Source organism: Zalophus californianus, chromosome 17 (assembly GCF_009762305.2).
Source record: "Zalophus californianus isolate mZalCal1 chromosome 17, mZalCal1.pri.v2, whole genome shotgun sequence".
Lineage (NCBI taxonomy): Eukaryota > Metazoa > Chordata > Mammalia > Carnivora > Otariidae > Zalophus > Zalophus californianus.
This window is the reverse complement of record NC_045611.1, coordinates 26,909,005-26,977,703: the sequence shown is the minus strand read 5'-3', so window position 1 is coordinate 26,977,703 and position 68,699 is coordinate 26,909,005. Positions and strand designations below refer to the sequence as shown.

Here is a 68,699-nt window from a genome sequence, read left to right as displayed (position 1 = left end):
GTTTTTCGCTTACAGGTTTCTTCCTCTTCCTGTGGTTCTGCTCCCAGAGGTGCCGCTCCGAGGCAGAGGTGGAGGCGGAGATGGAGGCATTCAGCTCCTCCCAGACGATGCAGTAGGCTGGGTCTCCTCGCCCAGAAGCCATGGCCTCTCTGGCCGCCTGCAGCCCGAGACTCCGGCCTCCCCCAGAGAAGGTGGCAGGCCAGCTGCTGGGCACCAGAGGCCACTGAGGCCTCCAGGCAGGCTTCTCGACCTCCATGGCTTCCCCAGGCCCAGAGCGCAGGGTGTTGCTCTGCCTCCTCTCTCTTCGTGGGGATAGGACTGCAGAACCCCTTTCCCCTCCACCTGAGCCAGCTGGGCCCGTGGCCTGGCCATATGATAATTGGGTAGGTTTGAATTGGCCCTGGTAGGTGTGAGGGTATGGACCAGGTTCAGGAGCCCGTCCATAGGCCCAGACACTGGGGTCTCCCCACCTACCTCCCTGCCCCCCACTCCCCGGCCTGGGGAGCCACGCCAACCCTGGCACTTCACCCCTCCCCTGCAGATGCTGGGTGCAGAACTCCTGGGTGCACAACATCTTGGTCATGGGCTACGGTGGCCTCACGTCCCTTTTTAACCTGGTGGTGCTGGTCTGGGCGCTGCGGGTCTTGCACCGTCAAGCTCAGACTCCCGTTATAGAGAATCACCATTGCCCTTGACCTCTCTGTCCTACCCAGAGGGAGAAGGCTCCCGAAGCCAGCTCCATTCCCAGGCTGCACACCAGGGGGAGCTGTGGGCCTATGCTCGGAAGCCATTGGCTCCCAAATCTGATCTGGAAATACTGTCACCTGTCCGGGGACGTGACACCAGATGGAGGGGCCCTGCTTCCAGGACTGCTCCTGCTGAGTGACCGAAGAAAGGATTCCAGCCCTGTTTAAACAGCCATTTTTCTCTTCCCGACACAGCTGTTCGCTCTGGCTCTTGGGGTCTTGGGCATATGCGGTACTAGAGGGGGTGGGCGCGGGGAGGCTCTCGGGGCCCGGCTCCAGGCCGCCAGACAGGTAATAATGACTCTGGATGGCACGGTGAGGGTACTGGAGCTGGATCCCTTTTCTCCTGGGGGAGTCCTCTGCCTTCTGTTCATTTCCTGATGCAGAGAGCCCTTTGCCTGCTGGTAAGGGCTGTAGGCTCTGGAGCTAGACTGCCTGGGCTCAGATGGCCTTGCCACTTGCTAGCTATATGACTGGCCAAGCCACTCAAGCTCTCTGTGCCTTAGTCTTCCCATCTGTAAAATAGGGGCAGTCATGGTGCCTATTTTGAAGATGAAAAAAAGAATCCTTAGAAAGAGGCTTAGCAAGTAGAAAGTGCTCAATAAATAATTATTATTGTTATCATTCGTATTTTTGCTATTATTATTAACAGAGTCGACTGAGAGGGCAAGCCATCTAAACTCCAGGCCCGGGTCTACTCAGCTCCTCGCTAGGCACAGCCTGCTGTCCCTCAGCTCTGTCACCTCCTCTCCCACTTTCCCTAGAGTGGCCTCTGCTCTGACTCCAGACAGAGTGTCCCCCACCTTTTTCAGGGTGATGAGAGTCCCCATCCAAGCCCCCCTGCCCTGGTCAAGCCCTGTCCTGAGCGGTACCAGGCTCCTTGGGCCTTGGGGGGGGCTCCCACACCAGTGGGGTGCAGGGGGATCATGGGAAGTCCCAGCCCCTGTCTTGAGCAACTCCAGGAAGTGGTGGCCCAGCTGGGCCTTGCCTGTGACTTGGCCCACCCCACTGGTTCAGGCCCAGCTTCTTAGACTCTACCAAGCCCAGGGCCACCCAAGGGAGGATGTGGCCACAGTAACAAGGGATGGTTCTGGTAGTTCCAGGAAATAGGGCCAGGCTTGTGGCCCTGAGCACCATGCGGGTCCGGGCTCTAGGCAGGGGTCTCTTCCCAGAAATGGGTACGGGGTGCGGACAGGGGTGGGGGAGACCTGCGGGGACTCCCTGCCCTCTCGTCACTCCCAGAGCGGCCTGGCCTGGCCTGGGCACTGGGCACTGGGCCCCGTTCTTGGGGGGCTTGCAGACCAGTGGGAAGACGGAGCGGGTAGGAGGACAAACGGACGCCAGGGGAGCCACGTACTAGAGGTTTCTGTGTTGTTTAGTTGCTGCTGTATCAGAAAGGCGTAGTGTGTGCATATGATGGGGTGAGGATTGAAAGCAGGGTTGCCAGTTAAAATACAGTATGCTAAATTTGGGAGACATATACTAAAAAATTATTCATTGTTTATCTGAAATTCAAATTTAACTGGGCATCCTATACTTGTCTTTTTCCCCCTTTCCTTTTTTTTTTTTTAAAGATTTTATTTATTTATTTGAGAGAGAGAGAGCATGTGCATGAGCGGGGGTGGGGTGGGGAGGGGCAGAGGGAGAAGGGGGGGAGCAGTCTCCCTGCTGAGCAGGGAGCTTGACAGGAGGGGGAGCTTGATCCCAGGACCCCAGGATCATGACCTGATCAGGCCCAAGGCAGACGCTTAATCTACTGAGCCACCCAGGTGCCCCTTTTCTAACCCTTTCTTTTGCTGCCTGGCAAACCTATTATTTATTTTTTAAAAAAGATTTTATTTATTTTAGAGAGAGAGAGAGACAGACAGACAGACAGAGCATGAGCTGGGGCAGGGGTAGGCCAGAGGGAAAGGGAGAGGGACAAGCAGATTTCCCTCTGAGTGCAGAGCCTGATGCGGCTCAATGTGGGGCTCGATCCGGGAGCCCCGAGATCATGACACAAGCCAAAGTCAGACGCTCAACCAACGAAGCCAGCCAGACGCCCCTGACAACCCTACTGTAAAGGAGCATCGGTGTGGGCGTCCAGGGTGTGTACTCTTTACCCTTCAAAGGAACCCCATAAGTGCTGACTGGGGAGCCCTTCTGTCAATTGAACAAGCCCTCACATTCAGGCTGACAGCACCAGGCTCCTCCCCAGTGCTCCCCTTTCCAGCCCAGGTCACCAATAGGGTGCTTGAGGGGTCTGCCTTGTGCTGGGCCCCTACCCTGGGATCAACCTTGGCCCAGCCTCCAACACCGCAGAGCCTCTTCCCTGGCCTCCCCGCCTCCCCATTCCTAGTCCCCCCTTCCCTCAGAAGCCAGAGGGAATTTCCACCCTGCAGCCTGATCACACCCTTCCCTGCCCACCCCCTTCCACGCTCTGTCCCTCCTCACTGCCAAACTCCCCACAGGAGCTCGAAAGGCCCCTGCTCCGGCCCATCGCCCACCGCTCCTTCCTCATCCTTCTCACAGCCGCCACGCTAAACCACGTTCCTCTGGCAGGTTCTTTCTCTCCTCCAGGCCTCGGCAAAAGCTGTTCTCTTCGCCTGGACCACCGTCCCTCAGGCCTCTCATTTGTGGAGAGATGACAACACAACCTTAAGCTCTCCGCTTTGTGCCCTTCCCCGACCTCCTGTGTCTGGACTAGGAAGCTGCCCCTGACCTCCAGCATCTGGGGTGGGGTCTTCTCTTGGCTCCACGAGCCCTCCCTCCCGCATGGCTTTCTGTCTCCTGCTTTGTCTCACCTGTCAGCCTGAGAGCATGTGGGGGGCAGGCACTGCCTCATTCATTCACTGATGCATCACGTAATTGTGGGGGCACTTCTCCCATCCAGATACTGCACAGGTGAATGAGCAAGCCACCACATGGGAGGGGGGCATCCAATAAGCCATTTAACAAATCAGTATGATATCATTAGTGGTGCCTCATGCTATGAAGAAAGATAAAGGAGGGAGAGGGAATACGGGGGCTGGGGGCTTGGGTTCCAGCAGAGGGAGCTGGAGGGTGAAACCCAGAGGCCATGGCGTTGGCGGGAGAGAGTCAGTGAGCTGGCCTGAGGGCTGCTTGCTCGGGGAGTCCCAAGGCCAGTGTCCTCTGGAGCTTTGGCCTCGCGCTGATAGTGACCTTTGGGATCTAGGGATGGGGAAGATGGGAGCTTGTATCTTTTGTGAGGAAAAACTCTCAGGGGGGCGGGTGGGGAGATGGTCCTGGTTTGGGGAGCCCTCTGCTCTTAGCAGGAGCAAAAGCAAACTCAATGTGGAGCAAAGCTTCCCCCAGGGAGACCAGGAGGACCCCCGGCAGAGTAAGACCGGCTGATGAGCTGACATACAAAACTTACCAAGTCACAAGAAGGCAAGTTACCAAAGGAGCACCACAAGTGGACCCCCGGGGACAGAACACAGAGCAGCCACGTGGGACGTGTTTAAATAAAGACAGGACGGGGCGCCTGGGTGGCTCAGTCGGTTAAGCGTCTGCCTTCGACTCGGGTCATGATCTCAGGGTCCTGGGATCGAGCCCCGCGTCGGGCTCCCTGCTCGGCGGGCAGCCTGCTTCTCCCCCTGCTTGTGCTCTCTCTCTCTCTCTCTCTCTATCTCTCTGACAAATAAATAAATAAAACTTAAAAAAAAAAAAGGACAAAGTCACAAAGGGGAGCATATAAAAGAAGTAGGGATGAAGAGAGAGATCTGGGAGAAGAACATATGGAACTTCTAGAAGTGGACATAATTTCAAAATATGAAATTTAGTGAATGGTCACCAGCTGGGTAGAGAATTCGTGGGCCAGCAGTTGCATATAAAGAATGCAGCAAAAGGAGAGAAAAGGAGGTGGATAATGTGAGTGAGGGATTAAAAGAGACGGAGCACAGAATGAGAAGATCCTACATATTGGAATTCCACGAGTAGAAGATAAAGGGAATGGAGAAAAAGCAGCGTTTGAAGGCATGATGGCCGCAAATTTTCTAGAAACGGTGAAAAACAGATCGACGGCACCAGAAAGCTCGAAGGATCTGAAGCATAATAAACAGAAAGAAAGGCAGGCGTTACAGACATTTTGTTGGAACCACAGAGTGCCAAAGGCAGAGAAATGTTGAAGGCCGTCGGAGAGAAAGGGCAAATCATCCAGAAAGGGGTGATGGAACTTGAGCCGCCTTCCCCGCAACCACAACAGAAGCTAAAAGGCTGGAATGATCTCTGAAAAGTAGTAAGAGTAAACGAACGTCAACTCAGAAAGAGGTCCAGCAAAAGTACTTTTAAAGAACGAAAATTGAAACAAAAGAAAAAAGCATTTATTTTTACATTTATAGGCAACCAGAACCTGAGAGTGCATCCAAAGAAACTTTCCTAGGATGGTGCTTCAAGAAGGAAAATAATTCCAGAAAATCAGCCTGAGATGCAAGAAGGGATGGTGAACCTATAGAATGGTAAATGTAGGTAACGTCCGTTCAAAAACCATCTGTGTAAAAGAATAATGACTTATTTCTGATGTTGAGGAAAAACAGGTCTGAAATGTTGGACAACAATAGTATATGCGTGGGGGGTGCGGGGCCGAGGTAACGCGTTCTAAACATTCCTCTCTTGCACTTGGGAGGAATGGGGGTGGGTAAACATATTGTTTAACATTAGACATTGTTAATTAAATGTGCATGGTAAAAGTTAAAAGATAACAACTAAAAAAAATAAAACTGGAACGTATACATTTCATTTCAATAGAGAGGAAAGGGTAGGATAGGAAAACAAACACATAAGAAGCTTTTTAAAAGGTTAAGGAAGGAGAAAAAAGAAACTGAGCAGGACTAGGGGCGCCTGACTGGCTCAGTGGGTAGAGCATGGGACTCTTGATCTCAGGGTCGTGAGTTCAAGCCCCACTTTGGGCGTGGAGCCTATTTAAAAAACAAACAAACGGGGGTTCCTTGATTGAGCAGTTGGTTAAGGGTTGGACTCTTGGTTTCGGCTCAGTTTCCTGATCTCAGGGGTCGGGAGATCGAGCCCCGGGTTGGACTCCACGCTCAGCAGGGAGCCTGCTTCCCCTGCTTGTGTTCCCTCTCTCGCTGTGTCTCTCTCTGTCAAGTAAATAAATAAAATCTTAAAAAAAAAAAAAGAAAATTGGGCGAGGAGCTCTCAAAACTGCTGGTAGGAGTGCCAATTGGTTCAAGCGGCATGGAGACACAGTTTGTCATTTCTCTGTGTAGATGGACCCCAGCACACCTATGTCCTAGCCACCCCACCCCCGGGATTCTGAGAGGAAGCCCTCTCACAGGTACACCCTGAGACCTGTGCAGCCCAAGGATGTTCATCTCAGACGGCACTGCTTACAGTCGCAGAAATGCTGGAATAATGCAGGTGAACTTGATACCTGGTGTGGGTATCAGGTGGTGGAAAAAATCAAGTCCCAGGGACCATATACAGTCTGACACTCTTTTCATAAATTGCAAAACCAACAAAAGTAAATAAAATCCAAGCATGTATATCACCCTGAGAGCAAGTGAATGAAACTCACACAATTCAGGAAGCCTCTGGGCTGCAGAAGGTAAAGAAGGAGAAGAGGAGAGGGGGCTCCGGAATTTGGACTTTATTTGAAGGTAGCAGAAGAGGGGGGTTGTTTCTAGGGAGAAGGGTGATGTGATTCCACTGTTTTTTTTTTTTTTAAACATGTAGGGAATTGTCATACCTGTGAATGTTCAGGCTTTCCCTTTTCTGAGCCCCATTTTCTCTTTCTTAATGGTGAGAGGAAACCCTTACTATGGACCAGACGCTCACTACATATAATATTTCATTTCATTTTCCTAACAACCCTGTGAGCTAAGGGGTTATTCTCATACTTGTTACATCCATGTGGAAACTGAAGCTCAGAAAGGTTAAGTGAATTGCCCAAGGTCACACAGCTTCTCAGTGCTGGAACTGAGATCCAAACCAGCCTGTGCTGAACAACGCGGGGATGGGAGTGACCGTACTGGGCGGCAAGTCCTGTTGTGGCAGAGACTCTAGGTGTGTGTTCATGCTGTGGTCCCGCCGTGGATAGTCAAAAAGTCAACCACAATTATTGCCCCAGCAGGGTCTGTGAGAGAGGCAGAGAGCAAGGATGGGGGAATCCCAGACAACCTGGGTTTAAATCCTGGCTCACCGCAGACCTTGGCAAGGCCCTTGGCCTTTCTGGGACTTCACTTTCTCACCTGTAAAATGGGGATGGTTCTAGATGGTACATCCGGGGCTGATGTGAGGGATCAGGGAGAGAAAGGTGTGACTGGCCTGGTCCACGGCCCGGCATGATTAGCAATGCTTAGATGTGGGCTGTTATTCGTCACCTGTCCACGGATGTCCTCGGCAGCTCTCTCCAGGCTATCTCTAACAGGACTTGGCCAATGGTAGGCCCTCCGGAGTGTGAGTGAACGCCTGGTCTGGCACCCTGCGCACCATGGCCTCTGCCGGCTGTGCCCAAGAACATCTTGATGGGAGCCTCAGCCTAGGAGCCAGGGGGGTCAGGGTCCAGGGTGAGAGCGAAGGTGGGCTCCCCAGCTGGCCGGTCACTACCACAGTGGCCGACAGGCTCTGTGGTGGTCATTCTTATGGCGACCACCAGGGGTCAGGGTTGACCCGGTCTGCCTTTCTGCCTGGTCGCAGCACCCTAGGGTGGCCTGCAGAGGGCAGCAGGGACACCGGTCTTCTTGCCCGCAGCAAGGTGGGGGTGTTTCGGAAAAGAATTCCTTTGAAGCCCTGACTTCCTTGGCTTCCTACCTCTGTTAAAGAAGTAAGTCTGTCCATCCATCTGCGGGTCTGTCTACCATTCTTTCACCCACCAATCCTTTGTCCCTTTGTCCGTTCATCCGTCTGTTCATTCATCCATCTTTCTGTCTGTTCATCCATCCATTTTTCCTTTATCTTCCATTTGTTCATCTATTCGTTTATCTGCCCCTTCTCCCAGCCTTCCACATGACCATCCAGCCATCCACCTATCCTTCATCCATTCATCTGTCTGTCCACCTGTCCATCCTAATATCTGCCCATCTGTCAGTCATGTTTTATTCACCCATTTGCCCATCCCTCCCTCCCTCCCTCCCTCCCTCCATCCAATATCTGTCCGTCTACCTTCTATCCCCTGTGCACTGAGACCCTCTGTTGAGCCAGGACTTGCTCAGTCTGGGGGCACCCCATGAAGAGAGGAGGTGCGGTTCCTGCTCCCACCCCAAGCTCACTGTCTGGTGGGTTAGAAGATACACCAGGCAGTGATAAAATAGCAGGGGGTCGGGCAAAAATGTTGCATTTCATTATTAATTTTTACATCACATTAGACTCTAAGGCTCCATCCTCTGCAAGGGCAGGACATTCCTTTGTCATTTGTGGAGAAGGCCCTTGAGTTAAACAAAAATCTGGGAGGCTTATGTTGTTCCTGAAGGAAAATGGGGGAAGACGCCTGGTTTCACCTTCAGCCGCTCATGGTCGCTCTCTCCTGCCGCTCCCCAGGCTTCCTGGCCCTGGGGGGAGCTTTGCTGACCTGAGGCTGAGAAGCTGTGTCTCAGAGGCACCCCAGACCTTCCGTGCAGCTGTCCCCAGCAGTGGGAGCCCGGCTCAGGCAAGTCCTGGCTTCGTTCCCTCCCACCAGGGGCTTGGGCTGGTGCGGGAACACCGGCTTCCCCAGAGCCTAGAGCCTGGAGCCTGTGGGCTTGGCTGCTTCCTTAGGCCAGGGTTGCTGGGGCAGGGTGAGGGGTTTAACCCAGCCAGGCAGGGGCTTCTTGGGAAAGGGGATTTCTAGCTTGGGGCCTCAGTGCTGAATAGGGTGAGACAGGGGGAGGGGGAGAAGGGTTTCGGGCAAAGGCTTGGGGTTGAGGGGTGAAAAGGAGAGAGAGAGAGAGAGAGAGAGAGAGAGAGAGAGAGAGAGAGAGAGGCGGGTGGGTTTGGTGGGCAGGGTGGTGGTGGGAGGGGCAGGAGGGAAACCAGACAGGGGGACAAGGGGCTTAGTCATGGAGCTTGGGCAGTAGGGAGATACTGAAGTTCTTTGACCAGGAGAGTTCCTGATCCAAGTGGTGTTTCAAAAGGGTCGCTTCAAAAGAGTGGAGACAGGTTGGAAAGACATCCAGGGAGGAGTGTCTGTCTCTGGTTCGTCCTTGGGTGGACCGGGGATGATGTTGGGCCTCCCCACCCCCAGTCATGCTGATGTGGGAACGGAGGGAGGGGCGAGGCTCAGAGAGGGGTTGGAAGGTGGACCCCCAGGATGGAAGGCCTGACTGGACATTGTTTGGGGTTGGGAGTCATCAAAGCTGCTACCTTGGCGTCCTGGGTCCTTGGAACACCCAGTGTGTAACTGGGGTGGGGATCCCGGGAAGGGAGAACGGGCCGGGGGGTGTTGGGGTGCGGCAGTCTTAGTGATTTAATTATTTATATTTAAACATTGAAAAATTTTGTGAACATAGAGAATATACAGGATATACACACAATTTCACAACAACCATAAAGCATCTCCCCATGTAACCACCACTCCTAGAACCCCCAGCAGGGGCCCCTTTCTCCGCTACGCCCCTCCCTGCACCTGAGAGAGAAACATCCTGACATTTAGAAGAATCACTTCCTCACATTTATTGTTACTTTCACCAGCTGGATCTGCATCTCTAAACACTAGGGTTTTGGTTTTGCCTGTTTGGGAAGTTTATGTAAACGGAAGGCCACATTCCCTCAATTCACACTATATTTGTAGGATCCATCTGCCTTGCTGTGTGCAGATACAGGTCACACATGTTCATGGCTGCATGCTATTCCAGTGGGGTGAGCACATGCTATTCCAGTAGGGTGAGCGTTACAAGCTGTGAGCCCAACCTCCTGCTGACAGACGTCTGGGATATTTGCAGGTTGCAATCAATGCGCGAGCATTCTCCTCTGTAGCTGGTGGTGCACGGATGTACACGTTTCCTCCAAGCTATGTACCTGGGAGTGGAATTTCTGGGCTCCAGGTCACATGTTATCTTCGACCTTACTAGGCGATGCGGGTTTTCTGAAGTGGTTGAGCCGGATTTCCCACCAGCCCGGGCGGGCGAGTGTTCCCACTGCTCCTGAGCCACACTCGGTGTTGCTAATTTTTGGCCATCTGCTGGGTGAGTCGGGGTATCTTATTGTTGCATTTCTAAGGCACTTAACGAGATACGCCCCCTCTTCATATACTTATTGGTTGGAATTATTTCCTTTCTTTCCTTTCTTTCTTTCTTTCTTTCTTTCTTTCTTTCTTTCTTTCTTTCTTTCTTTCTTTCTTTCTTTCTTTCTTTCTTTCTTTCTTCTTTCTTTCTTTCTTTTAAGTATTTCTTCAAATCTGTTGCCTGTTTTCTACTGGGTTGTTTGTGTTTGTAGTGGATACCTCTGGTACCAATGTCGCTCCGATTTCGGCAGCTGTGTGGTGAACAAAACTCCCGCTATCAGAGAGCCAGCCTTCCCGCGTTCTATCCTCTCCAGCACTGTGGAAAAGCCTGGAATGGCGGGATGATAGCTGATGGGGAGGTACTCCATCCAGTCTCCCGACCTTCATGGAGACAACTCTGGCGCCCCCCAGAGGTCATGGACACCCCACTGCCTTCAGTAGTGACCTGATGATGCCCTTATATTGGGGTGTCTGCCCACCCCGTCTCACTCACCCCAACCCTCACTCCTGCCTCTGGCATCATCTTCTGGATACTCTATTGCACCCAAACCCTTGTCTCCCATTTGCTTCTCCTCTTTTTCTTATTGATTTGTAGGAGATATTTATATATTCTGGATACTACTCTGTTGTCAATTATATAATTGCAAATATATTCTCCCACTCTGTGATGTGTCTTTTTGCCTTTTTTCCCTGTAGTCTTTTGATGAACTGAAATTCTTTAGTTTAATATAATGGATTAAACTTTTACTCTACAGTTAGTGCTTTTTGTGTTAAAAACTGCTTCCCAGCTTCCAGGTCAGGAAGACATCTTTCTATATTATTGTCCAGAAGGTTTATAGCTCGTCACTATCAGGTTTGTAATTCACCTACAATTGATTTTCATGACTGGTTACCTGTTAAGGTCAAATTTTGTGTTTTCCCCTGTATGGATACCCAGACGTCCTAGCACAATTTACTGAAAAGTCACCTCTTTCCATGATGCTCTGAAATGCCACGTCTATCATAAACCAGGCAGCCACATACGTGTGGGACTGTGGGTGAGTGCTCTCGTTTGTTTCTTCACGTAGGTCTTATTATAGTGATATTTAAAAATTTTGATTTTCAGGGCACCTGGCTGGCTCGGTCGTTGGTGTGTGCACGATCTCAGGGTCATAAGTTCAAGCCCCCTGCTGGGTGCAAAGATTACTTAAAAATAAAATCTTAAAAATAAAATAAAAAATTTTATTTTCTTTTTTTTCAAAAGATTTTATGTACTTATTTTTAGAGAGAAAGAAAGAGAGCGAGCAGGAGGGGCAGAGGGAGAGAGAGAATCTTAAGCACACTCCACGCTCAGCCCGGGAGCCCTAAGCAGGGCTCAATCTCATGAGCCTGAGATCATGACCTGAGCCAAAATCAAGAGTCCGGACGCTTAACCAACTGAGCCACCCAGGCAGCCCCAAGATTTTGATTTTCTAATTGTGCCTGCTATATGGTATTGCATAATGATGTTTTCATATTATTTTTTGTATCCAGCAAAATTACTAAACATTCTTATTAATTCTAATACCTTATCCGTAGATTTTTTTCATCATTTTATAAATGAAGTCTGTTTTTTTCTTTCTTTGTATGTTTTATTTCTTTTCCTTTCTTTACTGCACAGGGTAGTTTTTATTTTTTTATTTTTATTTTTTAAAAGATTTTATTTATTTACTTGACAGAGAGAGACACAGCGAGAGAGGGGACACAAGCAGGGGGAGTGGCAGCGGGAGAAGCAGGCTTCCTGCTGAGCAGGGAGCCCGATGCAGGGCTCGATCCCAGGACCCTGGGACCATGACCTGAGCTAAAGACAGACGCTTAAAGACTGAGCCACCCAGGCGCCCCGCACAGGTTAGTTTTTAAAGAGCAGTATCAGAGAACTGTAGTGACAGTGGGCTTCCTTGTCTAGCTACCAATCTCAAAGGGAAAGTATTTTTACTGTTTCACCTTAAATCTAACATTTGCTGTTAAATCTTTATCAGATTTAGGGAGTTCATTTCTATTTATGGTTTGCTAAGGTGTTTTTTTTCTTTTTTTTAAAAAGATTTTATTTATTTATTTGAGAGAGAGAGAGAGAATGAGAGATAGAGAGCACGAGAGGGAAGAGGGTCAGAGGGAGAAGCAGACTCCCCGCCGAGCAGGGAGCCCGATGTGGGACTCGATCCCAGGACTCCAGGATCATGACCTGAGCCGAAGTCAGTCGCCTAACCAAATGAGCCAACCAGGAACCCTGAGAAAGAAGTTTTTTTATTTTTTTTTATTTGAGAGAGAGAATGAGATAGAGAGAGAGATCATGAGGGTCAGAGGGAGAAGCAGACTTCCCGCCGAGCAGGGAGCCCGATGCGGGACTCGATCCCAGGACTCCAGGATCATGACCTGAGCCGAAGGCAGTCGCTTACCGATTGAGCCACCCAGGCGCCCAGGTGTTTTTTTTCTTATTAAATCATTAATGAATATTGAATTTTGTCAAGCATCTCTTTTGCATATATTGCAATGATCATTAGAATTTTTGTCTTTGATCTATTAATGTCGTGAATTATGTTATTTTTTTCTAATGTTAAATCTACCTTGCATTGGTTAAATCTAACTTTATCATAATATTACCCTTTTATATGTTACTGGATTTAGGGTTTGGTTTTTTGTTTTTTTCTTTTTTCTTTTTTTTTTTTTTTGAGAGAGAGTGCTTGCTTGCGAGCGGGGTGGGGGTGGAAGGGGCAGAGGGAGAGCCAGAGAGAGAGAATCTTAAGTAGGCTCCACACTCAGCCCCGAGCCTGACAGAGGGCTCTATCTCACTATCCTGAGATCATGACCTGAGCGGAAATCAAGAGTCTGATGCTTAACTGACTGAGCCACCCAGGAGCTCCTGGATTTAGTTTGCTAATATTGTTTAGGATTTTTGCATCTGCATTCTTGTAGAATTTTCTTTCTCAGGCTGCCTGGTGGGGTTTTGGTGTTAAGATTATGCTAGGGGCACCTGGGTGGCTCAGTCGTTAAGTGTCTGCCTTCAGCTCAGGTCATGGTCCCAAGGTCCTGGGATCAAGCCTCGCATGGGGCTCCCTGCTCCGTGGGAAGCCTGCTTCTCCCTCTCCCACTCCCCCTGCTTGTGTTCCCTCTCTCGCTGTGTCTCTCTGTCAAATAAATAAATAAAATCTTTAAAAAGAATTATGCTAGCCTCATAAAATGAGTTTGAGTCTTCATAAGAGTTTGGGCCAACTTGGAATCATTTTTTCTTTCCGGAATGTTGTATAGAATTTGCCAGTGAAGCTTTCTGGTCGTGAGTTTGCCCTGTGGGAGGATTTTTACCATAGATACAAGTTATATAATGTATAGGATCATTCACAATTTCTATATCTATTTAAGTCTGTTTAGGTAAGCAATGTTTTTCTAGGACTTTTATGTATTGATGTCTAGCTTAATTACACTGGGGTCAGGGATACATTATCTGAATGATTTAAAGTCTTGGAAAATCACTGAGATTTGCTTTATGGCCTAGAATATGAGCCATGATTATACATGTTCTCAATGTGCTTGAAATGGGTATTTTGTAATTGCTGTGTGCAGTGCTCTATTTATGTTCCTTAAATCTACTGTATTAACTGAGTTATCCAAGTCTTCAGAATCTTCATCTCCTTTCCCTACCAAACTGAACATTGTATCTGCTCATCCCCATATGGCCAATGGATGGGCCCTGGGTCTCTAGCAGATACGTGCTGTGAAATCCTACACTCTCTGCCCTACCTCCGGGAGGTGGGAAAGTGAAGCCTGACTCCCCAGCTCCTGGCACATCTATCAGTGACCTCTTCCCTGTCCACCTGGCCCCCAGACAGCTGCCCTGAAGACCTCCTCCTGCTTCCTTCTCCATGGAGAATTCATGAAACGGGGGCAGTATGGTGGGCTGGTGAGGAGCATGGACTCTGGAGCCAGGCTGGCAGGTGGAAATGCCCGCGCCCATGACTCAGGCAAGTCACCGAACCTTTCCCTGCCTTCGTTCGCAGATCTGCAGTATGGGGATGACCGTAGTGGTAACTAGCTCATGGAGTTGATAGGAGAATAAACAAGTGAATAATTGCAATGCCCTTAAGAACGTGCCTGGCACATAGTAAGCACTGTAAAATCTGCTTTAAAAAAGGGGATGATTAAAACTGTCTCATGCAGGTCAGCCGAAATCATGGACACAGTGTTACCGCTCTTCTTGCTCTGTTCATCGGGTGCAACCCCTTCATTTAATAGATGAGAAACGGGGGCCCAGAGAGGGCAGAGATTCAGTCAGAGCCACCTCGCAGGCCACTGGCTTCCCAACCTGGAAGGCAGCAACACCCCAGGCCTCTAGCCCAGCTCTGACACCAGGGAGCAGTGGTCTGTGCTCTCTCTGGGCCTCGGTTTTCTTGTTGGTGAACCCAGAGGCAGGGCCAGGCATCCCTCCCCCTGCCCCCAGCTCCATCTGACCAGTGAGGGACGTTGTGACCAAGCCCCTGGGGTTGCGCTAGGAGGTTTGGGGGTAGCAGATGCTGAAGTCACTCGAGGACCTGCCAGGGTCGGGGATGTGCAGTGGGATGATGCTTGAAGCTGTCTTCTTGGAATCCACAGGCTTGAGAACTTGCAGCCTCAAACCAACAGCTGTCACACCTCACAGCCTTTGAGAAGGTGTTACCCAAGGGCTGGTAGCTTCCCACGGGGGAGGGAGGGGGAAGGGCAGGGAGCTGGGGTGAGAATGTGCGGCAGCCCTCTCGCTGGAGGGCCCCAGGCAGGCAGGCCTTCCTCTCTGGGGCTCTGACTTCTGCCCCGTCTACACATCTCTGAGCTGAGGCAGGGCACCTGGTTTCTGGCCTTGCACTCTGTGCCTCACATCGGTCCCTGCCCTTCTCTGGACCTCGGTCCCCCGTGAAAGAAATGGGCGGGGGGACAGTGTGGATAAATTCTCCGTCTGACCTGCCCGTCAGGCACGTGTGACTGGCTGTCCCCTCGCGTGGCCCTGGTCTCCACCTGCCCCCACCGCAGGGGAAAGGCAGTGTGAGCCCAGGAATGGCTGCTCCGCTGCCCTACTGTCTGACCTCTCCGAGTGCGGGTGCTCCTCACCTGTGGTTGGAGAGCAGCCCCCATGTGGCAGGGCTGGTAGGATCACCAGGGCCTGCCATTGCATCCGTGCTCCGTGATGCAGAAAGTAATTCCCAGCCCACCGATGCACCACCCTCGCATGGGCCCCCGCTAGGCTTCAGGGGCTGGAGTCTGCTCTCAGGCCTTTGCAGGCCCCGGGCCTCCAACCCACAGGGAGCCAGAACTCAGAAGAGGCCTTGGCAGAATGTTCCAGAGCAGATGCTGGAGTTCCCCTCCTGGAGCCACCCCCCTCCACCCCTATCCTGCTGGGCCTCCAGGCCAACCCCCAAATTAGTTATCATTTAGTTAGGGCCACCCGTCTGCAGGCAGCTAATAGCTCCCATTCGCAAAACAGGAAGACCTTAATGAGCAATTAATTAATAAAACGGATGACTTCCAGAGCCACTTCTTTGAACAGGGACTGATTTTATTAACCACTTAATCACTTGGACAAAGGCTGATATCTGTGGATTTGCATCCTCCTAGATTGTGGGGGGAATAGAAGGTAACTGGCCATCTTTTGTAGACTCAGTGCTGCGCCAAGGAGTGCAGGCTGCAAACCCCGGCTTATCCAGCTCTTCTAGTGAAGTACTATTATTATGCTCTTTTTGCCCGTGAGGAAATTGAGGCTCAGCAAGGCTCTTCCCTTCCCTGAGGTCACAGAACTAGGTACAAATGGGTCCCGGTGGGTCTGACTCCAAAAGTATTTTCCCCTTGAGTGGCCCCTCAAATACCAATTTCCTTTCATGGATGGAAGGCTCCAGAACCTGTGAGCTAAGGGGTTATTGCCTGACTCCCTCACGGCCTGGGAGGAAAAGACTTGTTTGGACTGAGGTCTGTTCTCGAAGCAAGTCCACTGCTTCAGAGATGAAGGAAGCCCTCAGCCCTCAGCCCTCAGACACACTGAGGCCGGCTTGTCCCCTCCAAACCTCACTCCTGCCCCTCAAGCCACCAGCCCCAGTCTCTAAGTTCTGGATCTTTTCTCTGCTGCTCACTACTTCTTTCTTGTCTGTGGTTCTCCCCACGAGGCAATGTTAACGTAGTTTTAGAAGACATAGGGAGATTAATTTTTAATTTTAGTTTCATGCGTAGCCTTTATTTTATCTTTTTAAAGATTTTATTTTTAAATCTCTACACCCAACGTAGGGCTCGAACTTACAACCCCGAGATCAAGAGTTGCCTGCTTTACTGACTGAGTCAGCCAGGCATCCCTAGCTTCATGCACAGCCTTTAATTATGGCATGTGACTCTGGTCATTTAACACAGGGATACCACGCCTTCTTTTTAAAATCTACCATTTTGAATGACATTAAAAAATCTATAGATCTAAAAGAAAATATTAGGTAAATATTTGGCAGATTTGGCTTCTAGATTTGGAAAAAAACAGAACGAACTTGCCTGCCTGAAGCTGGGGAGACGGGATCTGGGTTACCCGTTCTCTTCTTAACCAGACAGGTCCAGGGAGGGGTTTGTCCACCCCAAGAGAGAAATCCTTTCCCAGAGGGGAAGTTGGCCTTCCTCCCGAGCCAACAGGCTCATGCTGCTGTGGGTTATTTATTTTTCTGCAAATGTTATCAATATACTATATGCACACAGTTTAAAAAGAATCATGGTTCCCTGGGGTGGGGATGGAGGGGAGGTTGACCGCAAAGTGGGCATGGAGGAACTTTCTGTAAGATGAAGATGCTTCATATCTTGATTGGGGAGTTTGTTACAGGAGTGTACACATTTGTCATCAACCTGTACACTTAAAGTGTGAAAATTATATTACAATAAAGCTGTTTTGAAAGCAAAATCAAAACCAAAGCCACAAATATTCATTTATGTCAGGAACCACTCATATTTGTTGCCACGTCTGAGTTCTGAGACCTGTACTTTGCTGCACTGATTCCTACTCAGCTATCATTTTAGCTGCTCCCAAAGCTGACATTTATCGAGTTCGGTCATGTGCCAGCCACAGCAAGGGTGCTTAAAATGTCAGAGTTACATTTGGGAAAGGGATATCACAAGTCAGCCAGGAAATGATGGATTAATTAATAAATGGTGTTGGGACAACTGGCCTCCCATTTAGAAGGAAACAAAATTAGATCCCTACCTCATACCATATATACATACATGAACAGTCCACATGGATTAAAGATGGATGGATTAAATGTTAAACAAAAACTGTAAGAGTATTAAAGGAAAAAAGAGGGGATTTTTTTTAATAAATTCTAACCAGAAAAAGCCAAGACATGAAAGCCAGAGATCATAAAAGAATGTTACATTTGACTATATAATAATGGAACACTTTCTATGACCAAAGACACTGAGAATTTAGCTAAAATACCTGCAGTAAACCACCAGAAAATTTTGCCTCCTATGTATTAAAGAATTAAGGATTTTAATATGCAAAGAGGTCCTATAAATCAGTAAGGAAGTGACAAAAAGCCCAATTAAAAATGGGAAAGGTTATGAAGATTTGTTTCACACAAGAAGAGATGTGAATGGATAATGAAGTTATGAAAAGGTTTCCTTCACAATTACAGATAGGGATGTTAAAACAATGTCACCCCTCTCTAGATTAGCAAAAGTTAAAAAAACATTGATACAGGTAGGGGAAAACGGGCACTTTCCTCTAGTATTGATGGGAACCTAAATTGGCACTACATTTTTTTTTTAAGATTTAAAAAAAATATTTATTTATTTGAGAGAGAGTGAGGGAGCGAGCACAAGCGGAGTGGGGGGAGGGAGAGGGAGAAGCAGACTCCCTGCTGAGCAGGGAGACCAACACAGGGCTTGATCCTGGGACCCCGAGATCATAAAGCCAAAGGCGGATGCTTAACCGACTGGGCCATGCAGGTGCCCCTTAAGGTACTACTTCAAAGCGCAGCTGCTACAGTTTAGCAGTATCTCTAAAAGTTTGAATTGCATAAACTCTATGCAATTCAATCCAGCAATCTCTTAGAAATCTGTCCGTCAGGCAATAGCCACCTGTGTGTCCCAAAATATGTGTTCATTCCTGCAAAGTGTATTTTACTAAAAATTGGAAACTGCCTACATTTCCTTCAAAAGGGGGTTATGGAAAAGAAATTTTCTGTTCTGTGCAGTGGAACTCTTGTAGCAATTCGAAAGAATGAAATAGAACTCTATGTCCTGATCTGGAACGATACCCATTATATCTTGGCAAGAGAAAAGAAAGCAAGTTGCAAACAGGATGCCTAGCGTAATAATCATGTTTTTGTGAAACAATGGTATATGTGAGTTGCAGGTCTACATAGTGATAATGGCCCCCAAAATGGAGTCTTTACTGTATCTGCCAGCAGCATGGGATCATTATTATTGCTATCCTATAGAAGAGGCACAGAGTGGTTAGGTCACTCGTCCAGGGTGGCACAGCTAGTCAGTGGCAGAGCTGGGATTTGAACCCCAGCTGCCTGACTCTGCAACTGGGGCACTTCATTTTATTTTGGCCCTAAAAGCCCCAAATAACTTCTTTTAGCAGTGCTGACCTCTCAAAACAACAATGGACAGGCTGAGTCACTTTTAATAAATAATTATAATAAATAAACATTAAAAAACATGAACTGGTTAAAAAAAAAAAGCCTTATCAAAAAGCCCAGTTTCCTGCCAACGCCCCCCTTAGAGGCAACCACTCTAACAGTTTGAGTTCATGTGGTTGTTGCCTTCAGAGCAATAAATAACATGCTTATACAGCTACTTCTTGATTTATTAACTGTGGATATTATCTATTCTGCAAGCACTGGAAAAAAGTAAAATTAGCTTATCTCTTTTTCTTTCTCTTCCTATTATGAGGCTTTGTGCTGCTCTGACTCTAGGTTGGACTCTGGGGTGAGCACCTCATCCCACTGTTGCTAAGTCGAGGCCTATTGAGGCTCAGAGTCGAAAAGGGACTTACTCGTCCAAGGTCCCTTCAAGTTGGTGATGGAGGGTTACCGGACCCCTGGTCTGTGCATCCCCAGGGCCTAGCTGTTTCTGGAATGCCCTGTGGCCCACCCCATGGGTCACCGTGGTGCCCTCCTGGCCTTCTCACTCTGGCAGAGGCTCAGTGTGGCCAGAGTGGGGTGGCCCTGGTGGAGTGCCCATAGGAGGCCACCCTGAGGTGTCCCGCCACTCAGAGGCGGGAGCAGGTGTGTTTATAGAACAGCAGGTGCAGCATGCTAGTGTTTGGGGAGCAGAGGGCTTCACTCTCTACCCCTGAGAGGCCTAGACTTTGACCCTTTGGGGCCTCTGCCTTCCAGATCACTGTCCCATGTACCCGACACCACAGGCTGAACCAGTGACTGAGGCTGGTGGAGGGTTGGGCTCCTGATACCCAAGACCCTCAGAAAATAAGCACCACCCTCCCATTCCTTGACAGTGAAGTTACCTGGTTGGAGAGGCTTGAAAAAAATGACTAATACTGGGCACCATTCCAAGCCAATTAAGTCAGAAACTGTGGCAGGAGGCTTTGGGGCGAGAATGGAGAGGAGCCCAGAGAGGGCAGTGATTTGCTGGAGGTCACACAGAGACCCTGGGATGAATACATAGGAGTCCAGGTCTAAAGACCTCTTTAGCCTGGAGAGAAGCAGGCTGAGTAGGGGCAGTGAGGAAATTCAGGGCTGAGGCAGCTTCATGGTTGTGGGGACAGAGGGGGAGATGGCTGCCCGGCTGAAGGGAGGGCAGCTGAAACAGGCAGGGTCTGTGTGCCGGGGGGATCGCCTTCCTAGCGGGGCCGGGTGTGACAAAGATGGGAGGGGGAGGCAGACACAGCCATGAAGGGGGCCTCGTGGACCGTGCGCCATGCTCCCGCTGAGCCAGGCCACAGGTCCCTCGGTCCTCGGCAGAGCTGCGTGTGGGGGTGAGGGCGGGGCCTCTCCCAGGGATGCAGGCACAGGTGGGCTTCTACAGGGCAGGGGTGAAGAGTCAGGGGCAGGGCATGGAGGAGGTGGCGGGGATGTCGGGCCTGGCACCCCCAGACCCTGCCTTCTGATTCCCAGCAGATGGGGCGTCACGTGAGCAAACACAGCAGTCAGGGAACCAGGAGCTGAGGGACCAGGCAGATGGCAAGTGGGGAGTGGGGCAGGACTGGCACAAAGGGGCCTCTCAGACAGTGGGGAGGGGCTGGCTGGGCCTCGAGCCCCCCAGGCTTACCCTCTGCCTGTCCGGTCCTCATGCCTCACCGGGAGTTCCTTGAGGCCCTCGGGGAGTCCCGCAGGTTCTGGGGTCAGGCCTGGACTGCTGGGGAGAGGGGCCAAGGGCGTGGGAGGAGCTCGGGACACACAATTTCTGACCCCTGCCTGGGGCCAGCCTGCCCCTCAAGCCCCAAACTCTCCCTGGTTCCCTGGGGGCTTGGCCTGAGCTAGAACATCCTGGAGCTCCCCTGCCCTCAGACCCTGCTGGGCCCCGGGCTCGGCGCTTTGCACACCCCTTCGTTCCTGCGAGGCAGGTGCTCCTGGTGTGTCCACTTGAGAGACGAGGACACTGAGGCACGGGAGGCTTACCCATGAGGAACTGCTTGTCTTTGGGGCTCCAGAGTCTGTGATCTTGCCCACCGTGCTCTCCCGGCCCCCTCAGTCGGGCGGGGGCTCCTGGGCCAGGCCAGGCTCGTGCTGGGTGCCAGGGAGCGTGTGCCCTTGTCTCGAACCCCAGCCGTGCCCCTGCCGAGCCCGCACTCTGCTAGGGTGTCAGGACCCATGGAGACAGCAAGGCCCGTCTGCCTGGGGAGAACCCTGGCTTTGGTCGTCTCTGGTGGTGTGAACGTGGGCGTCTGCCTCAGTGTCCTCATCTGGAAAAAGTGGGTAACAATAGTGTCGCCCTTGCGGGGCTGTTGTAAACACGAAGGAGTGATTGCAGGAAAGCAGGCAGAGCAGGGCTGGGCCATGTAAGTTAGCCTTTATCCTAAGATCTCCACATGGGGCAGACGGAGGCGCTTGGTTCCGTGGCCAAACTTAGCAGCCAGGGAACCAGGGGGTGATATTCTGAGAAGCTATGGGTCCCGCTAAAACTTGAGGCTCTATTCCTCTAGAAGGGACACGTGGCTGTTGGCCAATGCCCAAAATGTCTGCCCTGGAATCTAGAGGTTGTCAGCTGGAGGCCCGTGGGTGGTGTCTGTCCCTAAATAGGTTTTGACGGATTCTCAAAGGGCTTTAAATCCATTGGAATTCATTCTCAACTTTAACCGCTTAGATTTTCACATAAAAATCAGGTTTCTGGCTTCTCTTGAAAAACTGAAGGATCAGGCTACACTGGGCCAAAGCCCTTCAAGGGACGGTTGGTTGGAATTGAGCGTCACCCCCCAAGATGGCCCGTGCTCGCCCCGCCCCACTTCCTACCTGCTCTCGCTGGCTTGGCTTGGCTTGCCTGGCCCCTGTGGGCACTACATTTGTGAGTCCTGCCACCAGCTGCTGCAGACAAGGAAACGGAGGCCCACAGAAAAGAAGGGGCTTGCCCAGGGTCGCCCAGCAAGCTGGACAGAGTTGGGACCCTGGTTCCAGCCTGCAAACTCAGTTTCGGGGTGCTTTCTGCCACACCGGCCCCCTGAGGTTTAACCAGTTGTCCCGGTGCTCGGCGGGGAGGATGGCTCAGTGCTTCAACCGGTAGGTGCTGGAGCCTGGCAGGCCTGGGTTCAAATCTCGGCTCTGCCACTCTCCGGGCAAGTAACCTCTGCGGCTCTGAGCCCTTTGTATTTTGTTTTGTCTTGACTATGAAATGGGATAATAACAGTCTGCCTCCTAGAGTCACAGAGGGTTAGAGGGAGGTCAGAGTCATTGGCATCTGACGGTGAGCACCTCCTTAAATTTGCACCTTAGGCCCCTCCCTCACCCCCGCCGTGCACAGGACTTACTTAACCATCGGGGCAGAAGCTCAAACAAGTGGAAAAGCACATTTGGGAGGGCGTGGCTGCCTCTTCCGTGTAATAGGACAGACTCTTCCCCACCCCCCCCACCCCCCACCCCGGGGCCACGACAGCCCCATGTTGGAAGAGAATCTGTGCTGGTTGTGAAAGCGGACCTGCAGCGTGCCCGTGCTGGGCTGCCCCGCAGACACGGACGCCCTCTCTGACTCCGGAGCTCTAGGCATGCCTCCTATTCCCCCCAGGGAGCTGCCTTCTCAGGCTTCAGGGCTGACATGGGTTGGATGACTTTAGAGGGACACCAGTTGCTTCTGTCAGCTGTTCTAAACACATACCTCCAGCAGTGACATGCTCTGGGCCAGCCACGGCATCCTGGTGTCCTCCGCCACAGCCCAATGCATGGTTTCGGGCTCTATTTATAGACCCTGATGTACATAGATACCAAGGGTTTTAGTTTTGTTTTGCTCTTACTGTACAAACTACATTAGAACAGCGATAATGGACAAAACTCTAAAATTGAAAGAAACACCCACAATCCCAGCAGTGGGCTTTGCTCCCCAGCAGTGTTGCTTACATGCTTGCTACGTGTCAGTTGCTGCTTTCTGTGGTTACTCTCACTGAGGCTGCGCGACTACCCCAGGAGGTAGGAACGGGCTACAGCTGGGGAAACTGAGGCACGGAGCTGTTAGGTCATCTCTCCAAGGTCATATCGCTAGTGTGCGATAGAGCAAAGATTTGAGCCAGCTCCGGGGTCCTGCGCTTACCCACCCCTCAAAGTTGCTTCTCCTTTTCCCACATCCCTGCCACCTCTGGGCTTGACCTAGAAACACACAAGCGACAGCATCGTTCAGTCTCTACAGGGCGTTTCTGAGTAGCCTGGGGACCGGCCCTGCCTCAGACCAGACAAACTCCCGAGACAGGGAGAGACATCACCTTTGCTTTCTGCTTATTTTCACCAAGTTTAGCATTAAAAGCACTTTTATTTTGGTTGTGGCCGTGTGACCACGAGGTGAGAGTGGCCAACTGTCTCTGTCTGTCCCGGTTTCCCAGGATGCAGACCTTTTAGTGCTAAAGCAGGGGTGGTCTATTTGCTGCCCCAGGCAAATGGAGATGGTTGGTTCCCCTAGGGGGACAGAGCTGGCTGTGCTTTCTGAGCCGTTTCCTGGTGCTGGGCACTTGCACTGTTTCCTCTCTTGGCTGGTCAGGTGGGGCAGCCCTGTGACCACAGCTTGTCACTGAGCATTCTTTTCTCAGGAGCCCTTCCCCTGTGGGAGGAGAGCAGACTTTTGGGGATGGTGACTACAGGAGCTAACCCAAATTTCCTGACCTGTCCCTCCTCTGAGCCTGCAGGGAGGTCAGCCAGGAAATTGGGACAGGGCTGAGGGCAGTGGCCAGGACCTCTGACGTGTTGGAGCCTGCTTGTATTGGCTCGCAGGAGCTGATTGTTAAATGCAGCCACTATGAAGAAGGAAATCACACAGTAATACTGTAATAGCTTTGGGTAGCTGCAGGTGGTGGCTATGCTTAGCATGGTGAACACTGAGTAAAGTGCAGACTTGTCAAATTAATATGTTGTATACCTGAAACTCATATAACCTCATACGTCAATTATAGTCCCAATTAAAATACACACAAGAAGAATCAAGTCACATAAACTTAAAATTATATTAAAAATGGTAATAATGTGCCATCAAAATCATTACTTCCTAATTATTATGTCATGTTCTGCTGCATCTGTTGTTAAGGGTTGAGTTGTGTCCCTCCCCCTAATCCGTATGTTAGGGTCCTATCCCTCTGTGCCTCAGGATGTGACCTTGTCTGGAGAGGGGGTCTTTCCAGGGGTAATCAAGTTATTATGAATTCTTTGGGGTGGACCCTAATCCACTAGGACTGGTGTCTTATAACAGGGGCAATGGGGATATAGACACACAGACGCCTAAGATGAAGGCGGAAATCAGGGAGATGCTTCTAGAAGCCCCAAAATGTCAAAGATGGCCAATGCTAGAACGAGGGGAGAGCATGCAACAGATTCCCCCTCACGGCCCCCAGAAGGAAGCAAGCCTACAGAGACCTCGCTCTTGGACGTCCGGCCTCCAGAACTCGGGGACAATCTATTTCTGTTGTTGAAGCCGTCTAGCCTGAGGTCCTGTATCCCGGCGGCCCCAGCACACGGATGGTCTGGGCTCCCGGGGTTACCGACGCCTCTGGTAGGGGTATTAGCAGAGATACCGCAGCATGGTGAGCTGTGGCACCTCCTGTCCCAAGTCCACGGTCAACGCTTGTATCCCGAAGCGGGTCACATGCACGTACTTACACCACGGAGACCAGCAAATGCTACCCATCGAGCCTCGAGTTACTGCTTTGTTGGTTGTCTAGAGAGACGTCAGACAGTGGCAGAGAAAATGGTCACGAGGCACACTCATTACAGTGTGTTGTGTCTGTGGTCACTGCATCATGAATAGCACAAAAGACTGAAAGCGATTATCCCCTTCCGCAGTGCATTCAAAATCCGGGATCCACGTCAGCAAGGATTCCAGGGCATGAAGGCTATTGTCCAGTTTTGCAGAAAATCACTCATGTCCTTGATGAATAAGTGAGTTTCTCACATGTCTTTGTCATTTCACTTTTGTCTGACTTGGCAGCGTCAAGGAAGAGATCGGCGTTCGTGCCCAAACAGTACTCAGACGGCCAGTTGTTACCAGGGGAACAGCTCCGGACCCAAGGCTGCAGAGGGCTGATGGGTAGATGGACAGACAGATGGCCTGATGGATGGACGGATGCCTGCCTTCCAGCTCTGTGGGTGGACCGGAGTCCCAGACTGGGTAGGGGGCCACCCTACGCTCCGCCCCAGGGTACTTCTGCAGGGTTCCTGCTTGGTGCCTGGTACCTCTCTCTCTATTAGGAGCCTGTGGTGTTAGCAGCTGAATTCCTGACCAGGCCTGGCCTGGGGTGCAGGAGAGGCAGCTTGACCCGGCCTTGACCAATAGCCTTGACCTAATCAGGGCAGAGTCTAGTCCTTCAGCTACTCTCCTTGAAATGTATATTGATCCCTTCATCTCCCTGTTTAAATCCACCCATGGCATCCCACTGGCCGGGGATGGAGATTACACCTCCATCCCTGTCTTCACAGAGCTGCTCTCTGGCCTCATCTCTCTTGTCCCTCTGCTCTAGCCACACTCACCGCCTGTTTCCCCAATACTCTGAGCTCATTCCCCTTTCCGTGCCTTCGCCTATGCTGTTCCTTGTGCCCCAGGCCCACTCTGTGCCCCAGGCCCACTCTTTCCAAGGCTGGCTCCTCTTTATCCATCAGGACCTTGTTACAAATGTCACCTCCTCCAAGAAGCCTTCCTTGAGTACCTGGCTAAAGCAGGTTCCCTGTTGTAGGCCATCTTTGCCCTTTGGTTTTTTGGTTTGCTTTCTTCATTGTCTTTACATTATATATCATTATTTGGCTTCATACTTATTGAATTAATTAATTAATTACTTCATTGACTTTTTTTATCCCTCATTCCATCAAACTATAAGCTCTGTGAAGGCAGAGGTGGTGTCTGTCTCCTGTCCACAAAAGCCAATGTGAGGCCTGGCACTTAGTGAGCACTTAGAAAATGTTTGTTGAATGAATGAATCAAATACATTTACTGAGGAGCTGCACGACATAGAGCTAGATCATGGTCCAGCAGAGCTGTGGGTTCAAATCCTGGCTCTGGCACTAATTGGCAATGTGCTCTAGGATGGGTCACTAAATCTCTTTGGGGGTCAGTCTCTCTTCTGTCATAACAGTACCTCCTTCATAGGACTGTTACAGGGATTAAACGAGTCAACCCATTCAGTTTTTAGGAAAGGGCCTGGCACACACACCAAGAGAGTTGGATGTTAGTGTTCTTGTAGGTAAAATGCAGGACTTTTAAGGTTCAGAGGTTCAGAGGCTGACTTCCTATAGGAAAGGATAGGATAACTCCCAGAGGGCTTCCTAGAGGAGAGGACATTTGAAATGGGCCATGGGGGTGGGTGTGTGGGTGAAATTTCTCTAGGCAGAGATGGGGGTGGGGAGGTCAGGAGAGAGGAGGGACACCTGGTCCCAGGAAGAGACCCATGGGCAAGCCAGCCCTGCACTGGGGCTAGGGTGAGATGCTCTTGATGCTTCTCGCAGAGACAGGCCCAGCATGAGCTGTGCTGTTCTCAGCCCACAGCGTCCCTGACCACATGGCCTTGACACTTCATTTGTACCCATTTCCTGTGTTTGGTTTGTATACAGCGAGGGCTAACTCTGAGGGGACATGGGGAGGCCTGTCGGAAAATGCCCCAGGAGGAGATGACTCAGTTGCCCCAATACCAACCCCAAGTAGACCCGAATCAATTTGACATGGGGCAGACTTGGAGAGGTCCCTCGGGGCTGCACCAGGATTGGTCGCACATGTCACAGAAGCTAAGGATGTGGCCTGATGCCATCAAGTCACGTGGGCTTGCATGAATTGCTCTGACTTTGTGGGTTGCCCTCAGTTTCCTCACCTGTAAAATGGGGGCAGACACTCCTCAGAGTTGCTGGGATGGTGAAATGAGTCTTGGTGGGCAGAGTGCAATTCAGAGTGGTTTCTGCCCTGGTTCCTCATGTCAATCATTTGAAAACACTGTAGGATGGGTTTATTATTTTATTATCCCCATTTCATAGACGGGGGATGCTGAGGCTCAGAGAAGGGCCTTGGCCTGCTCTGCACCACACAGCCAGGGAGTGGCAGCCTCAGGAATGATCTCCAGACAGGGTGCAGGGGGATGATCAGATATAGGCTGAACCTGGTAGGGGAGAGCGACCACAAGATGCAGCCGGTGGAGAATAAGCTCATCAGGGGAAGCAAGGAAACATTGTTGGCTATCTTTCCCCTTCTTTTCTGAAGAGGGAGAGCCCATCCCAGCATAGTGAGGAGTGTTTCCCAAAACATAAGGCCCTGGCACCTAGTAGTTACTCTGTAAATATCAGGTTAGTGAACAAAAACATGAAGTAGTACCAAATGGCTCTCGGGAACTACCTTGTAAGTGGAAAATGATTTTAAAGACCAGTTAGTCTTCCTCACGGATGTGGCAGGTGTTTTCTCTGTGACACCCCAGCTGAGCTCCTCCTTGGGTTCCCCCGGAGATGGGGAGCTCACTTCTTGACTTTGTGGGCAGCATTCTCTCTAAGAGGGAGTGTGGAGGCTGAGCCTGTCGTCCCACGAGAAAGAGCGTGAGAGGTCAGAGCTGGGGGCCCTTCATGCCCCTCCACACTTCCCTCCTATCCAGATAAAGGATTCTGCGTTTCCTGAGGCTTCTCGCTGCCAGGGCTGGGGGCTGGGGAGCAAAGGGAGGCTGGGCTTAACCAGGGACAGATAAAGGGCCCCAGTCCTGGACCAGACCTCCTGGGTATGACCTCAGGTGTGTTACCTAGTACTCCCAACCCCCATCTCCCACCTTTACCTGTAAAACCTGCATTAAAAAGTGTCTCCTATCTCACAGGGTGGAGTGAGGAGTCCTGGATGGTGGAGGAGGGGGGCTCCTGGAGACTAAGCCCCCAGCCCTGCAAATGCTCCACAGATACCTCACAGATACCTTCCCTGGCAGGGCACATTGCTGACCCCATCCCTTTTCTTCTGGAAGGCAAGCCGGGCAAAGGCAGCTGTCCTCATTTAAGAGATGACCTAAGGCACAGAGAGGTTAAGCAACCTCCCAGAGCACTGGGGAATGAGGGTGGAGGTCCCCCGCTGAGCTCGGTGATTGTATCACTGCCAGGGGCCCTGGGGGCAGAGTGAGGTGGGGTGGGTGGGATGGAGCATGGATGTTGGGAGCACGGGAGTCACGAACTGGGACTCCCCTGGTGTCTTTATCAGGGTGGGTAGCATCTCAGGTCAGGGTCACCGTGGCAGCTCTCAGGGCCCTGGGGGAAACCCTGGGGCTTTAAAAGTCGGTCTGTCTTCCTGTAGGCCCGTTTGGTCGCTCTGGGGTCCCCTGTGCTCAGCCCATGGGTGGAAGGGGCCCATAGCTTCCTGCTGAGCTGAGCAGGCATGCATGCCTGTGCACAGAGCAGAGGCCATATAGCCCTTGGCAATTTGCCAGGGGAACAGGGCTTGGGGGTGATCTGGGGACCAGCAACTCCAGTAGGTCTGAGCTGTGGCCAATAGATAGGGCCCTCCCTTGGGATTGGAGTTCTCCAACACCTCTGTAGACCCGGCTCCACCCTGTTCCCTTGCTGTCTGTCTGTCTGTCCATCCTTCCTTCACCTCCCTCATGTCTACCCTGACTTTTTGGTTCAGCTCTGCCCACCTCCTCCTTGTTCCTTAGGCACACCAAGTGCCCACCCACCACTGGGCCTTCGCATGTGCTGTCCAGGCCACTTGGAATGCCCTCACTCCAAACATCGTGCAGTCTGCCTCCCTTGCCACATCTGTTCTGGGCTCAGGACAGAAACCAAGCCTTCCCTTCTGTCTCTTTCTCCTCCGCTTGCTTTACTTTGCTCTGTAGTTCTTACCACTGGATGTATTTCATATTTATTGGCTTATTAATTAATTATCTATCTCCGCCCCCAGCTCTAAGAGGGCAGAGGGTTTTGTGTTTTGTTTACTGCTGTATCCCCAGTGCCTAGAACCGTGCCCGGCACACCATAGGCCCCTGGCCAGCATGTGCTAAATGTACGGCTGAGTCCTTCGCCTGTCCATTCTCCCACCCTCCCATCACCCCTTTTGTCGTCTCACATTTCCTCTGGCACCCACCGGTCACCCAGCACTTCTCCTCACCAGGCCCTGTGCTGGGGCTTGGGTTTGGTGACCTGGCGGGGCACACCGACAAGAAAGGAGGAATTCTGACACTGGGGAACGGGTCCCAGGTAAGGGGGGGCCCAGGGGGCTGTGGCGGACACACGGGCCAGGGAGAGGTGAGGAGAGGTTCCCAGGGCCCAGGGTGGCCCACAGAGGCTCAGGATACAGACTTTGTTGAACGAATCCACACCTGGACGGCCTCTTGGAAGGAGGGGTGTCTCAGGTCTCAGGCCTGGGGATACTGGGGGTGGGGGCTGGGATCAGGAGCCACATGGGGGAGGGGGTTCCTGGCTGTGAGAACTTTGAAAAGACCCCTCCCTGGAGAACTGCTGGTCTGAGGTGAGGCCAAGGGGTGAGGCAAGGTCTGGCCAGGCAGGGCTGGGGGCCAGTGGTCCAGGGGCAGGCTGGGAGGGGTGTGCCCTGGGCCCCCATGGGATGGGGCAGAGCCTGTCTGGACCACTTGCCTCTACACCCCCTGGGGGCACCTGCCCCCAACCTCTCCTTAGGATGAAACTCCCGTCCCTGTGCCCACCTTTTGTCTGTCTCAGTTCCTGCTTTGTGTCCTGCAGGAGGCTGGAGGTTCTGAGGGTAGAGACCGGGTACCCTGTTCCCCATCCCCCTGCAGCACCACCTTACCACTGGCCTCAGCCAGCTGTGGGCTGCCGAGTTGTTTTCCCTGTAGCCAGGCAAGCCTGGACGGAGGCTTCAGGTGGGGCCTGACCTCGGGGAGCCACTCACAGAGGTGATGATTACGTAGGGTGGGCCAGTACCCCCAACAGTGACTCCCCCAGGCTCATCCAGGGCCCACGGGTGGGCCAGCCCATGCATTGGGCGGAGGTGCTGAAAACCCATGGAGGGCTGAGGCCAAGGGTGAGGGGCACTGAGCCCCCAGGGGGGCCAGGGCAGGCCCTGCAGAGAAATCCAGGAATGAGAGAGGGAGGTGGCAGCCAGCCGGAAATTCAAGACAGGCAGGCGGAGCCTTACCTGGGACAGCCTGCCCAGACAAGCTCAGGCTGGGTGCCCGTGAGCCCCGGGAGGAGGTAGAAGGGGAGGAGGCAGGGTCCGGCCAGGGCTCTGCCGAGACTCGGAGGTAAGAAATCGCTGTTCGCTGTTTATGGTGGAGGACGGGGCAGGAAAATCCGGCGAAGTTAGACTCCCAGCCTGGCCCACTTGACCTTGGCAGGCTCTCCGGTCTAGTTTCATACCCTGAGGGCATGTGGGAGGCCCTGCCCTTGGTCTGCTCAGGGTTCTGGGCAAGTTTGGAGGCCCTGGCTGTCCTCGGGTCCCCCCTTGCTGCTCTGAGTGTGGGCTAGGCGCACTAACGTGGTGGCCGTTTTGGCACAGGGAGGCTCGCAGGGGGCGGTGGGGGAGACTGCGTAAGGTTGAGGACCAAGGTGGGGCTGCGAGCCCCAGGGCTTGGATGGGGAGGAAGGAGACAGGCACCCGGGTCTCTGCCTGTTTTGTCCCCAGCACCCAGAGCCTGTTTCCTCGTTGGATCCCAAGGGAAACCGGTTTGGGAGCAGGTTGACCCAGGTTGTTTGACTTTTGACAAGGAAGAGAAAGGCAGCCTGCCTGGGTCAGCTGAGCAGAGGGGACAGGGCCCAGGCCTGGGGGCATGCCGGCCCTGTCTGGCCAGCACAGGATTCTTAGCCTTTCCCCAAGTCCCTCGGGTCTCTGTGATGAGACTGCTACTTGGTGGCCGAGGACACACCGGGACTGGAGAGCCATCATGGAGGGAAAGGCCTGGGAGCTTCTTTCCCTGGGTGCTTTCCCTGTCTGCACCCCGAGGGGGGCTGGGCAAGAGCCACGGTGCGAGAAGAGGAACCGGAGCAGCGGTGTCCCCCCTACCCCCGCAAGGCCCTCCTGGTCCTCCAGCCCCACGTGCCAGACAGGCAGACAGACGTGGGTGGCTGGAGGTGGGAGGAACCTGGCGTCCGGCCAGCTCTGCCCTTACCAACTTGGCTCCCTTGGGGTGTGTGGGCAGCAAAATGGGCCCCCCACGTTCCCTCTGTTAATTAGCCCCTGCTAGTGAGTGGCTGTCATTGCCACTCCATTATGCCTCCTGAGCCATCTGTGCCCCCGCACTTAGGGGGAGACCCCGGCTGCTGGGACAGAGGCACGTGCAGAAGGCAGTGCTTCTGGAAGCTGTTGGGGGTGTCTCCTGGGGCCGGAGGCCAGGGGCTCTGCGGCCTTTCCACCAAATAGGTCCAGTTCCGGCTCTTTCTTTCCCTGAGAGAGAAGCGGTGGCCGTTGGAGTCCCGGGTGAGGAAAGGGGCCCCCTCTCCCCTCCTGCCATCAGCGCCTGCGCTTTGCTGGGCACTGATAGGCAGGTGTGGGGGAGGAGGGGTGGGGCACACAGGGGAGGTCAAAGTCGAGATCCGGGGCTCCGGGGACACTTTGGCAGTCAAATGAGGTGGTACCTTGTCCCTGCTAGTCAAAGCAAGTCCTGCCGCCTTTGTACACTGCTGTGCCGCCCGACGGGTAGTCACCCCACCTCTCTGGGCCTCGTTTGCCTCCCTCGGTGGGGGCGCTACAATGCCTCACTGCCGGACCAGAGGCCTCTGGCCTAAGTCTGGGTGCCATCCAAACCTCAGAGTCCAGGGCCCAGGGAGTTGCTGACAGAAGGGGCGCAACCATGGAGACATCAGCTGGGTGGCCTGTCCCAGCCCTCCTGTCTGAATGGGGAGGAGGAGTTCGAAGTCTCCTCTGCGCACTTCCCCCCCACCCCGTTGAAGTATGTAAGAGCCCCTGTTATTGCTCTGCTGGTGAGACAGGCCTGGTGTCCCCATTTCAGACCTGGGGACACCCAGCACAGAAAGCTCAGAGCTGGACAATGTGGTGTCAGGTCCCGTGCGGAGCTATTTGAAGGACTCTAGGGCCATGCTGGGGGGGCGGGGGGGAGTCTAGGTGGGGCGAGGGGCAGTTTGGAGCCTCCCGGTCACTGGGTCTCCCCCAGGCCTGAGCAGGGTACCCGGGGGCCCCTTGGGAGGAGCGGTCCTCCCAGCCATACTGCGGGCTCCAGAGGCCAAGTGGGAAGGCGCCACCCAGCCCACCTAGCTCCAATCCCCTGAGCTACAAATGGGGGCCTGATGTTCACAGATGGCTAGGACCTCCCCTGAGGAACCCAGGCCTCCAGATGCCTGTCCCTGCACCTGTTTCCCATGGCAAGAGTGGCCCAGCCTCCCCGGCACGAAAGTGGGGGCGGGGAGAGCTTGTGGTCCATCTTTGGTGGGCCCATCCTTGCCCTGGGGCTCAGGGGCTTCTGATGGCTGAGAGGCAGGAGTGTGGCCAGAATGACCTTCCAGGCCTGTTCTGCCTGGATCTAATCTCCTGCTGAGTGCAGCTGGGGGCTGGGCTGAGGTCAGACATTCCGTCATGCCTGGAAAGAGGGGGTGGCAGCTCTGTCTACCTTCTATCTCAGGCAGCTGGGCACCCAGGTGTGCCTGCCTCCTGGGGGGGTCAGCAGGGGTGATCCTTGGATGCCCAGCCAGCCTGAACTCTGTGAGGACTTACATTCTGTAGTGGTCTCCCCCCAGCAGGACAGGAACAGGGGGGATGTCTGTCTGCCTGCCCGTCTGTGCTGGGCCCAAGGCCACTTCTTGTTTGTATGAGGTCAAGATGCCACTGGAACCAGGAAAGAGGTACTGGGGGAATTTCAAGGCCTTGAAGTTAGATCCTGGCTCAAATCCTGTGTGACCTCCGGCTGGCTCCCTTCCCTCTCCAACCCTCAGTCTCTTCCCCCAGCAAATGCGACAAGGCCTCCTTGGCAGAATTGTGGGGGCAGAAATGAAAGTCACTTGCCTGGCACGTAGTGCTCAATAGGGGTTCATGGACTCTGAGTCTCAAACCTTCAGTGGGGAGGGGTGGAGAGAGGGCCAGTGCTGGGACAGGTGTAGACACAGGAGCCCTGACCACAAGCTCCAGAGCTTTTGAAATCTGATGCAGGTAAATGTGGGTTGCACATTTGTGCAATGTGCATTGTGCAATTTGCACAATGTGCACCTGCCTCAGCTTCACCCCTAAGGGAGCCAACTGGGTCCAGTCTGTTCTTGGAGCTCCAAATAAGGTCTCAGAAAAACAGGCGTGGACCTGCATGGTCTCCGCCCTCCTGTTTGCCTGGCCTTGCAGTCCATCCTTGGAGTTGGCACCAACCTCCTACACCCCAAGCCTGGGCTTGAATCTCCATTAGACTTGTCCCATTTTAATGGCCCACGGGGCCCCGTGTTCTCCCAAGTCTTGGATATGTTGGGCTCCCTGTTCCTTCTCCAGCCGGGGGATGAGCAGTGGGTGGGGGAGGCAGGCTTAGGGCACAGGGCACACAGCTCCCTTTGTGAGAGTGGCTGAGTCATATGGGCAACGCCATCCATGCTGGGCCCTGGGGCGGCTGTGATGGGAGATGGTGTTATCATGAGGCTACAGCTGCCCCCGCGCCTGTGGCCAGGAGGCTTTCCCATGGGAATGAACGGGGAGGTGTCTGGCCACAAAGCATGTGGTCTGGATCGCAGGACCCAGATTCAAGTCCTGGCTCGGGTGCTGATGTGCCGTGAGCCTTTGGGAAGCTTCCCTTTTCGAGCCTCAGTTTTCATCTCTGTTAAATGGGATCAGTCATCACTGTTTTGTAGAGGAGATACTGGACACGAAAGGACTTTGCAGGGTTGCCTGGGTGGCTCAGTCTGTTAAGTGTCTGCCTTCGGCTCAGGTCGTGATCCCAGAGTCCTGGGATCGAGCCCTGCATCGGGCTCCCTGCTCGGCGGGGAGTCTGCATTTCCCTCTCCCGCTGCCCCTCCCCCCGCTTGTGCTCTCTCATGCACTCTCTGACAAATAAATAAATAAAATCTTAAAAAAGAAAAAGAAGAAAAGAAAGGACTTTGCAAACTGTGGAGGGCCAGGCCTTTGTTGACTTTATGATAACCAGAGTGACACTGGCCAATATTTGTCACGCACCTACTGTGTGCCAGGCGTGGTGCTCAGTGCTTTACAAGGCCACTCAGCTTGCAAAGGGACACATGTGGACTTGAAGTGCTCTTGTCCAATAAAAACCCACCTCCAGGCAGCCAGTGGTTGCCCGTGACCCTTCCCACGGTGGGGCACAGCTCTTCACTATCTTCAAGGCTGGCTCACACTGCCCTGGGGGGCGGGGGTTGAGGATGGAGAAGGATGAGACCTCTCCCCCAGCTCTGTCACCGCGGGGCCCACGGAGCTCCGTCCTTGTACCCTGTCCTGGGGGCCACACATGGTGGCAAATCTGCTCCCACCTGCCTGTAAGTCCTATTTCTGTTTCATGTTCAGGCCGCTCTGAAGAGTAGAGCCCTCATAAGGACATCAGGCCTGCTCACTTGTGCCTGGGCTGTGAGCTTTATGTATGTGGCCTTGATAATTGTTACCGTGGTGACGACGTTGTAGCCCCTTGATAGGGGAGAAGGTGGGTGGCCAGAGAGACAGTGCCTGAGTCACCCAGATGGTAGAGCCGGGAGGAGATGCCAGTTGGCCTGAGCCCAGAGCGCAGGCTCCCAGCCTCTCCTCCATCCCTTAAGATGAAGACCCTTTTGCCCCTTCACCTTTTGGCACTCCCTGCCCTGCCTCTGGCCTCTGTCACCAGCCAGTAATGCGCGTGACTTTCTCTGGGCCCCTGGGGACCCCAGCCCTTCAGCCCTGAGCCTCAGCAATGTGTTTCCAGTGGCCTGTTGGAAGGCTGCCTCATTCACAGGGCCCCCCCCATTCCACTGTACCCAAGGGCAGCCTCTTCCCTGCCTCCCAGATCTGCACCCTCTCCTGCGCCCCCCATGCTTCAGGGCAGTTTCTGACATCTCTTCATGCCCCTCGCCTTCACACATGGGCTAGGGAGTGCTAGCCCTGCCTCGGGTTCTTGGACCAAAGTCTCCCCCCCAATCTCTCCCTCTGCCTCTATGTTCTCCACTGCCCCCACTGGACCACCCCTCTACCCAGCCCACCCACGTTGCTGGCGCAAGCCCCTCAAGTCCAAACCAGGGTTTCTCTTGCTGAATTACTTTGTGTCTCTAAAATACCAGTGGGACCCAGCCCACAGGTTCAGGGGGATGAAATGAAATGAGAACAATCCACCTAAAACAGAGCATCCTGCACTGCACATAGGGTTCCCTATGGACACAGTAGCTCTTATCAGTCCTGTTATTAGTACTAATAATAGGTGCTATTGTGATGAATAGTAATTTATTGGGTTTCTCATTTGTGACCCCCAGAGCACTCTGGGAGCTCTGCAATGCCAGTAATTGACTCCCAGTGTCACCCTGATGTGAGCCAGACTCAGGGCTGGGTGGGCCCGCTGTCTTTCCTTGCCCTGGAGCCTGGCACAGTGCCCAGCACATAGCAGGTCTCTGAGAAGCCCGACGGTGACAGGGCGGGCAGAGCTTGGCAAGCTGTCTCCGGCCTGGGCCAGTCCACCGCATAGGCCTTTCCCACGTGGCCCGAGGGGCCTGGCTCCAGGCTTCTGTGTCTCTTTGCTCAGATGTCCCGCAGAGAGAGTGGTGCCTCCAACACTCCACCTGTGAGGTGCTGGTCCGCACCCTCTGTGGGGTGTGTGTGTTGGGAGGGACTGCTTCCTGCTGGCTTGGACCCTGGGGGACAGCTGAGGCTGCCCCGGCTGCCAGCTGGCCTGGCCCTGAAGGACAGACTTTGGAGAAACTGAGGCTTAGAGGCGGTAACTTGCTCAGGAACATTGCATGTCAGGGACTCCACAACCTTTTTGGATGACTCACTTCCGCTCCGTTGTTTCCTGGCCCCCCCAGCACGAACTGGCCCCTCCAGCCCTGGCAATGAGCAAGTGCCCACTGTAGCCCTGGGAGGGAACAGTGGGCCAGACACAGGCCAAGTGCCCACAGTGCCTGCCTTCCGCGGGCATCGGCCACAGCCCGCCCCGGGGGCTGATCGCTTGGAGAGCACAGCACTGCTTCCTGGAAGCTCTGGCCTGGGGGCCTCCCTGCTCCTCACCATTTGCTTTATTGCCTTTCTCCCTGTGGCTTGATCTGTGTAGGCAGGTGAGGGGTACATCTTACCCACAGCAGACCTCTGGCCTCCTAGACTGCCTAAAAAGCTTCAATTCATGTGGCATCAGGGGACTTTTCCACGTCCCTTTTCTAAAATGCGGATCCCTGCACGAGAGAAGGGGTCTGTAGGGCCCTGAGCATCTGATGTGCTCAGGCCCCATGCTAGGGGCATGGGAAGGCTGGATTCATGAGTGGTCAGGAGCGCTGTGTGGAGCCAGACCACCCTGGGCCTCCATCCCAACTCTGCCACTTCCCAACTGGGTGACCTTGGGCAAGTGAATTCCCTTCTCTAAGCTGCATTTCTCTGCCTTTTGCTCTCTCCTCTTCATCACCACATTCACAGCGAATATTTATTGAGGGCTCATCAAGTGCTCAGCAACATGCTGAGCAACATGTTTTCCTCCTCACCACTGCCCTGTGGTGCTCTGGTGATGGTGGGAGGGAAGATTCTGGAATGCAGTAAATGGTCAGTAAATGTAACCATTATTGTTATTATTGTTGCTGTCATCACTTACTCTCATTATATTGTGAAATTCCTACGGCATCTTTGACTTGGGAATCGGGTAGGGATGAGGGAAGACAGGGAGCTCCAGGCCTACAGGGTGGGCTGTGAGCCGTCTGGAGCTTCCAGACTCTCAGGGAGGCTATGAACCTTAGCAGTGGGAGGGAGCCTCTGACAGAGGCCAGTGGCCAGAAGGGAATGCATTGGGCATCAGCCCATTTCCAAATTTCTCTCTTTGGGCTTTTGGAAGCCACCGGGAATGGTTCTTCACCTGGGCCTCAGTTTCCCCTTTGGCCTAGCAGATGTACCCCCGGGGTCTTAGAATCTGGAACGGGAGTCTTGGATTGTTGAAACTTGGGGAGCACTGAGATAGGTCCCTTTGCTGTGACAACTGAGGCTCAAGGAGGACTCAAGGTCAGGCGGTCAGGTGGTCAGTTGTGCGTGGCCACATGCCAAGCCACTTGACACCCCCGCCCCCCCTTCTCCAGTGCTTTCCGCTCTGCCGGTCAGCGCCGGCTCCTGTCTGCTGCCAAGGAGGCTGGACTCTCCTTCAGGAAGGGGCAGTTGTCGCCTGGGCCTGGATGGGGGGGGAGAGACAGCATCTGAGGGGCCTGTTGCCGTGGCAACCCTGGTTTCTCTGCGGGAACTTGGGGGAGAAGAGCCCCCGGTGTGGGGGGAAGCGACAGATGGAGGGCGGGGAGGCAGAGTTATCCCCAGCGGGGGCTGTCTGTCCACAGAGCCTGGCACCTGTCTGCCTGGATGGGTGGTGAGGCTGAGGTGCCCCCTTGCCCGGCGCTGAGTCATGGGCATCCCCCAGAGTCACTGCCAGAGCTCTCTTGGCCCTGCCCCCTCCCAGCCTCCCTCTGAGAAATCCGTGACTCACGTAAGGTCCCGTCATCCCAGCCAAGCTAGGGAAGAGGGAGGAGCCCGGCTGGGGCAGGAGGGGGGCGTCCCCCCTGCAAACACACGCTGCCGCCTCTGCAGCTCCCTGCCCGCTTGCTCTGCCGCAAGAGAGGAGCTGGGAGCCTCCCACACTCACCAGCCCACCTACTGGGGGCACCCGGACCCCGGTGGCTGTGTGAAGCCTCCAAGGTGAATCGTGAAAGGCATTCCAGCTGCCTGGCCCCACATAGGACCTTCCACCGGCACCAGGTACCAGATCAAGGGTGTGACAGCGGGAAGGAGGAAGGATGCGGTGTGTGTGGTGGAGGGTAGGCTGGAATTGGGAGGTCTCTCGGTGGCAGCCAGCCCCGATGGACTATGTGGTGCGGGGTCTCCAGGGTTGGCCAGGATGGACGGGGAGGTGGCTCAGAAGGGGATGGGGCTCCAAGGCTGGAATCTCTCAGAGCCACTAGTCATTTGTCACTAGAGAAACTGAGGCTCAGGGTGGTATAGTCACGAGGTCCAGCAAGCTATGGTCTGCTCTCTGGTCCACTCCTGCTCCCACTACACAGATGGGGGAACTGAGGCTCCCAAGTCATGTATCCAGTCTAGCAGTAAAGGGCCAGGGTCCAGCCTGGGGGAGGAAGGGCTTTGTCTACAGATGCCCAGGGCTGAATTCAGGGTGCCCAAGTGAGTCAAGGGCAGTCTGGCTCCTCACCACACAGGCCACTGTGGTCCCAGCTGTCGGGTCTGAGAGAGAGTGCGGGGAAGTAGGGGCAGATAGATGGGGGAGCAGAAGCTGCAGGCGGAGCCCCCTGCCCACTAACCACCAGACCCCGGTGCTTCCATCTGTGTGGCACTGATAGGAATTTCTCCCCAGGCGCTACCGCAGCGCCTGCCCGGCTCCAGCGAGGGGGGTCTACTGGTTCCTCTTCTCTCCTCTTCCCCAACCAGCCTCCTTCCTGCGGGACTGAGCTGGGGTCTCCCGTGGCCCCACAGGAGGGACTGGTGCTCGTTTTACTGAGGAGGGTTGGGGGGTGCCTATATTGAGACAGGCACCTCTCAGCCCTCTACCCCAACTCCCATCCTGCTTGGTGGGGCGGGTAGGAAGAGCCTTTGTGGCTCCAGAGGGCCAAGGAAGTTATTCATGCAAGCATTTATTGAGTGCCTTCTGTGTGCCTGATATCCCGGGGGTGGGGGCAATGAATGAGACAATTAAGGTGTCTTAGAACTCCTGGGTGGCCCAGACTCAGAGCCAAGCTCCTGCCCCCTCACTGTGGGTACCCTGAGGGCAGAGGTGCTTTCTTGGGGTTGGAGACTGAGTGGGAAGAAGCCTCTCCTGTCAGTGAGAGCCACCAGCTGCTGAGTTGGTTCCCCAGAGCCCAGGCCAGGGTCCTATGGGAACTCCCCTGCCAGTGTCTAGAGGATGGACTAGTTTGGGGGACAGACCTAATCCCCCTTTGCGGCAAGGACCCTGGGGATCTGAGATACAGATCCACCTCAGTCATAGCACCTTGCCTTGCCTCTCTCTCTGGGCCTCAGTTGTCCCAGCTGTGAAATGGGTGTGTAGAGGTGAGGATAGCTGTCCTGTCTCCTGTGGCCCTGGGGCTTGGCTGCAAGAGTGTCAGCTTGTGAAGGACACCAGTCCGGGCACGGCCTGTCGGGGAGAGTCCGGGGGAGACGCTGTGCGAGGCAGCCTGCGTGCGCTCTCGATGCTGGCTTCAGGGTCCTGGGCCACTGGACAGGGGCTGGTCAGCCTGGCTGCGACACCCCACCTTGTCAGGGACACAGCTAAAGGAGACAGTGAGGGTCTGAAGCTGAGGAGTGACATAAAGTTGCTCGTAGAGGGGAAGAGCTTTCTGAGCTGGGAGGACCCAGCTGAGCTTAGAGACCAGGAGGGAGGGGTGAAAGGGTTGATGAGCATATATGAGGATGGGGTGGGGGGCATTTTGGGCAGAGGCCACCGCATGGAAAAGGTTTGGGAAGGACGAGAGCGGGGAGATGGGGCAGGTGATGGCACTGGAGACCTGCCATGGGTCACTGTATGGGGTCTGGAGCGCCCAGCCGGCAGGTCTCACTCCGCTCTGCAGGCGGAGGGATGGCCTTGCGGCCTGCAGCCAGGTCAGCCGGGTGCCAGGTGGGGGCTGGGTGCTCTGGCCGTGACCCCCACAGGATGGGGAGGGGAAGGCTGTGACGGGGTGGCCTGGCTGTGGGGTTCATCGCTCGCTCGTGCTTGGAAGGCAGCTTCATGGCTGTGGGGACAGAGGGGGAGGGGCTGCCCGGCTGAAGGGAGGGCAGCTGAAACAGGCAGGGTCTGTGTGCCGGGGGGATCGCCTTCCTAGCGGGGCCGGGCGTGACAAAGATGGGAGGGGGAGGCAGACACAGCCATGAAGGGGGCCTCGTGGACCGTGCGCCATGCTCCCGCTGAGCCAGGCCACAGGTCCCTCGGTCCTCGGCAGAGCTGCGTGTGGGGGTGAGGGCGGGGCCTCTCCCAGGGATGCAGGCACAGGTGGGCTTCTACAGGGCAGGGGTGAAGAGTCAGGGGCAGGGCATGGAGGAGGCGGCGGGGATGTCGGGCCTGGCACCCCCAGACCCTGCCTTCTGATTCCCAGCAGATGGGGCGTCACGTGAGCAAACACAGCAGTCAGGGAACCAGGAGCTGAGGGACCAGGCAGATGGCAAGTGGGGAGTGGGGCAGGACTGGCACAAAGGGGCCTCTCAGACAGTGGGGAGGGGCTGGCTGGGCCTCGAGCCCCCCAGGCTTACCCTCTGCCTGTCCGGTCCTCATGCCTCACCGGGAGTTCCTTGAGGCCCTCGGGGAGTCCCGCAGGTTCTGGGGTCAGGCCTGGACTGCTGGGGAGAGGGGCCAAGGGCGTGGGAGGAGCTCGGGACACACAATTTCTGACCCCTGCCTGGGGCCAGCCTGCCCCTCAAGCCCCAAACTCTCCCTGGTTCCCTGGGGGCTTGGCCTGAGCTAGAACATCCTGGAGCTCCCCTGCCCTCAGACCCTGCTGGGCCCCGGGCTCGGCGCTTTGCACACCCCTTCGTTCCTGCGAGGCAGGTGCTCCTGGTGTGTCCACTTGAGAGACGAGGACACTGAGGCACGGGAGGCTTACCCATGAGGAACTGCTTGTCTTTGGGGCTCCAGAGTCTGTGATCTTGCCCACCGTGCTTTCCCGGCCCCCTCAGTCGGGCGGGGGCTCCTGGGCCAGGCCAGGCTCGTGCTGGGTGCCAGAGAGCGTGTGCCCTTGTCTCGAACCCCAGCCGTGCCCCTGCCGAGCCCGCGCTCTGCTAGGGTGTCAGGACCCATGGAGACAGCAAGGCCCGTCTGCCTGGGGAGAACCCTGGCTTTGGTCGTCTCTGGTGGTGTGAACGTGGGCGTCTGCCTCAGTGTCCTCATCTGGAAAAAGTGGGTAACAATAGTGTCGCCCTTGCGGGGCTGTTGTAAACACGAAGGAGTGATTGCAGGAAAGCAGGCAGAGCAGGGCTGGGCCATGTAAGTTAGCCTTTATCCTAAGATCTCCACATGGGGCAGACGGAGGCGCTGAGGCCCAGAGACAACTTCTGACAACCGAGGGGGTGGGGGGGAGGGGCTTCATCCTGCCTCCCCCCTGGGGAGAGCTGGGGCCGCTTGGGCTCTGGCAGGACCTCGCCCTCCCTCTACTGTCTGAGAGGCGCTTTGGTGGGAAGGCCAGTGGGGTTGGCATCAGGCTCCTGAGCTGCTGCAGGCTCAGGCTCAGATAGTTTGTGGTACGCGTGGCAGTTCCAGGCAGGCAGAGATAAAGGCTGAGCCCCAGAGAAGCTGGCAGGGCTTCTAGGCATCAGTGGACAGGGCTCTACATTACAGGGAGGCGGCTGGGGGTGGGGTGGGGGGTGGCTCGCTGTGGAAGCCAGCCCTGCTCGGGCTCCCTGTAGCTCTGGCCCTTCTGCAGCTAATGGCTCTAGCCCGGCTCCCCCCACCCGGGCTCAGTGCCACTTCAGTGAACTCCAGATAAGCAATGGTGAGAGACTCGAGCCACCTCTCAGGCCTCTCTGCTCTGTCCTCAGGTCTATGCCTTCCCCCTCCCAAAGCCTTGGCTTTGTCTTTCAAGGCCCACGCGGGAAAGCAGAGGGCCGCAGGGGCCCAAGGTTGTCACCTGCCTGGACCTCAGTGTCCCCACGATTCACAGAGATGAGTGTCCCACCCCCGGGCAGGGTGGTTGCTGGGATCTGGAGCAACCCATGCATGGGAAGTGTGTACGTAGCTCATTGTGCAGCTTTGAGAGGTCTTCCCTAAACCCGGGCTGAAGAGTTTGTCTTCAGGGTCACGTGGTGGCTGAGTTAGAACCAGGTTCAAATCCTGGAACAATGACCTGGAACAAGCAGCTCAATCTCTCAAAGCCTCATTACTTAGGCTGTAAAATGGGGATGAAGACACCTAAGTCTCTAATACCTCTATGAGACCCTGTGGGGGATAAGGGGAGACAGCTGCCCACCTAGGGCCCCATGGGCAGTAGAGCCCTACGCTGAGCTGTCCCAGACCTTTGCTCCTTCATCACCCAGCTTGGCTGTGCCCCCGGGAGAGGCAGCCCGAGGTGGTAGCTCTGGGGCTGTCTGGTTCTGTCCCGGCTCCATCAACTGTGTGAACTTGGACAGGTGTATGAGCCTCTCTGTGCCTTGTTTCCTTCATCTTTAAAGTGACACTGGTAATGGTCCCTTGAGAAGGTTAAGTGAGCCACTACATTTTAAGTGCTGAGTGTAGTGCTCGGCACACCATCAGTGATATTGTCATTGCCACTGATCTGGGCCATCACCAAGGCCTCAGGAAGCAGCATGAGTTTATCCAGGAGCATTTGCTTTGTGCTCCCATGCCGTCACTGGGAAAGGCACCAGGCCCCCCAGAGCCCATGGGGGCCCTTGGACACTCCCATCCAATGGAGTCTTGATCTGCTGGCATGGAGTTCTTCAAGAATGGGGCTCCCTCCTTCTCCTCTCTGTGACCCAAGTCCTGACCCACTTGGCCATTGTCCTGGGCCTGCAGGGGAGGCCTGAGTTCAAGTTGGGCTTGTTTCCTTGGGCAGCACTCTGTGGTTGCTTCTCTGCTGGGCTGAGTTCCCTTGGCTTCTTGGCCCCTCGCCTGCGCTGGGTGGCTGACCCCCTCTGGGTCCCCGGACAAGTATGGCTCTCAGGGTCTGCTCTGTGGTTAGCACCTTGGGTCTCTGACCCTGTGGCTGGGGGGACAACTGTCTAGACCCACCTGTCTTCATGGTGACAAATGTGAGCGGTGAGCCCCAGGCGCTAGCTGGAGCAACTGAGTCATGTTTGGCCTGGCGCCCTCTGCCCACTGCTCCTCAGGCTGTGTCACCATCTGGCCATGTGCCAAACCCTTGGAGCGACTCATAAACAACCCCCCCCCCACCTTTAGTACCTATTGCTTCACTGCCTACAAAGACCCTCATTCAGTCTCGGGTGCTGCTGGCCCTTGGAGATTTGAATCCTTATCTACATTTCACAGATGAGGAAGCAGATCTCAGGTTCCCTGGACAGTCAGTGGGGGCCTGAACCCAGGCCTGGACCCAGGCCATGGCACCACAGACGGCTGCTCCCATTTGAGGGAGTGAGCTTCCCATCCCTGCAAGTGTTTAAGTTTGGCAGGGAATTGTAGAGGGAACTTGAGCAGCAGGTGAGGTTCTTCACGGCTCTTTCCAGCCCCGAGCTTTTCTGGTGCTGAGTGGGAGAGGTGCCCAAGTCCCACATTGTCCCCAGGCATTAAGTCCCTGAGCAGCCAGCCTGCTGGTCATCTGAATGGCATCAGGCGATGTTTGAGGGGGCAGGTGGGAGCTCCATAACCTTGCCTGTCACCGTGCCCGGACTTCCACCATTAGTGCCATCCAGTGGGCTGGGTGGAAGGCACAAGGGGATCAGACTGGGGATCAGGGATCGGGGATGGGGCGGGAGTGAGACTGGAGGGTGTGATGGAGGGGTCAGGAAGGGGGCACACCCACCCCCACGTCATCAGGGAGCTGATGTTTCCCCTTGCTCTCCCTATCCAATGGACCCGTGGCTGGGTCGGGGTGTTCCTGGCCCTGTGGCACTTCCCCCTCCCACACACCTACATGTGACAGAGCCTGGCGAGAGCCGTGGGCAGTGGGCAGGGCCGGAAGGAATCCTCACACGGTTTCCTAAAGCTGTATTTATCCTACGTCTGTGGCCACACCTGCCACACCCTCTTGGGCTCTGCCACTTCTGCACACAGCCCAGACCAGACGGGCGGGGTCTGCTCTCCAGCTCCCAGGCTGGGAGCCAAGGATACTAAGGTCCTGGTGCCTGGCCTGGCGTAGGGGGAGCCAGGCGGGGGAGCGGTGCCCATCTCTAGCTGTCACTGGGAGGATGGCCGGTGCTTCCCCACAGAGATGCTGCAGCAGGTGTCAGCATGCCTCAGTTCCTGCCGTCGGGTTCGCTCTCCCACAGAGCTGGAAGCCTCAGTAACTGCCGTCCAGGGCGGGTAGAAGTGTTCACAGACCCCAGGGGTGTAGGGATGAAGGGGCCCAGCCCCTGTTCCTGGGGTGCGAGGCCTCAGGTGCAGCGCAGCCTCGCGGACCTGCCTATCCACCTCCCTAGAGTGGCAGACGCTTCCTCTCCGTGTCCTGGAGAGTCCAGGGCCGGGGGTGCCATGCAGAGCAGGGGGTACAGCGCAGGCAAACGAGTGTACAGAACTGGATTGAGGTCCAGTTACCAGCTGTGTAGCCCTGGGCAAGCAGCTTCTCCCCCTGCGGAGCCTCAGTTTTCTCAGCTGTCAAATGGGCATAATAGTGCCCCCCTCATAGAGTGGGCAGGCACACGCATTATGGGAGGTTAGGTGCGCTTCATATGGTCTGTGGTTCCCTTCCCTCCTCCAGCTGCCTTGTGAGTCTCTGCATGTTGGCCCTTGGGATATTGCCTACCCCCAGGTTCCTAGACCCCAGGATCCTCCCTGGCCACAGACATATACGGTTTCCTCTCCCCACTCCACCTTGGGGGAGCCCACAGGAGTCCAGATGGAAGTTTAGCATTTGCAGCTGTGGGAATGGGTCCCACCTTCATGGTAAATTCCTCCCTGGGTCCCCTCTTAGCCCTGGGCCATAGGAGAAGGTTGTCGAGAGGCCTGGGGGTAGTAACTTAGCCTTCGTGTCAAGAGAAACCCCAAGGTTCAGTGATCACGAATTCAGATGGGATCTCAGACATCATCTAATCTAGCAACTTTGAAAGTCTGTCTGTCGTCCCAGTGATTTAGGAAAGGCTTGGGCTCCCAGGCTTCTGCATTGCAGGGCTTTTCAGAGCCTTTACCAGGCAGCTGTGTATTGGAGGAAATACTAGGCTGGTATTTAGGGTCCTATCCCTACTCTCGAGCTGTGCACAGTCTGGGGAGTCCCTCTCTTGCCAAGCACTTGGCAGAGATGTTTATGCCCCTGAGCCACTACTCAGAGGTTGGGGAGTCAGGATGGCTCGGTGCTGGAACCCCCTGCCCCAAGTGGCACTTTTGGATCGAAAGTATAGCATCAGGAATTGGCTCCTACTGGGAAGAGGCTTGGAGCCGGCCTGACCTGGGTTAGAATCCCAGCTCTGTCTCATTCATTCATGTATTTAACTAGCAGTCATGCAGAATCTACTGTGGACCAGACACAGAGCTAGTACAGGAAATACAAGTGGTGAGCCAGACAGTAAATGCTGAGAAATTGAAAATAAGTAAGCATATTGGAGGGTCATCTCGGACAGCGTTATGTGCTGTAAAGTTAAGAAGGTAAGGTGGCATGGAAGAGAGTGATGATGGGGCAGGTAATTTTGGCTGGGTAGTCATAGACGGCTTCTTGGGGGAGGAGATATTTGAAATGAGGACTGAGAAGAAACCGAGCAGGGAACAGGGTCCAGGAAAAAATGTGCTATGTTGCAGGGAAAGCACGTGCAAAGGCCCTGAGGTGTGTCTGAGGATAGAAAGAAGGCTAGTGTGCTGGAGTTGGTAAAGGCAGGGTGGGTGGGGGGAGGGCAGGGGCGGGGTGGGTGTGGAGGTGTGTGGGGTCACTAGCTTGTTATTTGGGCAGTTACGCTGCTCCCTGAGCCTCAGCTATCTGATTTGTAAACTGAGCCTCATCATTTTTGTTCAACACTCCGTTCTGGCTGGCAGTGCCATGAGCATTGTCAGTGTCTTTAGCAGAGACTTGGCTCTGGACAGCAATGACCTCTGAGCTATCGTAAGTATTTTTGTCATTACAAGTGCTCGGCGACGTTGGGTGGGACCTGCGATGCTGTGTCTCTGTTTCTCTGTGTGTCCCTGCAGTTAGTGAGCACCAAGCGTGTGTAAGAGGCCAGGGGTGCCCCATCTGTGCCCTCCCCTGGTTCCCCCTGAACTGCAGCCCCCTGCCAGCTCTTTTTAAGCATAGAAGCTTCTGATCCAACAGTGACTGCCTTCTCTGGCCCAGCAGGCCCCGGAATCCTTTCTGGGGGAAGGTTCCACCGAGAACAGCAACTCCTTTCTTTGCTTTCTTTTCCTCTTCCTCCGGGGGCCAAAAATAGTGCCTGAATGGGACACAGCTCTGGGCCAGCAGCAAGACAATAGCTGCGTCCTGACTGAAGCCGCCTGCTGGCTCTGGTCCATGGCTGGGGGGGAGGAGGTGTGAGGGTGCATGGGCACAGCGTCCCCCTGGCCCCAAGCCCCTGCTGCCTTTCCCATGGCCTCTGCCAGAAACCATCGCAAAACCCCTCGGTCCCCTTTGAGTGTGATTGCCAAGGGGGTTCCCCACTTGTTCTGGGAAAGTGTTTAGAGCTGCTTGGCTGAGACCCTAGCCCCTCAACCCCCTGAGCAGCGCCACCCTGTCTCCTGATCTGCTGCTGGTCTGGAGCCATAGGCCCCGGCGGAGGCGGGGGCGTCTGCCCCTGGTTTTCTTTCCTGCCCTGTCCGGCACGTGGAGGCCACCCCGTGTCTTCGATGTCCCCTCCCCTTTGACTCAGTGGCTATGAAGGACTTTTTAGAGGTCAGAGGGATATGCCCCTCTTGGGAGGAGGTGAGCTCCCTGTCCCTGGAGGTGATCAAATAAAGTTTGGATGTGCACTGGATGGGGGGCAGGATTTGTCAAGCATCAGATGGACATTTGGTCTTGATGTCTTTGTGTCTCAGGAGAGATCTTGGTTTGAAGTTCCAGCTAGGGTGGCCTTGAGCGAGTCGAGTCACATCACTTCCCGGAGCCTCTCTTTTCTTATCTGTAAGACAGCTTCAATAGGGCTAACCTTGGAGAGTGGTAGAAATAGATTTCCAAAATGCCTAGTGTAGTACCTGGCACATAGAGGGGGTTTCAGAAGCTTCGCCTGTGTTCTCTTCCCTTTCTGCGCGGGTACTTCCTCTGCAGCACAGAAAGGAGGGTCTGACCCACTCTTGGCCCTCAGGGAACTGTCCGGAAGGAAGCGGGGGGAGACTCCCAGCCCTAGGGATAGCTCAGAAGGAAGCTTCCTGGTGGGCTGTGGCAATCTAAGAAGGCTTCTTGGAGCAGGTGTCCCCCTAAAACGCTTCTAGGGAAGTATGGTGCACGTTCTGTATTTGTGAGGGCCAGTAATGAGGGCTGGAGGGGTGTCTAGCCTGGGACAAGGTCAAAGCCACAGGCTGGCAGCCTCCAGGGGCAAAAGCAGCTGCCTGCCATAGGCATCTTTGGTCACAAGGGTAGCCCCCACCGGGTCCTAAAAGGATTTGGTTTAAAGTCAATGTTGACAAACTTAGGCAGGTGTCCCCCGATGCTCTCTGTAACCCACCGTCCTCCACCCTGCCCTTCCTCCTGCCGGCTCCTTGCTGGGCCCGGCCAGCATCTGAGTTAGGAGACCTGGGTACCGGACAAGTTAGGGCGCTTGTGCTGTGCTGGGTCGGAGCTGGCCACTGACGCAGCTTCCTTCCTGCAGCTGCCAACGGTTGCCAGGGCAACAGTTGCCAGGGGCTGCTCTCACCTGCGCCCCTTCTCCCAGGCTGGTGGCTGGGGCTCGCAGCCCGTCTTCCCGGCTGCCCGCTTTGTCTGAAGCTCCAGCGAGGGGGCAGGGGCTGGGCTGGCTCCGCTTCAAAGTCCTCCTCCCCAGAAACCCATGCACTGCCCCAGCAGCCTGCAGCCTGCGACGAGGCCAGCCCTTCGCTCACTCGTTCACGCGCTTTGTGTACGTAGAGTCCACTCGATGCCACAAAGGAGGAGCCCAGGTACGACTTCCCTAATCCCCCCTTCTTCCTGCCATCCCTCTCATTCCTGGCCCCCCTTCCCTGCCCCCCACCCCCTCCCTTTTCCTTCTTCTCCCCCATTCCTTTGCCTCCCCTTCCCCTGCTCCTTCCCACCTCCCTCCCCTTCCCCCCTCTTTCTTCTCTCCGTCCATCCCCCTTCCCCATCTCCCCTTTCTCTCTAGCACTGCTAGGGGAGCTGATGGATGGGGTGGGGTGGGGGGAGCTGGGTGGCACCAGGGACCCGGGGAGAGGCACAGATGCCACGCTAAGGGGGATTCAAACAGCAGCCCCAGAAGGATGTGGTTGGGGGGTAAGGGCTCCGTGCACACTCTCCTCAGTCACACTCGAGCTCTGGGCTGCACCGTCAATGAATAAAGATAAGCCTCTGAGGGGTGTTGGGAGGCTGCATCCCTGGCTTTCAGGAGCCATGGCACAGGGGTCACCTGGGCCCTCAGGGGAAGGGTGTTCGGAACCCCAAGGAGACACATCTGGAAGCATCTTTCCTGTGAGTTTGAAAGAGAAGGCTTTCTAACAGGTAAGGTAAAGGGGAAACGGGCCGCAAAACCGAGAGCATCAGTTCTGGAGACAGGCCCTGGGGTAGCATCTCGTGTGCACCCCTGGCTTGGCTGGGCAGTCCCCATTGGGTAGCTCCACCTTCCGGGGACTCAGTTTCCTCATTTGTTAAATGAATGAGTGTAATGGCGCTTGTCTCTTAAGGTTTTGGGGAGGATGAATGTGTTCCTTCGTGTAAAGAGCTTAGAATCGAGTTTTGCATTTTCCCAGAGCTTAATCGATGTTAGCTGTGTTGCTGGAGGGGTTGAGCACACTGCCCTGGGTGGTGGGCAGGGGGGGGGGGGTTGCAAATAGCGATGGAGGACACCACGGTGCTGTGTGCCCAGTGAGCTGGGTGGAATCCCCTGGTCTGTGCCTCCACTGCCCTTCCCTGGAGGGGGCTGGTGCCTCAGGCTTGCCCAGGCCCCCAGCTTTCTTGGGGGGAGGACACCTGGCCGTGTGTCCCGTGCACCTCTCAGCCAGGGATCTGGGACCCGGAGGAGGAGGAAAGAAAGGGAGGGTTCGTGGCTGGCCTTGGGAATACGAGGGTCTTATACTCCAAAGACGGGCACTCTGCCAGGTCCAGAGTAGCTGATCCGCAGCCCCCAGAGCAGGGTGCTAACTGGGCTGACCTTGTAGGCCTGGCCTTGGGCAGTGTGGGAACACAGATGGGGAAGGGACACTTAAGCCAGCCAGCTGAGGTCTGCCTGTGGTTTGAGAGGGAAGAGAGCCTGGCCAGGAGGCGGAGACGCCCAGCACCTTCTTTGTTCCTCTCTTCCACCTGGGGGTGTAAGCCCTGCCCTTCCCTGGAAGGGAGGCCCTGGCCCATAGAGAAGACAAGGGGGCAGGGATCATAGTCATCCACTTACCACAGAAGGAAACTGAGGCTCAGAGAGGGGACAGGCTGGCCGAAAGTTCCCAGGGCCACTTGGCTGCAGAGTTAGTTCTGGACCAAGCACATCTAACTCCTGCCACCCCCGCTCTGGGCATCCGCATTCTCTGGGCAGGTGCTGACTGGTGTGTGTCCCGGGGTCCTGGAGCCCAGCCTCAGCAGCTCCTTGGGAAGAGGGCTGCGGGGAGACTGGGGCGGGAGCGGGGGCAGGCCCCACACTGTGCTAGGAGCATAGAGCTGGCACAAGGTTCCCTGAACTGCTCCCGAAAAACCCTGGCGCCTGAGCCTGACCCCAGCCTGGGCCAGATCTGGGACCCTTCCTGATCTCTTCTCTTTTTAGGTTCCAAGTCCCTATAATCCATTCTTGAATTCTAAGAGGCTTTGATTCTCGGCTTCTAAAAGCTCTGGCATGCTCATATTGCCTCTTTCTTTCCCTTTCTCTGCCCCTCCCTCCCTCCCTCCCTCCCTCCCTCCCTCTCAATTCCAGCCTTCTAAGTGTCCCAGCTGCTTGAGGAGAGGCTGAGGGCCCAGCTGGCTCTGGCTGACTTTAATGGAAGGGCCAGGCTAGGGACAGGACTGGCAGTGCCCCTGTCCCCAAGAGCTGCTCCCGCCGGCCGAAGGGACGTGGGATGTGGGGCCGCATATACCTCAGGCTCCCCCGGGGACCTCTTGCCTGGAAGTGTCAAGGATGGTGATGAGTTGCCCGGGGGAACATCACAGTCTAAATGGCTCCTGAAGCCCATCTCATGGTAGCTAATGGCCTCTGAGGGGCAGGGAGGGGCTGGAGGCTGGGAGGGAGGGTGCTGACAGGTTTCTTACTGTGTGGCCTCAGGATTTTTGAGAGCTTGTTTCTCATGTTGATAACAGGTGCCCATGCTAAAAAGGACAGACCATCACAGTGGTCTGGGAAACTAAGCCCAGCCAAGCTCTGTGGATTTTCTTTCTGCAGGACTTATCAGAGCCTTTGACATGCTAATACACAAGACCGAGCAGGGCCTGCAGTATTTCTCTAACTTGGGAACTAGTGCTTCTTAGAAAGTGCTCTGGCAAGTTACCACTTGGTAAAGATGAGGAGACAGTCCCAGAGAAGGGATAGGCCCAGGGCATTGGACACATCTTAAGGCTGGCATCCCAGGGAGGAAGACCCGTGTGTGGAAAGGCCTGGAGGCAGGAACACCCAAGCCCGGGCTCACGTCTGCTTGCGTGACTGTGCCTTGGCCTCTCTGAGGTCTCTTAAGTGAATGGTCTGGTGCCAGATAGAGCAGGCTTCAGGGTGGGTGGCTCTGGATAAGGCTCTTGGGGAGGACTCAGGGTCCTTTCACATGGACAGACCTTTTCCTCCCATCCTAGCAGAGAACTCTCTCATCTGGGTGCACAGAGGGAGTCGTCGCCCACGGGCTTGGCCAGACCAGAAGCCGCGGGGAGGTGGGGCCACGCAGGCAGGGATGGCCCTCCAGCAGGTCTGGCGCAAGAATGTGAGCCTCACCCCAGGCAGTGAGTGGGCATCACCTTGGCATCCGCCAGCCTCTGGGGGCAGGCAGTTAGCTTAATTTTTATTCTCCTTTATTGTAGAAGAATTCCTGCAAACTGAAGTCACTGCTTCCCCTAGCCAGCCCGGAACACCCTGCCAGGGGGAACCTCGAGCCGAGGTGGTCACCTAGCCTGAGCTCAGCCACCACGTTGGAGAATGAGAGCAGAGGGGAGCGAGGGTCTGGGGTGGGGGTGGGGCTGGCCTAGAAGGGGGCGTGGCCCTGGGTCCCTCCCAGGGGTGATAGGGTCCCTCCTTTGGTTTGTTGGATAGCTGGTGTTTCTAAGTAAGATTTACTTTTGTCAAGTAATTCGGAAAGCTCCAGGGAGGGTCTTCTTGGCCCCCCACCTCCCAGCCCCCACCCCAGGGAGGAAGCACCTGCAAGTGCTGCACTCTCTTCTCTTCTAACGGCCTTCGCTGGCTGCCCTTTGAGGTCTGAGCAGCCCTCTGTTCCTCCTCCGCAGAACTAACCAGCCCCCACTCCCAGCCGTCTTCTGCTTTCTCCGTGCTCCCCTGCAGACCCGTACACGCGCGTGTGCACACACACCCACACTTGCATGCGTGCTTACATTCTCAAGGCTTTGTGCTCACCCACCTGTCTCCTCGTCTCTGTCCTGGGTCACGTCCTTCTTTCCTAAGCCCTCCGCCCCGGGCTCCAGGGGGTAGCCCGCAGCTCCCTGTTGCCCCCCCCTCCTGGTGAGCAGCTAAGGACCGAGGCTGGGTCCTCTTCCTTCTCTCCTGCCCCCAAGGAAGGCAAGATCGGGCTCACACCCGAAAACCCACTCCCGGGCTCCCCTTCCACCCCGGCCCTCCTCCTCCCTTCTGTCCTTCGGGAAGCCCCTTCCAGGTTCCTGGCACCCTGCTGAGCACCAGGTGAACCATCGAGGGGCGACGTGTCCTTGCCAGTGGGTGGACAAGAGGCACCCCCAGCCCAGGCCATGCCATTCAGCAGCGGAATGACCTGGGCCTGGGCCCCCCTCGGCTCTGACTCTCTGGAAAACACAGCTACTGTTATCCCAGGCTTGGAATCCAGGGGTTCCAAGCCCTCAGAGCGTCAATCAATGGGACGCTTGTTAAAGCCGGACTCCGAGCCGCCCCCCAGACCTGCTGCTTCTGATCCTCAGCGTGCGGGGCGCGTGAGTCTGCCTCTTCGTGAGCTCCCTGGGGTGGTTCTGACCCACGGGCAAGTTTGCGCACCTCTGATATGAACTTCTCACGGCAGCGGAGGGCACAGAGAGTGGAGGGTGGGCCGTGGCTCCCCCCCTCCCCCAGAACATGTAGTTAATCCTGACAGGGGATGGGTGGTGAGGTAACACTTCATGGGGAGAGTGTGTCTTAACTGAGTCTCAACAGATGGATTGGGTTGTCACAAGGATAGCGAAGGCATTCCAGCCAAAGGGTCCGTGTGGAGGTGGGGATGGTACCTCCACAGCGTGTGTAACGGGAAGGAGAAGAAAAGCGGTTGGGGGGGCCGGGTCTGGGCCCATGAAGGGTTAACCCCAAGCCGACCAGGTCCCGTCCACTCAACTTCCACCTCTGTCCTCCGAGGAAATGGGTTTTCCAGGAGCCTGGACTGGGCCAGCGGTGACTCGTGGCTCCACACGGATGGCAGAGGAAGTGACTCAGGCCCCCCCGGGGGGGGGAGGGAGAAAGTGAGCCCCGCAGTTCCCCTGCCCAGTGCCCCCTCCCCCATCATGAGGATGGGCACGGCTGGGTCTGAGCGGGAGCCAGAGCTCCTTCTCCTGGGCCCAGCCAGTCCTGGGGGTGGGTGGGGGAGTGTGGGCTAAGACAAGCCCTGGTCACCCTCTGCTCTGCCTGTGTCCCCGAGGACCCTGTGATGGTGGCCCCCATTGTGTCAAGCTGGGCCGGACTGTTCTGTTCCCTGTGTGTGTTTACGGAAGGCGGGAAGTCAAAGGCAGCTGCTCCAAAAGGGGAGGTGGGAGGGGATCCCTCCTGGGGGACTTGGCCCCCAGACCCTCTCTCCCAGGCTGGAGCTGTCTGCACCTGCTGGTGGTCTTGGCTGCCCCCTCATTCGTATCTCCTTTTCTTTGGGGGATCTCCCAAAGCGGGGGGAGCGTGCATCTCTAGGACCTCGGTCAGTACCAGCTCTGCAAGGAGTTCTCTAGGGTGAGACGCAGGTCTGTGTCTTGGCTCCACCTGGGGTGATCTCGGATCAGATAACCCTTCCCTAGCCTCAGTTTCCTTGTCTGTAAAATGGCAAACCAGTAGGACCAACCTCACGGAGTGACGCTCCTGCTCTGATTGTCGCGGTGCTGCTGGAGTACCCCTCTCGGCGGCGCCCTGGCTCTGGCCGGTGCTGTGTGAGGTCTGACGAAGGCCTCGCCTGCGCACCGATGCTTGGTTTTAAGAGTCTTTGACTCCCGAGGCCTGTCCCGCTCTGCTGGTCCGCAGCTCCGGAGACCAGGGACAAGGTTCTGCCCGTGTAGTCTGTGTCGAGGTCCACGTGTGCGCCCCTGGCTCCGGGGTCTGGGGCTCAGCCCCCAGAGCACAGGACCCTCCCTCCTTGGCTGAGCCAAGTGGGGGGCTCCCAGGGTGGTGACGAGGGCATTCTGCAGCCCCGTTGGAGGCGCTGGGACAGTGTGGCCCCCGTCATGGATGCTGACCGCATCAGAGTCGGCTGCATGGGGCGGTGGGTGTGTGTACGGGGGGGGGAGCAGACCGTAGCCCCCCCCAACCCGCCCCCCCCAGGCAGGGGATGGAGGGAAGGAAGAGGGTGTGACGGGAGTGGGCAGGGTTCTCTGAAGTGTGAAATGGGGCTGGGAAGGTGCCAAGTAGACAAGCCAGGCAGTGCCCTCCCCCTTCCTGGTAGGGGCTGGAATCTTCTCTTTGTCCCTGGTCCCGCTCTCTCACCCCTCAGAAGGCCCAGAGGTCAGGCCGGCAAGGACGGAGCTTTTCTGGGTGGGGTTCCAGTCTTCCCATTGAGCTCCCGGAAGGAAAGTTTCATGCTCTAAGAATTTCCCGTCAAGGTGCTCTGGAGGCTGAGCTGGCCAGGGCCACAGGGCAGGGGGCATGGAAGGTGGGAGGGGAGAGAGTAGGGCTCTGTGACAGGCCCAAGGGCTGACTTGGGGGCAGGCATAAGCCGGTCAGAAAGTACCCAGAGTTATGTAGTTGACACCTGTGGTGCCGACCACATGCGTGGCCGTGTTCTAAGTCCTTTATAAGTATCAACTCATGTACAGATGTGGCACGTGAGGACCAGAGAGGGTGAGGAACCAGCCCAAGGACACACAGCTAGCGAGCAGGAGAAGCTGGAGTTGAACACAGGCAGTCTGGCTCCAGAGTCCACTCCACTGCCTAAGAGTGGATTAAAGGAAGCCAGGCAGACCCTCCCACTCACATCCCAAGAATGCCTGTGGGGACCACGTGGTCCACCTTGGAGTGGCCAGGGTAGAGTGGAGATGAGCCTGGAAGGGACAGGTACCTTGGTACCTCGTCTGTGTTTGAATCCCCTCTGTGTACTTCACGCAACCTCGCTTGTGTCCCTCCAATGACCGGAAGGTCACTTCTTTGTCTCGGCCTTTTTGCTCTCAAAGCTCAATCCAGGAGGGTTGATGCAGAGTGGATGACTCCGCCCTGTCCAGGGCCCTTGTCTCCCAACACGGGTAGCTCACTTTGAAGGTCAGCGGGCCATAGAGGCACATGGATTTTTGGCCAGCTCCGTTTTTGCTTGCTGTGTGATGTCAGGAAGCCATTGACCCTCTCTGGGCCTTGAATGCAAATACTATAAAATGGAGAATTTGGACCAAATCGATAAGTGATCTGTCAGCTACGAGTTCCCAAGTATAGAGCAGTGGTTGCAGAGAGGGAGGCTGCCTGGAGGAGGTGACATTTGTCTCGGGGATCAGAGGTAGCTAGCAGCAGGGACTGGCAGGAGGGGGAGAAAAGAAGGGGGTCCAGGAGGGACATAGCTCCGTCTCTGGAGGCTGAGTTTCCTCCCGTTGGTCTGAGGTGGCAGGATGCAGTTACAAAAGGGGCCAAAATGCTCAGAGAGGAGAACGCAGAGTGAAACCTTAAAAATCACAACCTGGGTGACAATGACCATTCCCTAAAACACTTTCATAGGCTTCTTCTAAGGGGTCCTGTGATGCCACAGAGGCAAGACGATGAGCCCAGGTGACCAACAAATGGACTGACAAGGCCCTTGAAATTGGGGTTCCATTATGCGTGGTGGGACACAGGAGACTGGCTCTAGCTTCAGGGGGTCAGGTTAGTTCAAGGACAAAGACAGTGAGCTCCTGCCTGGGCCCCCCCGTCCCTTTAATGCTACCCTCCAATATTCTGTCCCAAAGCCACCTCTTCCTGGAAGCCCCTTGGCTTCCCCTAAACTGAGACTTCTCGTGAACCCAGGTCTCCAGGCTTCTTTTCGTCTGGCTTGTGGCAGATGATGGCATGTGTTGCCACGGCCACATGCAGTTCCCCATGAACTGAAGGAGGCTGTGTGTGTGTCCGCGCCTCGCTCAGTCACGGGGCCAGCTAGCCGTGGGGAGGCCACCTGGCTTCTCTCTCCCAGTGCCAGGCGTGCAGTTTCCTGCCAGGCACCACAGTCCTGACCAGGCAGGGAAAGCCCTGGCCTCTGGAATAATCTTGGGCAGGTCATTTAACCCCTTGGGCTTCTGATTCCTTGTCTGGGAAAGGGGCCAATGGTAGGGCCCACTTCACAGAGCTGAAGTGACAATGAATACAGACAGGTACGGGGTGCGGTGGGAGAACACATAGCCAACTGGTGTTCAGCTAATCGAGGCCACGGAGGGGCGGAAGGGCCCGCGCTACACCAGGGTGGGGCTGGGGGGGCGCCCTGGGAACTGGCTCCCCCTGGTGGTAATGACAGGAAGCACCCTTCTCCACCGTTCCCTGCAGGGGGCGCTGTGGGGGCGTTGATCCTTCATTTCACTCGCCCGTCCAACGGCCCAGCCTTTGTCCAGCACACGCCCCCCCCACCCCCGCCCGGTGCACTCAGCCCTGTCGGCAGAGATGGGCCAGGAGCTGCCTTGCTAGCTGAGGAGGGACTGCACCATCCTGCATTGCCTGGGGGACAGAGGAGGCCCTGGCCAGTGGTGGGAAGCCAAAGGAAGCCAGGACTGACTGTAGAAGGAGTTGGGGAAGGTTTCCTGAAGGAGGTGTCCTCTGAGCTGGGTCTTGGGGATGATGATGGTGAGGTTCCTGGAGGAGAACCCGAAGGGCCCCCTTTTTCCTGCATCTCCTCCAGGCCTGGAGGGGCAGGGTGGTGGGGGTGGTTCCAGATGGTGCTGTGGAGCCTTCCCCGCCAGATTCTAGCCAAGATGACCCCATCATTGCTGGGTCTAGAGGAAAGTACTATTATTTGCCCCATTTTCTGTGACTTGCACAGGGTCATGCAGCAAGTGAGAGGAGGAGCCAGGACTTGAACTCAGCCAGGCTCTGGACAGCTGCTGTCCCTTGATGCTCAGCTTCTGGCAGCTCTGGGGAGACCCACGGGCTGTTTCCACACTCGCTTCCCTACCTCACATCCCATACCCAAGCTACACCGGCCTCGCCCTCTGCAGGGCTGGCCCAACCACCTTGCAGATCTGGCCCCAGCTAACACACCTGGCCTCTTTCAGGTGCTGACTTCTCAGGGTGACCTTGGGGAGGAAGATGGCCGCCCAAGTGCTGCGGCAGAAGGCCCTGTTCCTGCTATGTCTGCTCTTCCTGGTTCAAGGTAGGCTATCTTGGGGATGCCCTGGGACTGTTGTGACATACATTACAATGCCCCCATGTCTAGGACAGCTGCCAGCATATCCACTAACCCCTTTGGGCAGGCATGGGACTTTAGACACAGTTTAGCAAGTGGATGGTATCTTGCAGAAAAAGCCATCCCTTCTTCCCACAGTGCACAGCTGGGGGTGGGAAACACGGACTGTGTTTTGGTCCCACTCAGCTCTGCAGCCGGAGCATCCTTGTGCAGTGCACAGCCTGCACAACCGTCTATGGCAGGCATGGCCTCATGAAGTACTTTATTGCTATTAAAATGTTTTTTGCCTTTGAAATTATTATTAATTTTTAGTTCTTTTCATAATTTGAAGCTAGTAATTTGTGAGTAGGGCACATTCACATTTTTGTAGACCTTTGAGGTATAGGTCCTTGGAACGTATGTAGATCCCAGGCACTGGGATCCAGTATTCTGGGCCCCAGGCGTAAACCCCTCTCCTGCCCCTGGCTGCTCCCTGCCCCAGAGTCCCATCTGTAGTCTTTGCCTCCCCAGGTACCCATGGCGGGGGGCCCCGTGAAGACTTCCGTTTCTGTGGCCAGAGGAACCAGACACAGAAGAGCAGCCTCCATTACAAGCAGACTTCAGAGCTGCACATCTCCATCAAGAACTCGGAGGGAGCCCTCACAATTCATGCTCCCTTCCTGGCCGTCCTCCCGGCTTCCCAGCCCTTCCCTGACCCAAGGGGCCTCTACCACTTCTGCTTGTACTGGAACCGCCATGCGGGGATACTGCACCTTCGCTACGGCAAGAACGACTTCTTGCTGAGTAACCAAGCCTCTGGACTCCTGTGCTTCCGGCACCACAAGGAGAGCCTGGCTCAGGGCCCCCCGCTGCTCGCCACCTCTGTCAGCTCCTGGTGGAGACCCCAGAACACCAGCCTGCCCAGTGCTACCGGCTTCACCTTCTCCTTCCACAGTAAGGCGACTTCCAGGCAGAAGGAACAACTTGGACAAAGGCCTGGGTCTGAATGACCGGTCATGGTCCTGGAGCTTAGGCTTTGTTCCCAGGCAGTGGGGGAGCCCCTGAAGGTGTCTGAGGAGGGGAAGGGTGTGATCCAAGGTGTGCTTTCAGGAAGGTTTGTGGGAAGGTAGGGGTGAAGGCAGAGGGGCAAAGTCCCATCCAGAGGCTGCAGGGAAGGTCCAGGTGAAGGAAGATGAGGCCCGCCCAGGGTGGGAGCAGCGAGCGAGCGTGGAAAGACGGGAGTGGTTGTCAGGGGCCAGGGGCCACACAAGCCCCCCCACACCCCCGGCCCTCCCGGGGTGGGCCCTCCCAGCTCCAGCTGTGTGGCCAGAAGGGCACCTGGGCAGGTGTGTCCCGGCTGGCCCTGCTGGGGCTGGAGTTGCTGGAGGGTTCCGTGTGGCAGAGCCCGCATGTGGCTGACTTCTGGGTGACCTCGGGGGATCCACCCCACGTTGGGGAGGCTCACTTTCAACTTCTATAAAACTGGGGAGAGAGGCCTTTCACAGTCACCAGAGGGTTAAATGGGAGTAGGGGGGGTGTGGCCCGCACCTTGCTCCCAGCTAGCCTCGGGTGCCGCTGGCCTCCCCTCCTCCAGATCCTCCCCAGAAGGCCTCCCACAATGCCTCGGTGGACATGTGTGAGCTGAAAAGGGACCTCGAGCAGCTCAACCAGCTTCTGAGGCACCCCGGAAAGAACTCGAGGAGGCCCTCGTCCACCCTTGCCAGCCAGTAAGTGTGGCCCCAGAGACCTGGATGTGGGCAGGGCGGCGGCCTGGAGTGGGAGGCAGGACAGAGGCCTCTCCTGGGGCCGCAATGCTGCCCTCATCTTTCCACCTCCTCCTTGAGAAGAATCGAGATCCAGCCCCGCAGGCCGAGCCCCTGACCTTTGTAAAAACAAGTATCATCATCCCCAGCCAGCCACCTAAGCCCTCTTCCCCACCAAGAAAGGAGAACTGACCAGCCCATTTGAGAGCTGAGGCCCAGATTTGGGCAGGGCTGCTCCATGGCCACAGAGCGGGTCAGTCCAGGCAGAGCTGGGCCCGGAACCTGGCGCTCAGGATTACGGCCCCCTTTCCTGTTGGCTCTGATGTTCCAGCTTCCTCTCACCTCGCCCCCCACTCGCCCACAGGCCATTCTCTCTCCCACACCAGCCCCAGTCCTAGGGCTGTTTTCTCTCGAGCCCCCTCCCTGCTGCCCCCTGACCCTCCGGCCCCTGTCTCAGCCTGCCTCTTTCCTGGGTCTCTGCTGAGAGTCGCCGTCTAGCTCCATGTCCCTGTCCGCCTGCAGCAACCTCCCCGGCCCTTCTCCCCCTGCCAGGAGGCTGCAGAGCCTGGAGTCGAAGCTGACCTCTGTGAAGTTCCCAGGGGACGTGCTGTCCTTTGAGGAGGATCTGGTCAACGCCACGGTGTGGAAGCTGCAGCCCACAGCCAGCCTCCAGGACCTGCACATCCGTTCCAGGCGCGAGGTCAGGGGTCAGGGGCCAGGGCCAGACTGGCCGGGGCAGGAAACAGATGTGGAGGCGTGAACACTCCCCTCCCCGGGGCCTCTGGGAGCCAGATGTGTGCTGATAAGGACAGTCTCGGGCCTAAGGAATCCCCTGTGAGCGGCTGCCCCATGGCAGAGGACCCTTCCTGGCACAGTGGTGGGGACGGGGCTGGGGGGGGCGCGGGACCGGCATCAGGGGCTCCTATAGTATCCCTGTGGGAACAGAAGACCCAAAGCTCCTGTGCGTGCATGTCAGCCTTGAGACTATCCCTTGTGTGGGCCCGGCGGCTGGGAGCCACCCACGCTGCCCTCATGCTACCCCCTGGGGAGCCCAGATGGCACAGCAGTCTCCCAGGCCTGTTTGCCCCCTGGGGCCCTGGGCTCTACCCACCAGGCTCCCCAGCCAGGGCTGGAGCCAAGGAAAGGAGGGCTTCCTGGAGGAGGTGGGCTTCGAGGTGGCAGCATCCAGGAAGGTGTTGGGGGGCGGGGGCATGTAGAGACCTGGGAGCCCACCCCTGGCTGAGCCCCACAGGGGTTCTGGTCTGCAGGAGGAACAGAGTGAGGTCCAGGAGTACTCGGTGCAGCTGCCCCGCACACTCTTCCAGAAGACCAAAGGCCGGAGAGGGGAGGCTGAAAAGAGACTCCTTCTGGTGGACTTCAGCAGCCAAGCCCTGTTCCAGGTGGGGGGCACCGGGGAAAGCGGTTTCTGTCTGATGGGGAGGTGGAAGGTGGGCATAGAGCCAAGCCCCCTCATCCAGAAGTTAGAGCCTTTCCTTGTAAGGGCAGAAACTGGACTGTGACATGCGAATCCCCCCCGGAGAATGCTAAATTATGTTGTTTTCACTACAGTGTAAATGACTACATGTTCAAGAACTGTTGCCAGAGGGCGACTGAGCATCTCAGAGCAATGTGTGGGGGAGAGACAGGAGTCTAGAGAAACTAGAGGACGTCTGGGCCTTCTCAGCCTTGAGCCCTCCCCCCTTCCTCTCCTCCCCCATCCCATGTATCTAGGACAAGAATTCCAGTCAAGTCCTGGGTGAGAAGGTCTTGGGTATCGTCGTGCAGAACACCAAAGTAGCCAACCTCTCGGAGCCCGTGGTGCTCACCTTCCAGCACCAGCCACAGCCGGTGAGTGCAGACAAACCAGCCGAGGAGACAAGGGTCCCTGTTTGTCTTTTCTGCCCTGCCTCCCAAGTCCCTTGTCTTTAACAAAATGACCAGCTGGCTGAGGACCTCAGCCGGTCAGGTCCACATGGGGTGGTGGCCTGACACTGACTTCCTCCACCTGGCCCAGAAAGGAGTGGGCTGTGACGGGGTCCACTCTCCTTTCTTGTCCCTGCAGAAAAACGTGACTCTCCAGTGCGTATTCTGGGTTGAAGACCCAACATGTGAGTGTGAAGGGGGTCTCTGAGCTGGGTGGGTATCTGGAGGAGAAAGGGGGTCCTAGAGAGTGGGGGAGATGGGGTTAATCAGGGAGGGCTTCCTGGAGAAAATGGGCTTTGAAGAAGGAATGATGGCAGACTAGATATTTGCCAGGGGGAGTGAAGGCTCAGAAGAGTGACACGATTATGCATTTCGGGGGGTCCAGTGGGGTCCTGAGGGACTGGGCTTGATCAGAGCCCCATGGAACCCTTCCTCAGTGAGCAGCCCGGGGAGCTGGAGCGATGCTGGGTGTGAGACCATCGGGAGAGAGACGCAGACGTCCTGCCTCTGCAACCACCTGACCTACTTTGCAGTGCTCATGGTGAGGGGTCCTCTTCTTGCCCCGTGCCGGCCACCTTTCACATATATGTCATTGGTTCCTCACACCAACCCCCGAGGCGTCTCCTGCTGCTGTCCTATTTTATAGATAAGGAAACCAAGCTCAGAGAGCTTAAGCAATTTGCGTAAGTTCACACAGCTAGTAAGTGGAAGACCTGGTCATTAAAACCTTTGCTCTTTATTCCCAAATTTGGGTGCGTGATAAAAGTGCAGATTCCTGGCCCTAAACCTAGAATTCTGATTCCACAGGCTGGGCGAGGGGTGCAAGTATGTTTCCAAAGAGCCCTCGAGGGGATACTGAGGCCCATTGTGGAGGGCCTCACAAAGGACTTCAGTGTCCCCAAGATCACAGAAGCTTTGTGTCCTAGGTTCATTCTCCCAGAATCTTGGGACCCGACTTCTGAGGGATCGGAGTGGTCTTCCAGCCCTCCGTGGGTATGGGGTGCTCACTCCAGTGTTGAACATTATAGAAAAAAATGAGTGCCAGGCCGGAAAAGGGATTCTCTGGTGGGGGGTTCTTTTTTTTTTTTTTTTTAAGATTTTATTTATTTGTTTGAGAGAGAGTGAGAGAGAGAGAGCACGAGCAGTGAGGAGGGGGAGAGGGAGAGGGAGAGAGAGAAGCAGACTCCCCGCTGAGCAGGGAGCCCGATATGGGACTTGATCCCAGGCCCCCGCGATCGTGACCTGAGCGGAAGGCAGACGCTTAAACCGCTTAACGGACTGAGCCACCCGGGCGCCCTCTAGTGGAGGGTTCTTGCCGGTAGTGGGTGGAGAACCATTTGAGGATGCGGTGAAAACTGTAGACCCTCTCCCCTTCCGAAGAATGCACTCACGGGACCACCCTCTGCTCAGTTCGGGGTGGTGGTGGTTCACAGATGCCCGAGGCGCCCCCCACCCCCGCCCCCCGGGAGCTCAGGTTGGCCCTTCACCTGGGGCAAACCCTCCGTGTCAAGCTGGGGACACTGAGGCCAGGCCCCGCCTGTCTCGTGGACCCAGGCCCCATCTGTGGAGGTAGACGCCGTACACAAGCACTACCTGACCATCGTATCCTACGTGGGCTGCGTCATCTCGGCTCTGGCCTGCGTCCTCACCATCGCCACCTACCTCTGCTACAGGTAGGGGCTGGCCAGGCGGGAAAGGCGGGGAAAGGCGGGGGTAGGGAGAACCTTCCTTCCGGGCCCCTAAGCCGGGACCCCGGGACCATGGAGACCTACCCTGTAGATTGGCTTGACGCACCCCAAAATGCGTGTGCGGCTGTAGGAAGGAGCCCTGGGAGGCGGGGGCTACATCTCCTCCTCAGCTCTGTGGTGTTCGGATGACGTGACACTTACAAACTTTATTATCAACACCGAACACGGGGAGAGGTGACATAAAAATCTAGATTTCTGCCTTTGAAGAAGCAGATGTGTCACCACTGGGGGCACATAATAATAAGATGGTGACAATTGTAATAATGGTCAACACGTTCTTGGAGCTTCCCACGTACTACCCACTGTTCTAAGTGCTTTACGTGCATGAAATTGGTTCAGGCCTCACAAGGGCCCTATGAAAGAGCAGTCAGAGAGGGTAAGGGACTTGCCTGAGGTCACACAGCGAGGAAGTGGCCGAGGCAGGCTTACACCCAGGCAGGCTGGCTCCAGGTCCACAAGGCCTCAGTTTCGGAAGCCAAGCAGTGGCCACTGTGGAGAGTTCCTTCCAGCGCCCTATTGTCCGGTGTCTGATTTAAGGCCCGGCCCCCGCGGGCATTCGAGTTTGACAAAGCCTCCCCCATCCCCCCCATGGAAGCTTCTGTCACTCCACTTCTGTTGTTTGGGCGCCCGAGGAAGAAGGAGCCCCACGGAAAGGCTGGGGTGGAGTGAGGAGCGCCTGCACCCATCCCCACACCGGCCGTGTGGACGGGTCTGGATGGTCAGTGCTGGGCTTGGCTTAGGTTGAGGTCCACCTGCAGTCAGGGCCTGGGCCCGTTTGCGTTGGGGGGTGTAGGTGCAAGCACGTGGGGTGTGCTCGCTGTCTGCACGGGTGGGGGGGCGTGGGCTTGCGGGCACGTCGGTGATTGTGTTGTGTGAGCCCGCAGCTGTGCGCGTGGTGGGGCTGGAGTAGTGACGAGGGGCAGGTTCCGGGGAGGTCAGGGGGTGGGGGGCCGAGCCCCCCGGCGCCTACCCATTAATCACAAAAGTGCCCAAGGACAGGGACAGGGAACCTTAGGAACTGAGCATTTTGTCTGTGCCCGACATAGACGAGTGAACTGCAGGCGGGGTCAGGGAGGGAGCAGCCCAAGGTGGTAGCTCGAGGCACGGGTGGGTGGGCGTGGCTTTGCCGTCCAGCCCTCCGGCACAGGTGGTGGGTGGTGCCAGGCAGAGCGCAGTTGGGGCGTGGGGGGCCGGGGAGGAAATGCCGAAGGTGCCCTGGATCGGGTAGAGTCCTGGGGTGGGAGGGGCGCTGGGCTGTGCACCCAGACTTACAAACCTGAAGACAGACAGGACCGCCCCCCCGCCACAATCAGCCTCACAGACACACGGCTGTGCAGACAGACAGGCGGACACAGAACACGGGTGGCATGGGTTCTCCAAAACAGCAACAAATCCAAAGTCTTTCCCCTCCAACTCTAGGAGCATCTGGTTGATTGTAGTGGCTGGATTTGTCTTGCTTGCTCTGTCTGTGGCTAAATCTGTTGTTAAATGTGCCCACGGTGCCCAAGCCTGTGGGTGTTGGGCACACAGGGACAGGTGGGGAACAACCTGGCTGCAGCCATAGGGATAGGATAGGGTGTGTGTGTGTGTGTGTATACCCTGGGAAGGCTGCCTGGTGGAGGAGTGCTGCCCCCCCACCTTCCCAAGCTGGCCACCAGGGTGACCGCACCCCCTCCCCTGTGCAGGAGGAAGCCTCGGGATTACACCATCAAAGTGCACATGAACTTGCTGCTGGCGGTCTTCCTGCTGGACGTGAGCTTTCTGCTGAGTGAGCCGGTGGCCCTGACAGGCTCCGAGGCTGGCTGCCGTGCCAGCGCCATCTTCCTGCACTTCTCTCTGCTCGCCTGCCTCTCCTGGATGGGCCTCGAGGGCTACAACCTCTACCGGCTGGTGGTCGAGGTCTTTGGCACTTATGTCCCTGGCTACCTGCTCAAACTGAGCATCATAGGCTGGGGTAAGTTGGGAGAGAGCGCTGGTGTGCCCCCAGACCTGCCTCTTCTACTTGGTAAAACGCAGGCACCTGGTTCCACTTCTCTGCTTACCTCTCTGTTCCCTCACTCTTTCCTTCACCCACCCATCCTCAACTGTTCTTCACCTGGGCTGGGTTAAGGTCCCCTTTAGGAAGATGAAGCGGTGAGCATTGCTCCCAAGAAACCCATATTCTCTACATTGCTCACTCTTTTAAAAGCGGGGTTTGCAGACAGAGCCACTGTGTATGGATGTGCATGTTGTGCACTGCTCAAAGGCACCCTGTTGGGGGAGGAGTGGGCTGTCATCCAGTCCTCCACTCACCTAATTCAGGCTGGCAGTGGCTCTGTCTGTGGATGCTCCTCTAAGCTTCAGGTAACAGATTCCCCGTAGCTTGGCATTTGTTCTTGGCCAAGACCACCCAATTTACCCATGGCCCAGACCTCTCAGTCAGACCTGGAGACCCAGGGGGCACACTGCAAGTCCTTCTGGATGTTGCACAGGCCTGCCAGACTCCACATGTCCCTCACCCAACTTGTTGCCCCACCCGTGTTTCTCCTCTGACCCTTTCTTGGTTCACTCCATCAATTTACATAAAATTCCTTCAGAGTTGTCTCTGTGCCAAGACCCAGGTGTTTGGTGGTGGGTGACCCCTTCTGGAGAGAGCTCTCAAGCTTCAGCCCGTGGACAAAGTCAAGGCCTAGTGCAGACTCTGGAAGACCCCCCTTCGGCTCTCCCCCACCCTCCCAGTCTGTGCCTCCCATCTCCCTTGTGACGTCTTGCCCCTCGGCGGGAAGTGCAGGCCCTTTCTCCCACGGTGAGAGGGGGAGGCAGAAGGTCAGCGGAGATGGGGCTCTCTATGGGAAACCCAAACTGGAGCGGGGAAGGGGAGAGTCTGATCATGGAGGACCTCCCCACATGGAGCTGACTATAAGCCTGGGAGAAGGGTCTTGCCAGAGGGCGGGGGACAGAGCTCCATGCTTCGTGGCCCCGCAGGCTTCCCCATCTTCCTCGTGATGCTGGTGGCTCTAGTGGACGTGAACAACTACGGCCCCATCATCCTGGCCGTGCAGAGGACCCCAGAGAGTGTCATCTACCCTTCCATGTGAGTGGCTGAGCACAGCGGGCTCAGGAACATGGGCCTCGGGGTGCAGAGGCCAGAGGGCGGCCCAGGCCGAGGCCACACCGACCGAGTGGGGCTGCCTGGGCGCCAGGGCTGCTGGAGGTGTGGGCCTGGCAGAGGCTGGGGGGTCAGGGAGGGTGAGCACAGACCTGGATTTGCCCGTCTCTCGCCGGTGACCTTGTGTAGCGCCTGGGTTTCTTTGTGTGAGTGGGAATAGAGGTTGGAGCGGTTGAAGGCGCAGAGAACTGGAAAGAAAGTAACGTTCCCCCGTGAGTCAGTGGTGTTGAAGGCGGCTCCCTGTTTGTTGCTCGGGTTCCCAGAGGCGCACATCCTTGGCCTGGGAAGCACCGCGCCAGCCCCGCCAGCATGCACTCAACCCTCACATCTCTGCCCCCAGGTGCTGGATCCGGGACTCCCTGGTCAGCCACGTCACCAACCTGGGCCTCTTCAGCCTGGTGTTTCTGTTCAACACGGCCATGCTGGGCACCATGGTGGTGCAGATCCTGCGCCTGCGCCCGCACGCCCAGAAATGGCCCCACGTGCTGACGCTGCTGGGCCTCAGCCTGGTCCTCGGTCTGCCCTGGGCTTTGATCTTCTTCTCCTTTGCTTCGGGCACCTTCCAGCTTGTTGTTCTCTATTTCTTCAGCATCATCACCTCCTTCCAAGGTAGGCATGGAGAAGAGCCCACCCCTCCCCCCTGGCCCCAGGCAGGGCACCCATGCATGGAGCACGGGGTAGGGAAGGTATGGACCCCATCTGAAGGCTTCCCTTCTCTGGGCTTCGGTCTTCCCGTCTATAAAATGGGGGCCCCCAGGCCATAGTTGACAAGTCTTTGTTGAGTACCTGCTCTGTGCAGGCCCTGTGTTAAGCCTTGGGGCTACATTTGTGGACTGGTTGGGTGAGGGCCTTTCTTCCACGGAGCTCATGTCCTGTGGGAAAGACCAGGCGTGACGAGCAAGCCTGCGGCCATCTCAGGGGGTCTCGCAGAGGAGAGTAGTCAGTGGCGATGTGATGAACCATCTGGGCTGGGCTGGGGGACACTTTGGGAAGGGTGGCTAGGGAGGCCTCTGTGGGAGACATTTGAAGACAACAGAAGGGTCCAGCCAGGGAGAGATCAAGGGCCTTGGGACTCCACGTGTGTTCCCGGGCCCGTGGGCATCAGCATCGTGGGGACTCTGGCCTCCCCAGACTTGCCGAATCAGATCTGCATTGTAACAGGTGCCCCGGGGTGCATGTGTGCGGCGCAGGCTGAGGAGGTCTGGCCTAAGGAGAGAGCGTGCCAGGCAGAGGGAGGAGTAAGAACAAAGGTCCAGAAGCTATAGCACTGGGCTGTGTGTTGGAAGAACAGGGAGGGGGAGCGAGGCTGAAGGGTAGTTGGAAGGGCAGAGGGGAGAGGAGCAGAGGGGCTGGCTCATGAGGGCTGGGGCTTGATGCCAGCAGAGTCCTTCTACCTACACCACTCTGCACACCCCCACCACCCAAGGACAGACAGACAGATACACACAGGCACACACACCCCCCTCTTCTGGCCCAGAGGTGCTTAAACAGGTACTCTGGAGCCTGAACACCAGGGTTTAACTCCTGGCTCAGCCAAGGCCCCTTACCTCTCAGGGCCTCAGTTTCCTCGTTTGTGAAGCAGAATAGTAATGAATAGGCCTGACCCCATGAGAACCTCGACAGAATAAAATGAGATGGGGCTCAGGCCATTGCACAGTGTCTGGTGTATGGTGGGGTGCTGGTAGCCTGTGTAGGGAGGGGGGAAGGGGCAGGGCGGCCCCCCGCCTGCTGAACCCTGTGCTCCCTCACTGCCCCCAGGCTTCTTCATCTTCCTCTGGTACTGGTCCATGCGGCTGCAGGCCCGGGGTGGGCCTTCCCCCCTGAAGAACAGCTCGGACAGTGCCAGGCTCCCCATCAGTTCGGGCAGCACCTCGTCCAGCCGCATCTAGGCCACCAGCCACCCGCCAGGAGCTGCGTAAGGAAACAGAGATGTGGCCTCTCCTCACCCCCACCTGCCACCCCCACAGCCAGGCCCAACACTTGAGGATCAGCCAGAGACTCGAGAAGAAGGCCCAAGCCCCTCGGGGGGAGGGCACTGTTGCCAAACTCCCAGGCTGGGCTTTCTGAATTGGCCTGTGGGCTACTCAGTGCCCCGGTCCAGCTCACAAGGGGCTTGGGAGTGGGACCGTTCCCCTGCCATCCTAACTGGGGGCTGCAGGCTGGTCTGAACTCACCGCCACTGGGCCCAGCCCTCATGGCTGCAGATGGGAGCCCACGGGCCCCAAGGTCAGGTCCTGGACCTGTGAGGCCTGGCAGCATCGTGGGCCCTGTGCTAATAGCCGATCTGTCTCCGGTGACCGCCACCAGGGCACTCTGCAGTCCTGTCATTTTAGCCTGAGAGCGGTACTCAGGGCGCATGGGGTTGGGGCAGAGCTTTGAGCCAGAGCCCTGGAGGAGGAGAGCCCCCTCCTGGAGCATAGCAGCAACTCCTCTACCTCTGAGCTCAGGGCCCTCTGTCAGCCTCCCCAGCCCTCCCTCTCCAGCCCCCCACTCAGCCCTGGGCAGGGCCCCGATTCCAGGGCTGTATTTTGGGTTGTGGTTTCCAAGAGTTGTCTGCTGTAAACCTGTATCTACTGCACGGGCCTTTGCCTGCCCTTGACTCAGGCTTGGTATAGATGTTCTGGGCTGGGCTAGGTCTGTCTGTCCATCTGGGCCTTTCTATAAGCTGCATCGCCCTTGCTCACCACTGCCAAGCCCACCCCTCCCAGGGACCCTCAGCCTCTCCCAAAGCCCTCTTGTGGCAAGAACTGTGGAGCGTAGCAGTGCGAATTTGTTTCTGCCCCAATACTGGGAAGACTGAAGCATGCCTCCCCCGGTGACCCTGGCCTAGAGCCCAACATGTTCTTAAGGGGTTGGAACTACAAGGGGAGCCACCATTCCTTGCTGGGGATCCAGGAAGACTTCCTCTAGGAGACAACATTTGATCTGGATCCCAGCCTTAAAGATGGGGGAGGACTTTCTTTTTAAGCACTCTCTCATTTGTCTTTTGAATTTAAAGAAGTAGATGTTCATTGTAGAGAATTTGGAAACTGTAGAAGAGCACACAGAAAAAAAAAATCAGCTGTTGTTATCACCTAAGAAATCACTGTAAAGATTTGGAGCACTTTCTTCCGTGCTTTTATTAAGAGTCACTGATACCAACACCTTGGGGCCAATCAGGAAACAGAGATGAGAGAAGGCCATGTGTGAAAAAAATCAACTGCTGGAAACTATCCACCAGGACTAGTGGGGCGGGGCAGGTGGGGGTTGGATAAAGGACAACTTGGCGTCAGAGTTGGGGAGGCAGTGGGGAATGCTGGGGTCTGTGGTGGAGTGGAGATGACAAGCCACTCGGCTCCAGCCACCCGCTGTCCTGTGTAGGGGTGCAGAGATGACCCGTGTGGCCAGACCACCCTCCTTTTATGATAAATCAGAAATCCAGATTGTGCGGGTACAAAATCCCCTGACTGAAAAATTTGGCTCATCCAAAAAATTCACCGGCTAAAGAAATCAGATGTGGGGACGGAATTCAGCCCTTGGCTGGTCACGTGATGTCCGGAGCAAGTTTGTGGGTCGGGGTGACGCAGGTGGACCGTGAGAAGAGAGGATCAGACTTGCCTCCCAACACGGCCTCCAGCCGCTCCCGGGGGATGGCGGGCCGGGGAAAATGGCTCCAGGGTCTGGAGTTGGACGGGACAGATGCGAAGCCACCTTAACGGCCGGGAGTAGACTGGCAGTGCCCTCTGACGGCATGAATGTGGGGTCTGGGCCCCTGCAGGGACCTCGGCACGCGGGACCTCCCTCTGCCCTGCTTCCCTTCCAATGTTCTCTGCTCCTCCCCTCTCGTTGGCTTCTGCCTCCCCCTTTCTGCGAGTCCTGAGGACAGAGGCAAGCTTGGTCCACGGTGACCTGCTCGGGCGGCTCAGGGGGGTCAGAGCCAGCCCCCACCTCACAGACCTCTCAGTCTCCGCAAGGTCCCGTGGGGCCCCAACGCTGGGCTAGCCCTGGGGGACACCTCCCCCCATCCTCAGGGAGGGAAGGAAAGGACCCAGCCCCCTTCCCCAGGCAGAGAGCACACCCTTCAAACAAATTGTCCCACTTCAAAGAACTCCTGGACACTAGGTGCTGTTTTTGAGGCGGGCTCAGGTAGCAGGGAGGGCTCTTGGGCTGGAGCCCACCTTCTCGGGACAGGTGCTGGGCAGGCCACCGGATGCTTCCTT

The 68,699-nt window shown here is 55.9% G+C and overlaps 2 protein-coding genes across 13 annotated transcripts in view; both read left to right on the top strand.

The window, feature by feature from the left end:
- The window catches only part of ADGRG5 (adhesion G protein-coupled receptor G5), an 18,741-nt gene extending 17,374 nt beyond the window's left edge, over positions 1–1,367 (top strand). For all 7 annotated transcript variants that reach the window (XM_027617196.1, XM_027617192.2, XM_027617190.2 and 4 more), the window contains one exon: positions 16–1,367. In XM_027617196.1, the coding sequence (XP_027472997.1) occupies positions 16–116 (101 nt within the window). In that variant the 3' untranslated portion in view covers positions 117–1,367. The remainder of the gene's footprint in view (positions 1–15) is intronic.
- A 28,255-nt stretch (positions 1,368–29,622) lies between these two features.
- ADGRG1 (adhesion G protein-coupled receptor G1) lies at positions 29,623–67,607 on the top strand. 6 transcript variants are annotated; one of them, XM_027617472.2, is made up of 15 exons: positions 36,756–37,302; positions 47,127–47,218; positions 55,809–55,906; positions 56,450–56,872; positions 57,513–57,645; positions 58,234–58,381; positions 58,950–59,081; positions 59,413–59,529; positions 59,744–59,789; positions 60,042–60,145; positions 61,159–61,277; positions 63,038–63,306; positions 64,317–64,425; positions 64,841–65,109; positions 66,259–67,607. In XM_027617472.2, the coding sequence occupies exons 3-15, from the start codon at positions 55,843–55,845 to the stop codon at positions 66,387–66,389; spliced, it is 2,064 nt and encodes a 687-aa protein (XP_027473273.1). In that variant the 5' UTR covers positions 36,756–37,302; positions 47,127–47,218; positions 55,809–55,842; the 3' UTR covers positions 66,390–67,607. The 6 variants fall into 6 exon arrangements, with proteins under 6 accessions (XP_027473272.1, XP_027473273.1, XP_027473274.1 ...); XM_027617473.2 differs by having other exon boundaries at positions 47,124–47,218; XM_027617471.2 differs by lacking the exons at positions 36,756–37,302; positions 47,127–47,218 and adding an exon at positions 29,623–29,716.
- Positions 67,608–68,699: the final 1,092 nt, after the last annotated feature.

What these genes read in the sequence shown, in the direction of transcription:
- ADGRG1 (XM_027617471.2), top strand. Translation starts at nt 55,843, where the DNA reads ATGGCCGCCCAAGTGCTGCGGCAGAAGGCCCTGTTCCTGCTATGTCTG. An exon ending in CTTCACCTTCTCCTTCCACA is followed by an intron (nt 56,873 to 57,512) that starts GTAAGGCGACTT and finishes CCCCTCCTCCAG; the next exon opens with ATCCTCCCCAGAAGGCCTCC. An exon ending in CCTACTTTGCAGTGCTCATG is followed by an intron (nt 60,146 to 61,158) that starts GTGAGGGGTCCT and finishes TCGTGGACCCAG; the next exon opens with GCCCCATCTGTGGAGGTAGA.